The sequence below is a fragment of the Oratosquilla oratoria genome, chromosome 4, assembly GCF_046742065.1.
Source record: "Oratosquilla oratoria isolate Oo_2021 chromosome 4, ASM4674206v1, whole genome shotgun sequence".
In the NCBI taxonomy this organism is placed as follows: Eukaryota; Metazoa; Arthropoda; class Malacostraca; order Stomatopoda; family Squillidae; genus Oratosquilla; species Oratosquilla oratoria.
The window spans coordinates 38,100,730-38,172,818 of NC_134780.1; the positions used below are offsets into that span (position 1 = coordinate 38,100,730).

The 72,089-nt window shown below is 39.1% G+C and overlaps 1 protein-coding gene across 1 annotated transcript; it reads left to right on the forward strand.

Annotated features, from left to right (window-relative positions):
• Positions 1–5,214: 5,214 nt before the first annotated feature.
• LOC143024776 (uncharacterized) lies at positions 5,215–49,959 on the forward strand. Its single transcript, XM_076183934.1, has 9 exons — positions 5,215–5,362; positions 16,249–17,942; positions 19,608–19,808; positions 23,330–23,497; positions 26,033–26,258; positions 33,026–33,159; positions 39,050–39,186; positions 44,116–44,270; positions 46,742–49,959. The coding sequence occupies exons 2-9, from the start codon at positions 16,272–16,274 to the stop codon at positions 46,942–46,944; spliced, it is 2,895 nt and encodes a 964-aa protein (XP_076040049.1). The 5' UTR covers positions 5,215–5,362; positions 16,249–16,271; the 3' UTR covers positions 46,945–49,959.
• Positions 49,960–72,089: the final 22,130 nt, after the last annotated feature.

The window sequence follows — 72,089 nt, forward strand, 5'->3', positions numbered from 1 at the left end:
CGAACGCTTTGCTAAAGTCAAGGTAAATAACATCGTAATTTTCATTGTTGTCTGCCGCCTTATATACATTAGTGTAAAAGGATAGAAGATTAGTCACACATGACTTACCCTTGGAGAAACCATGCTGTGAAACACGAATTAAATTATGCCCTTCAATGTGTTCTCTGAGTCTATTTACTATTATTGATTCAAGCATTTTTCCTATAACCGATGTCAAACTGATTGGCCTGTAGTTGCATATAGACGATCTATCTCCCTTCTTAAAAACAGGAACAACGTTTGCCTGCCTCCAAGCAGTTGGAACAGAACCAGTGTCTACCGATTTATTGAATATTTCAGTTAACTGGTCGCAGATTTCAAATTTACACTCTTTAAGCATTCTTGGAAAAATTTCGTCTGGACCCGGCGATTTTGTAGCGTTAAGTCTGTCAATCTGCTTGACTACTTCCTCTTTACTAATGCTGATATTAGTTAGACTACTTTCTTCATCCCCTCTGAAAATCGGATCGCAGTCAGGTACTTTATCTAACCTCTCATCAGTAAATACCGATAGAAAATAATTGTTAAACTCCTCACTCATTTTTTCTTCCGATTCAATCATGACATTTTCATTGTTTTTAATTGGTCCTATTCTTTCTTTATTTTTTGTTCTATAGAGGTGAAAGAAACCCTTTGGGTTGGATTTTGCTTGACTGGCAACCTTGATTTCATAATTACGTTTCGCTGAACGTGTATTCCTTTTAACCAGCTTTGCCATTTCGTTATATCTTGATCTAAGGTGTGATTCCCCGTTTTTCATTTTTACGTAAAGTCCTCTTTTCATTCCGATCTCATGTTTCAATCTGTCCGTCATCCATTTGGGAGTATTACTATTTTTCCGTATTGACTTTAGGGGGATAAATGTATTTTGTGCATTAATAATTAGATCAGTTAGATTGTTATACATGTCATTTAAATTACTGACCTGACTGCTGGGCCCTCGCCCCCAATTGACCTGCCCTGAGGTATGCGTAGTACCCTCTTTGACCCAGACCTGACCTAAGGTATGCTTCTTACCGTCCATGACCCACACCTGACTAGCCCCGCAACGAGAATCAAGAATGTCTGAAACGTCCGCCTGGCTTTTCGTATTCAATTTCAAATAGGTTTTTATATTGTCAAAGTTTGCTTTCCTGAAGTCTGGTACTTGAACGTTATTCGTACTTTTTATTTTTTCCCAAATAACATTAAATCTTATTTCTTGATGATCGCTAAAGCCTAGACTATCTCCCACTATTACGCTGCTAATTTGGTGCTCATTATTTGTTAGAATTAAGTCCAGGGTATTTTGTCCCCTCGTAGGATCGGTAATCATTTGTTTTAGGAAATTATCCTGCACTACATCTAGGAATTTCTTCGCTTCATGATCTCCTATTAAAGTTTCCCAGTCTACTTGTTTAATTTGGGGGTTGTTAAGTAATTGGGACATGTCATGTGTTGTCTCTCGTAATTGCGTCTCGCAAAGGTGTTTAGGCCGAAAGCCGTGCTGATTTTCAGTCAGTACTTTTTGTCTATCAAAATGGTCCATAGATGTCATGGATAATATGATCTAAACTTCTGCAGGGGACTGAGGTAATCGAGACAGGCCTATAAATAGATGGGAGGGTTCTGCCACCGGATCTGAAAATTGGTGTCACGTTTGCCAAAAGCTAGTCACGGGGAAGAGATCTGGTTTGCATTGTCTGTGAATATATTACCTGCAGGACGGGAGCCAACACATCAGCATTGGCCTTTAGTATCCTGCATGGTATATTGTCAGGTCCAGTAGCTTTAGTCGCGTCTACCTCATGTTAGTTTTTCGATTCCTTCGACGTTTGTAACAAGGAAAGGAATTGTTGAGTGTGGTAATGGTGGCATGTCCAGTTAATCTGCATGTTCTTGTGTAAAGACGGACTGAAATTGCGTGTTTATTATATGGGCTTTTTCATGTAGATGTGTAACCAAGTCGTTGTGTAGTAGTGTTGTAATACCGGTAGAGCAGGGTTGCCGTTTCGTAGAATTTTGTACCAAAACATAGAAAAATAGCGGCATGTGGCAACTGCACGAGGACACGAGGAATTTTTTTCTACATATCAGTAGGCTGTTCAAAACATTTAAAAACTCAAGCTGTTGTCTAAAAAACACTTAACTAGTTATCAAATAATAAATGGTACATCAAAATATGACTTTTATTGGTAATTATGTTAATTATAATATATTGTATTGTATTAATTATGTTAATTATAATATATTGTACGGTGTAGAAAAAAGATCTACGCTCATATGTTACTGAATAAGTTAGGGGATAGGGTTCTTGTAAACATTCAAGAATAAAAAACTAGAGCCAACATTTTGTCAAAGTTTGACAAGTATATCTTGCTATGAAAGTCTGCACACGCCCGAGAAAAATGTATGCCCCGGTATGGCAACACTTCCATTCTATACCGCAATGTAGAAAACGCGGCATCCCTGCGGTAGAGTCTTGTCTGCGTGCTTTCAAAAAACGGTACAATTTCTTGGTGTTTTGTCTGTTGTTTGTGAAGAAAGTGGCAGGTTAACTAGTTTCGACATGTCGCATTTCTTTCTGTTTCTGTAATTTTCTCAGTGTCTTGTATCGTTGTACCGTTTTGCTGCGTTGCATGCTTTTATTTTGTTTCTGTGTAAGGTCTGTAGTTATCAATGGGACCTTTCGCAGTCAGGCTCGTAGATTCCTATTAGCGCTAGAACTTTTAATTGTCTCGGATTTCACGAGGCAAAGGGGTGACTTAGCTAATTTGGAAACCGATATTTAAAAAAAGATATGCCATAAATTGCTGCATAAATGTATTTAAAATTAAAAACATGACTCTTAATGTTATAATTTTTACTTATTGGTGTGTGATAAGACTTTGTTAATTTAATTATAAGGTAAAACTAAAAATAGGTAATCATCTTTACTGAAGTAACTATGAGCAGTAAAAATAAGAGGATGTTGATTTCGGTTTGTGCATTTTATCTGAGAGTGTTGAAAAATAATGGATATCACTGTCACGTACTGTATATGGAGATAATCAGTGAGATAAAAAATAACAACAGTGGTGGCGGACGTACGAAGTTAACAACATTTTTGTAAAGAATAGCCTCTTAGATCTGCTGGGAGCTATTTTCAAACAAATATGACTAATTTTACGTGTGCCGTGGCAAACTGCACGTCAGATTCAAGAAAAAATAAGAGAAAGACAAAGTTTATCGTACCGAAAAAATAAGTCTTCGATGCAAAATTATATTTTCGATACATTACATGGATTTGCCTATTGCTTGGTGCATTCAAATGAAAGTATATATCAGTATACGTCCATTGAAGTCGGTAGAAAATGACAAATTGCTTGGCTTGATACAATTATAGGCTGTTTTACGAATATCATCTGTGATTATAAATAGAGGCTCAAACAATGTTATATGCCGTTTGCAATCATGAAATTAATTGACTTAAATTTCAGACACAATAATGTACAACGATACACCTCTGTAAGCTTATAAAACTTGCCCAAAAATGTATTTATTTTCCGGCAAGAATGACAAAATCTGGCGGTGTCTGGTATCAATTTGCTCACTGCGAAAGGTCCCATAGAACCAGGGGGGTGACCGTTTCGTGTAAGTTTTCTTTTGTATGCGTTTGCTCATAGCGTCTTGTATTACGTCCTTTAGCCTGGTCCAATTAGTTTCTACTGAATTGTCCATCGGGTTGCTGTCCAGGAAAGAGCCTGTGTCTATGAAGTCTGTTAAGTATCGGGATATGGCACTCATGTCAGCTCTGTAATATAAATAAATGTTCTTGTGTTCTTGTTTCTGCTTGGTTTAATGTTTGGATCGACTGGTAGCGTATCATGATCGCTCGCTCAAACCTGGCACTACTCGTGTTTTTGTAATGAGTGGAATGTCGTTCGTGAGGAATAAGTCTAAGGTGTTGGATGTGACCCCGTGTCTTATGTTAGGGTTGTTTCTCATGACACTAGTCTGTGTGCGTGTTGATGCGTGCACTGTTTGTGAGAGTGTATGTTTATAATGTCTATAATATTTTCATGTAGAAGTCTCTTGTCAGTTTGTGGTGATATTATGTTGCCTGCACGGGTGAGGTTGTCAATGGTAGCGTACGCTCTCCCGTCAATGTCAGGAAGATTGAAGTCACCAGCTAACCAGATGTTTTGGGAGGGATCAATTTTGTTTCATGAGTCGTCTAGGGTCTGCAGCTAGTCAATATTCGAGGTAGGGGAGACGGTAAAACGAATCTACGTATAAAGTCCTGCAGTCCTGTACCTTCGTCCAAACTAGTTCCGAGTCGCTTCTTTGTTCTTCATTACATCTATCAACCTTCACTGGTATGTTTTCCTATAAGTCCTGGCTTCGTTGCTATAAGGCCTCCTCTGTGGTCACCGTCTTGCTTGTCCTTCCTGTGTAAAGTCATTGAATAAGGACTGTCGGCGGGGCGGACTTCACTGTCCTTCACGTCTGGACTGAACCATGTCTGTACCTAAGGTAATGTCTGGGTCATAAGTCAAAATGGTGTAATGAAGGTCGGCCCGTTTGTTAGTCATCTTGCTGAAGTTAATTATTAGTGTTCTCAGTACTGTTGGGGTTTTGCGTATTATTGAGTTTTGTGATTGTATGGAGGAATTTGTGGGATTACTGATGGTATTAGTGTTTTGGGGGCTTGGTAGTGAAACTGGGGTGATGGACCAAGATTTGGTTTTATTACAGGGTTGTTTTGGTGTAGAGTGACGTGGTTGGATGAATGATAGTGAAGAGTCATTTTCTTTTGTTTTGCATTGTGGAGGATTTGTCAATGTCTCGTCTTTTCCTAATATTTTCTACTTTACTAGATGAAATGGAGTCACGTTCCTGGCGGTACATATAATGTCCATATGCATCTTTAGTATTTCTACTTATTTGTGTACTTTAAGCACTTCCTCTTAGACACAACCATATTCTCCCTCTATTTTCGGTTCTTATTTATTCTTCATTACCTCTATCAACTTTCACTGGTATCTTCACCTCAACTTGTCTACTTAGCACATTTGCTTCCCTTCTCTGTTTGCACACAATCGAAGATAAGAAAATCATATTTTACCAATGTAAAATTTTATAATGTCATTGAATATTACCGAATTGTTTTCTTCCGTTATGTTCATTTTATAAATTATACTTCAAACGTCCACCGATTGGGTGGAATAATAGTTTTCCTTCATGGAATCGTAAAAATGTAAACAAATTACGCACATTTTCATTACGTTTAAACATAAACTTGTTTACAAACGCAAAAGCTCTTCGGAGCAGAGACGTGATTGACTGGGTGACTGACTTCCAGGTAATGTTTTACTGTATTACTTTCAGTAGATCAGAATACATGTGAGCAATAGTTAAATCAAATACACTGAGCAGAGGAACTAATTTGTTTTGTCTCACTGGTCACTGTGACTGTTGTATAATGTTTGAACCAACTTCGGATCACAGTCACACTGCATGATCATAATTATTAATTAGAACTTATTGGTGAGGGAAGCTGTTGCTAGTTGCTATAGCAAGTAAAATAAATTGTAATCAAATGAGTACGAATTTGATGGTGTAGTAGAGCACTTTTCAAGAAGTAATCTTACTTTAGACGACAATGATGATCAATCTTATAGTAATCGAGATCTTTACTCTAGTTTATATATATTTACTAGTTACACCCTACAAATACAGTTACAGGCTACCTGGGAGATTATTCTAACTAATATGCATGCAGGTATTTCCACGTTTTCTGTGTTGTTATTATTAGTGCCAGCAAAGTATTGTATGGTTAATTTTTAAAGTAATAAAATTCATGTCGCCCCATCAGGCTTACTGATGATTTTCTCTGCATACCCCCATAAGGCCTAGGTTAGGTTAGGATAGGGACCCTAAAAACAATGGTTTGTGATGGAAACAGATATAAGAGACATTGGAGACATGTAGATATTGTGGGAAATAATATGATAGTATCAGTGTTATTATGTCAACGTGTTTGGTTGGTGTTGATATCAATATGGTGATACAGGTATTCTGTAAATTCTTATTAATATTTGGTAGTACCTATCCATTCATAACCAATCTTAAACTAACATAGCTGAGTCTAGACCACCCTCTAACCAAACCAAACTAAAAGTTTTAAAACAATATTGTAATGGTAATATTATCATATTGGCAATGATATATATATTTTTTGGACAATTTATAGTTTCACCCAACCATAGAATTTGATATGTGACTTATGTGTTTCTGGTGAGAAATGTGATATGAACGATGGTGTACATAATTTCCGTTGCAAATGCGTACTTTTGAAGTAATTAAGTATTGAAGTTATGCACTTATGCCTACATCTCCCGAACGATCTGGGGGGACGTGTGGGAAATCGGGGTTTTTGGGTGGGGAAGACTAATAAATGGAGTAATGTGCGTTGCAAAACAGGTATAAAATGAACAAAAACACTTAAGAAAAAAAAAATATATATAAAGATCACATTATGTTGTGTATTGATTGATGGTGTACATCATTTCCATTGCAAATGTGTAGTTTTCAAGAAATTAATATATAAAGTTATGCCTACCTTTCCTCCCCAACGATCTTGGGGGACCTGTGGGAAATCGGGGTTTTTGGGTGGGGAGCATGAAATTGAGTAATGCGCGATGCAAAACAGGTGTAAAATCAACAAGAACACAAAAAATATATGAAAATACATAAATTACACCTTTGATGGCGGCAGTGGCGGGTGCTCATGCGAGTGTACCATGTTGTTATTGAGCAGCGTTACCAACGTTTTGCAAATTTTTTCACTCTATCCTCTACATTTAGAGAAGTGCACTCCGGCCGTGCAAGAGTTGCTAACCCTAACCTAACCTAGCTGGGGGCTTTGCCCCCCTAGACCCCTCCAATCCCCACCAAAGCACTCTTAGTAATGTGACTTGAGCTCTCTTTAAAGTATAACTATTAGTAGAAATGTGTGTTTATTATAAATAATAGCTAATAAAATAAATGGAAACCATTAGGTCAATTTATAGTTTCACCCAGCGGAGAAATCATAAATGTGGCAACACTGCTCAGCAATAACAGCAACACTCAAATGTAGCGGAAAAATCATAAATGTTCTGGCAACGCTGCTAAACAATAACAATAATGCTTGCTGCCACCATGAAAGGTGTAATTTATATATTTTCATAGATTTATTATGTGAATTTCTTCATTTCTGACCTGTTTTACAATGCACATTACTCGATGTAATACCCACCCAAAAAATTTCCGATTTCCCACAGGTCCCCCAAGATAATTGGGGAGGAGATGTAGGCATTTAGGGAGGAGAGGTAGGCATATCTTTATATGTCTCATTAAAGACATTGACACCGAATCTCATTCAAGATATTGACAGACTGGAAAAAGTACAACGGTGAGCCACAAAACTGATTCCAAATATAAAAATAAATCATACGAAAATCGACTAAAACATATGAATCTGTTTTCCCTAAAAAAGCGTAGACTCAGAGGTGACTTGATAAAGGTCTTTAAGATTTTAAAGGGAATTGACAACATAATTGACAAAATTTTCACATTGAATGAGAATCAGACGAGAAACAATGGTCTCAAACTGTCCGGAAATAGATTCAATTTGGAAGTACTGTAGGTAGAAACAACTTTGCCAACCGTGTAGTTAATGAATGGAATAAACTTCCTGCACAGGTAGTGCAATGTAGTTCAGTTCAAAGCTTTAAGAATCATTTAGATAAACACCTAAGCAAGATGCTGTAACGATTATAATTTATTTTATATTATTTGTTTTTGTTTTGTTATCATTTGTCTGTCAGATTTTCATTTATTATTAGTTATATGTCAATTTATTATTATTTACTATTTACCTGTTTGTTTATTATTTAACTATACCTATGTATTTATTTATGTATTTTATTTGTTATTTACATTATTATAGATTGCACTAATGTCGTAACACATTGGTAAAATTTAAACTTAGAACCCACTGTCGGTGGAAAAAGATAAAAAGTGAGATGATTGTTCCTGTATATTTCGACCACTCTCTGTGGTCCTCTTCAGCAGAATGATTACAAAGGTATAGTACAAGAATATATACATAGTAATGAGGTACATGAAGGGGGACATGGGAAGACACAGGTGAATTTACCCTAGGTAGGGTGATCGTTGTTGGAACCAACAACAATCACCCTACCTAGGGTAAATTCACCTGTGTCTTTCCATGTCCCCCTTCATGTACCTCATTACTATATATATATTCTTGTACTATACCTTTGTAATCATTCTGCTGAAGAGGACCACAGAGAGTAGTCAAAATATACAGCAACAATCATCTCACTTTTTATCTTTTTCCACTGACAGTGGGTTCTAAGTTTAAATTTTATTTATTATTTTATTATTATTATGATTTTTTTTGCATCCGACCTAGATATGAACCAAAAGGTCTCCTGTCGGCATACTCTGCCTTTGTAATCCTTTGTAATTACTTGAAAACTACGCATTTGCGATGGTAATGATGTACACCATCAATCAATACACAACATATCTCATCTGAAACACATAAGCCACACAAGCAAATCGTTGGTTGGGTGAAACTATGAATTGTCCTTTTTTTTCTAATAATCCAAGGCAAGGATTTTTTTGGGGCCTTATGGATTTGGAAAAGGCATATGACAGGGTAGATAGAAAAGCATTGTGGGATGTATTGCAGATATATGGGGTAAAAGGAAAGCTGTTATGAGCAATCAAGAGTTTTTTCAAGAGTAGTTGAGCCTGTGTTAGAATTAGAAACGGAGAGAATAAGTGGTTTGAGGTAAAGGTGGGACTTCACCAGGGATGTGTTATGTTGCCTTGGCTGTTCAATTTATACATGGATGGGGTGGTGCAAAAAGTAAATGCAAGGGGATTGGAGATGGTTGAAGAAAATGGAGAAATATGGGAGATAAGCCAGTTGTTGTTTGCTGACAACACTGCTTGTAGCATGATCAGAGAAGGGATTAAGGAAGTTAGTGACAGGGTTTGGGAAGGTGTGCAAAAGAAGGAAGTTGAAGATAAATGTGAGTAAAAAGAAAGTGATGAGATGTACAAGGGGAGAGGATGGCAGCAAATTGGAAGTGAGTATTAAGGGAGAGAGACTGGAGGAAGTGGATAGCTTTAGATACTTGGGTGTGAATGAGATGGGAAAGGGAGGAGTGGAGTTGGGGGTAGAATGTAGATTGAGAAAAGGAAGTAAATGCCTTGGGGGATTAAAAAGTGTAATGAGAAATAGACATTTGGGAATGGGGAGCTATGATCATGGTGTCCCATCTTTGTATCTCATAAATTTGTGAATAAATTTTGCACACACAATTGTTTCATCCAGTTTGTTCCAGACATTCATCACTCTGTGTGGAAAGCTGTTTTTTTCAGGTCTCTTCTATAACTGTCCTTTTTGAGTTTCTTTTCATGTCCCCTTGTATTTCTCTTATTCCAATTTATCAATTCCACTCTATCAAGGACTTCCATGCCGTTCATGATTCTGTAGATGGTTAGTAGGTCACCTCTTTCTCTTCTTTGTTTCAGAGTAGGTAATTTCAGTTTTGACAATCTCTTCTCATATGACAGTCTTGAAAGTGTTGGGGCCATCTTCATAGTTGCTCTATGGATTCTTTGAATTTTCTTAATATTCTTTTTGGTATCTGTGACTATTATTTTTTTCACCATTTCTTCATCTAAATAGGTAAAAGCCACCTTCATTGATCTTAGCAAGTTGTAGGATTCTTTGACAATTTTGTTTATCTGTTTATCAGGGGACATGTCATTTGTGATGATTACTCCCAGGTCTTTTTCAGATCCCACTTTACTTTCTTTGTTCTGATTTTATATTGGCCTGATATTCTTTTTTTACTTTTTCCAAATTCCATTATGCTACATTTCTTGATATTGAAGTCCACTTCCCATTTCTGACTCCATTTCCAAACCTTGTTTAGGTCTGCAGTGATTCACAATCCATTTCAATATTCATTTTCCTCAGCAGTTTTGTGTCATCTGCAAAGAAGCTCATGTGTAACATTCCACATCCTCATACTTGTCATTCACATTAATAGCAAACATTATTGGAACCAATACGGATCCCTGTGGAACTCCACTAATCACCTCCTCCCAAATTGAACTCTTTCTCTGAGCACTACCCTCATTTTCCTTCCATGCAAGAACTCCTCCATCCAGTTTAGTAGTTTACTTTGTATCCCTCCTATGTTTTCCAGTTGTTTAAATAATTTTTTATGTGGTACTTTGCCAAAGGCTTTTTGTAAATCTAGGAAAGCACAATCAGTCCATCCGTCCTTTTCTTGTATTATATCTATTAGTCTTGAGTAGAAAGAAATCAAATATGTGGCACATGATTTTCCCTGTCTAAATCCAAATTGTCTTGGGTTAATTGTATTGTTTTCTTCCAGATGTTTTATCCATCTATTCAGAATAACTTTTTCACAAATTTTGGTTACAGTGCTTGTAAGGGAAACTGGTCTGTAATTTGTTGGATCTTCTTTGTTTCCTCCTTTATATCTTGGTACAATATTGGCATTTTTCTAGTCCTGTGGTATGTTTCCTTCTTAGTGTGAGCAACTTATTATATATTTTGTCCATTAATTTTTCTTTACATTCTTCTAGTATATATCCAGTTTACAATTCCTTTTAGGCTGTGTGGTTTCCTGACATCAAGGTTTGTTAATTGAACCATTATTTCTTTGTGTGTTATGGTTTCTCTCATGGGGGGAGATTGCACTTCACTCCCTTCATCCCAGTGCTGTACTTTTTCTCTTGTGAAAACCAACTTGAAGTGATTGTTTATGACTTCAGCCATTTCTAAATCATCTGTGGAGTGATTGTGCCAACAGCACTGTTTAGGACAGAAACATGGAATATAAGAGAGGAAGAGTTTAAATGTGTTTGAGATGAAATGCCTGAGAAGTATGGTAGGGTTTACTAGACTGGATAGGGTGAGAAATGAGGAGATAAGGAAAAGAGCAGGAGTGGAAAGAGAGTTGGGAGATAGTGTTGATGAAAGAGGATTGGGATGGTGTGGACACATGGAAAGAATGAGTGATGAAAGATTAGTAAAAGAGTTGTGGAAGGCAGAGGTGGAAGGAGTGAACATGAAGGGGCAACCAAGGAGATGGATGGATGGGGTAAAAGGGGCATTGGGAAAGAGGGGAATGTCTGTTGAGGAAGGAAGGGAGAAGACAGAAGATAGAGGTGAGTGGAGAATGGTTGTGCATAGATGATGCTGTGATGCATGGAAGAGAGTGGGTTGAGGATGGGAGGGTGAGGGAGTATGTGTGAATGATATTTTGATGCAGTATAAAGGGATTTCTCCATGTTTTCCCTTTTTCTGCATGAGGAGATGGAGAGAGAAGGTCACTGATTATATGAAGTGGCCTTGTTGTGGATGTGCTGTGTCTTGCTACATTGTTTCTGACCCATGGCAGTGAGTGAGATGCAGGGATGACTTATCATCCAGGAGATGTCAAGAAAAGAGGGAGGGAGGGGTGGTGAATGGGAATGGAATATGTGGGGATGAAATGGGTGGGAGTGGATTTATGCCTTTGACTTGGCTACCTCCCTTGTAAGGGGAGAAAAGCCATTGGTATATGTATGTAATATTCCAGTATCTTACAAACACATTTTTTCATTTTTACATTTTGAAAATTATTTTTTCTATGGAATGGTTATGTTAGGTTGAGTTATGTTAGAATATGTCAGGAACTATCGGCCAATGTAGATTTCATGTTAAATATCTGTGTTTGATTCTGGGATTTTACCCCTTTTTTTTAAACTAACAGTTAAGACACTTTGGCATTCATAGAGTATAATAGTGGTTCCATCTGGCAATACAATTTACAGTGCAACATCACTTGGGGGTAAACATAGCAAAATGTATTAACAAAATATCACCAAAACTTTGAATTACCTTAAATTTGAATATGCTAGGGATTGTTGGTAATTTGTTTTGCATGGGAGGGGTGGGAGTGTGAATTATGTTGCTAAATGGTTCCACTATGCCCCTATAGTGCCACAGTTTTTTAATTTGATTTCCATGCATCTGGTATAGTAGAATTTTAGTGATTTTTGCTCTATAGATGGAAGCCCAATGCCCACATAGCTGGAAAACTCATTGATTCATCAGAAGGTTATAAATTTGGGCCAAATTTGATTCATTTGTGGAATTATTTATGGTTAATATTGATAGTCTAGATATTGTAAATTTGGTTGTACTTGATGGTGGTGCAGGATTGTAGGAAGAGTATTGGTAGTTGTATTTTCAGCTATCATATGAGAGAATGGCCTCCCATACTATTAGGACATCAATACCAGTCCTTACTCAAAATGCATGTGTAGCAGAATTAGTTAAGGATATGTAATTGTATTTGATTGGGGGATATGTGGGTAGTTCTGACAATCAAGAGTTTTACTTCAATGTGGGTCATCAATAGTTAGATGTACATATGAATATGGATGCAAATGCATATTCTAGTCAGTTCAAGGCTAGAATGTGTCAGTGGGATGGTCCTTACACAGAGAACATAACATAAGAATGAAGGAGACTGCAAGAGACCATAAGGCCTACACAAGGCAGCTCCATATCTATCACCACCTGTCATTCCCATCCATAAAGTTGTCTAACTGTTTCTTAAAACAACTGATAGTTTCACCGCTCATTACATGGTTACTAAGTCTATTCCATTTGTTGACCACCTTATTAGTAAACCAATTCTTGCCTATTTCCTTCTTAAATCTAAATTTGTCCAGTTTAAATCCATTACTGGGAGTCCTGCCTTGTTGTTTTAATATGATGACTGTGTTTGCATCATCCTTGTTAAAGCCTTTGATCTACTTGAACACCTCTATTAGATCACCCCGGACTCCGTGTCTTTCCAGAGAGTGTAAGAATAAAAGAATACAAAGGGTAGGATCCAAACTGGCAGTTAAATCATATGAGTAAAGACTAAAAGCACTGGATCTGCCAACTTTGAAAAATCAAAGACAATATGTTACATTATTTAGGTCACTGATGGAGACAGACTATATTCACAGAAGAGATCTCTTGATTAAGGATATGAGGACTTTTAAGAAGTCTGAGAACAAATTAAGGAAGACTGCATGTGTTAAGGATGTGAAGAAATACAGTTTCCTTATAAATGTATAAATACTTGGAATAGCTTAGAAGGTGATATAGCCCAAGCTGGAACAGTATATGAATTCAAATCTGAGTATGATAATTGGAGATCAAGAATATAGACTAGGATGGAATTTAACATGAATTTGAGGCTAGGTATGATAAATTGGAGAGTAGGAGATGGGACCCAATGAGCATTGTTGTAGTACATATATAGTACCTGGACCTAGAGGAAGCATTTGATAAAGTACCTCACAGTTGACTTATGTGAAAATTGGAGCATATTGGAGGACTGAGAGGCAAACTATTAGAATGGATTAAAGACTTTTTGAAGGAAAGATACATGAGGACAGTAGTAAAGGACAAGATGTCAAGCTGGAGAGCAGTAATGAGTGGAGTTCCACAAGGTTCAGTGCTTGCACCAATAATGTTTCTTGTCTATGTTAATGACGACATGATGGAAGGAACAACAAGCTATGCCAACATGTTTGCAGATGATGCAAAAATCATGAGAAGAGTGAAAAATGAGGATGGTAGAATATTGCAAAAAGATCTAGATACTATTTTTGCATGGAGCCAAGAATGGGAAATGAAGTTCAATACCAAAAAATGCAAAGTACTGGAAATGGGCAATAGCAGCAAAAGGCCATCCTTAAACTATTCCTTGGGAAGTGAACACATTACAAAAGCAAAAGAGGAGAAAGACTTGGGAGTCTTGATAAAAGACAACCTGTCACCTGACAGACATATCAGCAGGATTGTGGGAGAGACTTTTGGACTACTGCAGAAGATTAAAGTGACGTTCCATTATATGGATGAAGAGATGACAAAAAACTCATCAAAATCCTGATACGTCCAAGACTGGAATATGTGTCAGTAGTATGGTCCCCATGTAGAGTGAAGGATATAAGCAAGATTGGGAGAATACATATGGCAGCAATAAAACTGGTCCACAGCCTGGCATATAAAAACCATATGAGGAAAGACTAAAGTACTGGGTCTGCCAATTTTGAAAGATTGAAGAGAAAGGTGACAGGATTACAGTGTTCAGGTCACTGATTAAAGATGGGAGGACTTTAAGAAGTCATGGAAGTAAATTAAGAAAGACCACATGTCGAAAGGACATGAAGAAATAGTTTTCCACATAGATGTATGAATATGTGGAATAACTTAGAAGGTATAGTCCAAGCTCAAACAATACATGAGTGTAAATATAAACATGATAATTAGAAACCAGAGATATAGATTAAGTTGGAACTGTGTATAAATTTGAGTCTAGGTATGTTAGAAAATTGGAGAATAGGAGACAGGACCAATAAGCGTTGCTCCTGTCCTGTATGCTACAATTAGGTAAATACATACATGCTCCACTGTACACTGGTATCACTCTTGACTGCTAATTCAGCTACTTAGGTTTGAATCCTGCCCTGGGCTGAAAATTACATCATTGCTGCACTGTAAGCTAGCACTCCAACACTGGTGGGCAAGGAGGTTGGGGTGTGTGTTAGGTCACAGCATTACTAATAGATCAGGGTGTATATGAGCTCTGAGCTCAGATGCAGGAGAATAGTAGCTGTTGATCACCAGTCCAACACTTGATCCAAGACTGGTGAATCACATACATGGAGTGACGGTAGAGATAGAATGTAGATTGAGAGAAGCGAGTAAATGCCTTGGTGGATTAAAAAGTGTAATGAGGAATAGACATTTGGGAATGAATGCTAAGAGGAGACTGTATGAGGGAGTGATTGTGCCAACAGCACTGTATGGGGCAGAAACATGGAACATAAGAGAGGAAGAGAGAAGGAGTTTGAATGTGTTTGAAATGAGGTGTCTGAGAAGTATGATGGGGGTTACTAGGCTAGATAGAGTGAGAAATGAGGAGGTGAGGAGGAGAACAGGGGTGGAAAGGGAGTTGGGAGATAGGGTTGATGAAAGAGTATTAGGATGGTTTGGACACATGGAAAGAATGAGTGAAGAAAGACTAGTAAAAGAGGTATGGAAGGCAGATGTGGAGTGAGTGAACATGAGGGGGCATCCTAGGATGAAGTGGATGGATGGGGTGAAGGGGGCTTTGGGGTAGAGGGGAATGTCTGTTGAGGAAGGACGGGAGAGAACAGAAGACAGGGGTGAATGGAGAATGGTTGTATATGGATGTGTGCTGCATGAGGGGGGATGGGGGGGGTGAGGTAGTATGTGTGAGCAAAATTTGACGCAGCCCGAAGGGATTTCTCCCCATCTCCTTTTATGCATGGGGGGATGGAGAGGGGGGGTCTTGCTGTGGATATGCTGTGTCTTGCGACACTGCTTCTGACCCAGGGCAGTGGACAAGGTGCGGGGATGACCCGTCATCCAGGAGGTGCTAAGATAAGAGGGAGGGTGGAGGGGTGTGGAGTGTTTTCAGGGATGGAATGGGTGGAAATTATTTGATGCCTTTTCCTTTTTGTCTACCTCCCTTGTAAGGGGGAAAAAGCCTTGGTATATGTATGTATATATATACAGGTACTCCTCGTTTAACGACGACAATTGTTCATTTATAACATCATACAAATTTGCCTCAGCCAACTTAATTATCGTACACGACGTCGTAACTTCGGGAGATTTACGTTAAACGAATGTCATAAAGCCTGTCGTTACTCCGAGTTGTCGTTAACCGAGTAGGTCGTTAAACGAGGAGTACCTGTATTTCCGCTCAGTCTTGTGAGGAGCAGTGTCTGGTGTAGGTCAGCAATCATATTTGTACACATACATTTATACATACATAAATACATGTACCAAAAGGCCCTTTCCTCCTTATAAAGGGCTGATCATAGATGCCTTAGATAAACCACCACACAGAAGATCCTGAACCTCTCATCGTACACTGCCTCATACTAACAATTCTTTGATAACAAGATAGGATTTCTTGTGAGTGAGCAGTGTGTCATCCTGCTAGCCATAAATTTATGTTTTTCTATGTAAAGTTGTTTTGATGTTCATAATCATGCATATTATAATCTTGTTTATAATACAGCTGTACAATATGTATATATTTTCAGAACTACAAGATTAGTCTTGCAGTATGAATGACCAGAAGGCTCAGAAATGTGAACATCAAGTGTCTGAATTAAACAACAATCAAGAATTAATTATAATCCCAAAGAAGAAAAAGAAGAAGAGAAAGAAAGATAATTTTTGTAATAAATTCATGTTGCACAAGGAAAATGCTGTAGTACAAGAGTGCAAAGATGACTTTACCACAGGCAATGTAGAAATAGGCAATGATTCATATAATTTGAACTCTTATAATGAAAATCGTGTATCAAAGAAAAGAAAGAAGCAGAATAATAATTGTGAAACAGATGATACATATGTTTGTAAGAAAAAGAAGATCAAAGGTGATTGCAGTGCAGTTGGTAACAAAATTTCAAATAAGAAGAATATTTCAAGAGAGCAGTGGGAAGTAGATGATGAAAAAATATCAAAGAAAAAAAAGAAGAAAATTGATAAGAATGTAGAAGAAAAACTATCAATGACAAGGAAACCTAAAGAGAGTGATATTGGGTATAAAGAATTAACACAGAAAAAAAAGCATAAAGTAGTTGATGTAGAGTATGAAATGGTATCAAAGAAAAAGAAGGAACAAAAAAATATAAAGTCTAGTACCAAGAAAAAGAAAAAAATTGAAGTTAACGCTAGTACCAGAATGTTATCCTATGCAGAAAAAGAAGACTGTTTGGAAACATTTGTTACAGAGCCTCATGAAAAGAAGAGGGCTTCTTTGGTAAATATACATGAAGATAGATTTAATATTTCTAACAATATATCTCACAGAAAAATAGTTGAAGGCAAAGCAGAGACAATAAAAAAGTTGCAGTATACAAACTCTTGCAGTGGATTGGATGTTAGATTGCCTCGTGTAGAAGTTCAGTTATGTGATGAAGCAAAGTTGGTCAGGCAGAATGAAGTGGAAAAAGTCAAAGTGCTGGGTAATGATGAAAATGAAATAAGCAGCCAAACTAGTAATTTTACTAACATTTCTCACCAAAGAACTGCACAAGGAGAGCCAAAGGATTTTGATGTTGGCAGAGACTTAAGTGAAGAAGAGCCTTCAAGTGATAGTGAAGAAGAGAATTTGGGTGAACATAATTCCAGGGATGGAAGACATTCTTACAAAGTGAGAAACTCAGAAAAGGGTATGATTAAAAGTTTGAATTATGGGAAGGGAGATAAAGATGAATTTTCATTCTTGTGCCAGGAGACAGATTCTGAAGAAAATTGTAGCTTTGAAAATGAGGGGGAAATGGATAAGATATTAGAAGTTCTGGGACTAACTGATGAAGGAAGTATTGATGAGGACTTTCAACTTGTGAAACGAAAAGATGCATTGCACAGTTTACCATCTTATCATGAGGCTACAGAAAAGGATGTTAGGGGAATAAGAACTCATAAGAGCTGGCTTGTGTGTGCTGTCAAAGGCAGATCTATTATTGGTTTAGATATAGAAGCACCATTTAAAGGAGACAGGTCCTCTCTTAAGGTTCCCAAAGAAGAAGAGGATTATTGGAAATCCCTCTATTCAAGAATTTCTGATAACGATTATACTGAAGAAGAAGTGAATGAAGAAGTAGAAAGAAGACTCAATAACCTTGTTAAGAAGTGGAATCTTGTTGAGAAAGGCATCCTTGAGGGGGAAGAAAGACCTCCAAAAGACTTTTCAGAGCCATATATTCCAAAAGAAGGCCATATTGAGGTAGGTTTTTTTAAAGTTTGCCCACTGTGTGATATTGTTAAGCTGATACTCAATTGATAATCTGACATTTTTTTATGCCCAATATTTAGTTGATATCAGGAAGTTTTGCCTTTTTTCATTACATTTTGAGCTTTGAAAGCTGTGAATTTTGATAAGTATCAGGGTATTGTTACAACTGAAGTGTGATTGTATTGTCATTAATTTTGTCATTGGTACAATATTCTCTATATTTACATACTCTCTCATATCCAGGTTAATAGAGCTAAAGTGTTACCTGGATATAGAAAATCCTAGATATGTTGCAGTGATCCCCCCCCCCCCATGAGCTTGTGAGCCATTTAATTCCCTCCTTTTAACTTACACATTGGAGATACATACATACATATGTACACCAAAGGTTTTTCCCCCTTACAAGGGAAGTAGCCAAAGTCAAAAGGCACAAATCCACTCCCACCCATTTCATCTCTATCCACTCCACTTCCATTCACCACCCCTCCCTCCCTCCCTTTTATCTTTACTCCTGGATGATGGGTCATCCCTGTATCGTTCACTGCCCTGGGTCAGAACCAATGTGGCAAGACACATAGATTGAATAAAATATAAGATATTAAAAGAGTTGTACAATACTAGAATATATATATGTATATATATATATATATATATATATATATATATATATATATATATATATATATATATATATATATATATATATATATATATATATATACACATACATATAAAGGTATGTTAGATAAGTAATGAGAAAATGTCAGGAGAAACACTATTTATTTTCACAAGCTTACAAAATTTGTCTCCTTCAGAATAATTGCCCCTTGCATCTACACACTTCTGCATGCCCAAAAAGGCCCAAAAAATATCCTTACCTTTTCCTAAAGCTTTTTCACATATCTGCCTTAACACAAAAATTTGATCCACACAACCCCTACCTGTCCTAAACCGACATTCTTCCTCACCAATTACTCCCTCTGTTCCTCTCCTTATCTTCCCAATCAAAACCCTCCCATAAGCCTTCCCAACTACACTCAGCTTGAAAAGTTTGTCACATGTAACATTCCAGATCTAAAGTAAAACTGTAAAAATGTTCATCTCTTCAAGACATGTGACCTCTCAGTTTTTCACAATCCTTTCACATAATTTCACCATTGTTCCGGTCAGTGATACTAGCCTGTAATTTAGTGGTGTTTCCGTAATACTATTTTTATGAATTATTACCACATTCACCCGTTTCTAATCTTGTGGCACCATTACTTTCTTTAATGTCTGCCCCCTTGTTCCCTACATTCTTTAAGTATCCAGTTTGAGATCTTGTTAAGTCTAAAGCTTTTCCCACATCCAATGATCCCAAAAAAACTGAGCACTTCCCTCACTTCTACATTTTTATTTTCTAGACCCAAATTATTGTTCACCTCACTTTCCTCTGAAAACTATATTCTTTTGTGAAGACAAATTGGAAACTTGATTTATTATTTCTGCCGGTCACATAAACAATATCAGTGTGGCATGGTTGTAGTTCATTTTATGCACAAGGTCTGGCAATATCTAACTGTAATGTGCAACGGTAGTGGCATGCTATGTTTCACTGCTGAATACAAATTGTGTGTGTATTTATGTGTTTACTTATATGTTTTTGTGCTCTTACAGGTTTTGAAGAACTTGAATATTAAAATCAAGCGGAAAATTAGTAATCTGGAGGAAAGATCTTGGTATTTTACATGGGTAAATGGTTTAGCAGCATCAAAGCATGACAAGGACCTTAAGAAAGAGGGATTTTCATGGAAAAGAAAAGGCTTTTCAAGACGAGAAGATGAGATACTTGTAGAAAATTGGAAAAGATTTCAAAAGGTATGTCTATAAACCAAAGGCTTCTTCCCCCTAACAAGGGAGGCAGTCAAGTTAAAGGAATGCACATGCTCCCACCCACTCCACTCCCATCTACCACCATTGTTTCCCTCTCATCTTAGCACCTCATGGATGAAGGGCCATTCAGGTCTCCTGCCTAGGTCAGAAACATTGTAGCAAGACACAGTACATCTACAGCAAGGCCAAAAGGCTTATAAACAGGTTAGATGTAGTTATTTCATGCCGAGCTTCATTAAAGCTGTAGGTATGAAGTGACCTTGCTGTGGATGTGCTGTGTCTTGCTACAGTGCTTCTGACCTAGGGTGATGGGCGAGATGCAGGGATGACCTGTCATCCAGGAGGAGCCAAGATGAGAGGGAGGGAGGGTATGGTGAATGTGGTTGGGAAGAAATAGATGGGAGTGGAATTATGCCTTTTGACTTTGGCTATCTCCCTTGTAAGGGGGAAAAAGCCCTTGGTATGTATGTATGAATAGTCAGGTGTCCATCTTAATCCTCTAATTTTTAACATACATATACCAAAGGCTTTTTTCCCTCATACATGGAGGGGTAGCCAAAAAGAAAAAGTCATAGAAACCACTCCCACCCATTCTATCTCCTACATATTCCACTCCCCTCCACCCTCCTCCCTCCCTCTCATCTTTGCACCTCCTGGATGATGGGTCATCCCTGCATACTGCCCACTGCCCTGGGATCAGAAGCAGTGTTGCGAAACACAGCACATCCACAGCAAGGCCACTTCCTTAATTCGGCGACACCCCCCCCCCCCTCTCCATCCCCTCATGCAGAAAAGGAGATGGGGAGAAATCTCCCAACTCCCTTTCCACCCCTGTTCTCCTCCTCACCTCCTCATTTCTCACTCTATCCAGGCTAGTAACCCCTATCATACTTCTCAGACATTTTATCTCAAACACATTCAAACTCCTCTCTTCCTCTCTTATGTTCCATGTTTCTGCCCATTACATTGCTGTAGGCACAATCACTCCTTCATATAACCTCTTAGCATCCATTCCCAGATGTCTGTTTCTCATTACACTTTTTAATCCACCAAAGCATTTACTCGTTTCTCTCAATCTACATTCTACCTCCACCCCCACTCCTCCCTTTCTTGCCACATTCACACCCAAGTATCTAAAACTATCCATTTCCTCCAGTCTCTCTCCCTTAATGCTCACTTTCAGCCTGCTTTCATTCTCTCCCCTTGTACACCTCATCACCTTACTTTTACCCACATTTATCTTCAGCTTCCTTCTTTCACATACATTCTCAAACTCTGTCACTAACCTCCTCAATCCCTCCTCTGATCCTGCTACAAGCGCAGTGTCATCAGCAAACAACAGCTGGCTTATTTCCCACTTTTCTCCATTTTGTTTAACCATCTCCAACCCCCGACCCACTACCTTTGCATTCACCTCTCGCACCACCCCATCCATGTATAGATTGAACAGCCAGGGCGACATAACACATCCTGACGAAGTCCCACCTTTACCTCAAACCATTCACTCTCTCCATTTCTAATCCTAACACAAGCTCTACTACTCTCAAAAATTCTTGACTGCTCTTAACATCTTTCCTCCTATCCCATATATCTGCAATACCTCCCACAGTGCCTTCCTGTCTACCCTGTTGTAAGCTTTTTTCAAACCCATAAAAGCCTAAAAAACATCCTTACCTTTTTCTATAGCTTTCTCACATATCTGTCTTACCACAAAGATCTGATCTACACAACCCCTGCCTGTCCTAAAACCACAGTTCCTCACCAATTACTCCCTCTGTTCCTCTCCTAATCCTCGCAATCAAGATCCTCCCATAAGCCTTCCCAACTACACTTAACAAGCTAATCCCTCTGAAACTACTACATTCACACTTGTCCCCTTTTCCCTTGTAAAGTGGAACTGTACAGGCACTCCTCCAGTCCTCCGGCACTCTACCCTCTCTTAAACAAACATTAAATAACCTCACCAGCCAGTCCACCACAACTGTACCTCCTTTCTTCAGACATTCTGCATGGCATCCATCCAACCCAGGTGCTCTAATTTTTTACCTAGTAAATATTATCATGTATGATGTGAATAGGAAATATTGTATTATCCTAATGCTAAGTAAGGTTAGGGTGTCCCACTTGATCCATCTGTATACCAAAATGAAAAGCCTAAGAGGGGAGGTAGGCAAGTCAAAGGCTTGCATCCACTCCTATCCATTCCACTCCCGCCCACCACCCTTGTTATCCTCTAATCTTAGTTCCTTGTGAATGAAGGGTCATCCCTGTCTCCTGCCTGCTGCCTGGGTCAGAAGCAATGCAGCAAGACACAGTACATCCACAGCAAGGCTGCTACTTTTAATTGCCCCCCCATCCCCTCATAGTAGCAAAAGAGTTGTGGAAGGCAGAGGTGGATGGAGTGAAATTGAGGGAATGACTGAGGATGAGATGGATGGATGGGGTGACAGGAGCTTTGAGCAAGAGGGGAATGTCTGTTGAGGAAGAAAGGGGGAAGACAGAAGATAGGGGTGAGTGGAAAATAGTTGTTAATGGATGATGCTGTGATGCTTAGAAGGGTGTGGGTGGGGGATGGGGGGTGAGGGAGTATGTGTGAATGATATTTTGATGAAGCCTGAAGGGATTTCTCCCTATCTTCTCTTTTTTTGCATGAGAGGATGGAGAGGGGAACCACACTGTTAACTCATTTCATGGTTGTTCTTGTCACATTGTTATGTCTTGTGAGAAGAAAATATACTCCTTACCTGGAACATTATTCTTCAAGATGGCTGATTTCTCTTGACACACTTTGGAATTCTCAGCTGGTTAGCAAATTGCTCAGAATGTGCCAAATAACTAAATGACTTGTGTAAAGAGACTACCACTAAAAATACCAGGAAATTGGATTTCCTATAATGATGCCTTCGTATCTTACGTGTGGTGTGTGTGTGTGTGTTTGCTTTTATAAAATTGTTCATAAATGTTAATAGTAGTGGAGTCTTACAAGTAGTAGAGAATAGGTGTAAAGGGTCAGAAGAAAGGTGGGACAGCTTTATTAAAAATTGTCTCATCTTTCCTTTATGAGTAGAGATTACTCTAACATAAATGAATGTGAGTAGAGATCACTTTAACATAGACCAGTATGTGGCTCTGGTCTCCCCTAAAAGTCCCAATAGTATTGAAAGCAAGTAAGCATGTAGTAATCCCAGTACAAGAATTATTTGATTATTTGACATATAATTCAGTGTGGTAATTGTCTTGGTTTACAACTGATGATTTGTATGTACATACTTATAGCAAAGGCTTTTTCCCCCTTACAAGGGAGGTAGCCAAAGAACAAAGGCATAAAATCCACTCCCACCCACACTCCCACACTCCTCTCCCATTCACTCCCCTCCCTCCCTCCCATTTCAAGGTTGTATCAGCAAAAGTAGGGTTATTATAAAGCTTGTAAGATTGAAAATAGTCACAGGCATAATGGGATTCTAGGTACAAGTTGTCTCAAACTTCATATTTAATTTTTTCAGGAGTATAAATTCTATGATCTCAGACCACTTATTGGTATGAGAACTATAGTTGTTCGAAAAAAAGAAGATGAATATGTATTCTATTCAATACGTTATCTCACTATCAAGCAGACGCTAGATTTCATGATATATATGCTTGAAGATTTACCAGAGAGGACCATACTGCAGGTAAGATTGAACATTGAACATTGTTTCTAATATTAGGAAGGATAGTGTTAACATCATCATATGGACATAAGTAATAATGTTTGTTGTGGGGTGTCCTGGGTACTTGTTTTGGATATCCATTCATCATACATATACCAAAAGGCCTTTATCCCCATATAAGGAAGGCCAACCAATGCTTTAGAGGGATCAGTCTATTGAATGCGGTTGAGAAGGCATATGTGAGGGTGTTAATTGAGATGATTAGGAAGGGAACAGAGGGAATTAATTTGTGAATAGTATAGCTTGTGTTTGGGCAGTAAATGAGAGTGAATGGGTTGAGGTGAAGGTGGGGCTATGTCAGGGACGTGTAATGTCACCATGTCTACTTTGTAAATTTGTGAGGGGATAAGGGGAGAGAGTCATCATGTAATGAAGCAGTGGCAGTACTATGTCTAGCTGCATTGCTTTTGAACTAAGCAGTGGGTGGGTGTCAGTGATGGAACTTCATTCATGATGAACAAAATTGGGGGTGGCCATAAATGGATGTAAGATGGATAAAGTGTGTGTTTGGCTTGACTTCCCATCACCCTTATCCTTTAATATATGAGGACACAAACATTGGCGTCGTGAGGAGCGAGTCATTATTAGATTTATTTTGTACTGTAGCTGAATTATCCTGAACTCTGAACAGGCTAAATCGTGTTTTCTGTAATTATCCACATTCAGGGTGAAACAGAATGAAAGTAAAATAATACAGCTGTAACTTTATATCTAATAATGCACATATTGTGATGCATCATCAAATCATTACACATCAGGCAGCCTAACACTTACGTGTGAATATTTGACTTGTATTGAAGATATTATAAGGGGGAAAGGGCTTTTTGGTATATGTATGTACAAGTTAAAGGATAAGCTGAAGAGAAATATGATTCTTAAGCATGGAAGATATGTGAGTAAATATGTTGTATTGGGAAAGATTCCTCATTGTTACTTTCCTTTTAATGAGGAGAGGGTGGTGGATGGAAGGGTGGTAGATAGAGCATTAATGGATGTTTTTTGGGCTTTTATGGATCTGGAAAAGGCTTATGACAGGGTAGACAGGAAGGCACTGTGAGAGGTCTTGCAGATATACGGGATAGGAGGAAAACTTCTAGGAGCTGTTGAGTTTTTACGAGAGTAGTAGAGCATGTGTCAGGATTAGAAATGGAGAGAGTGGTTCGAGGTAAAGGTGGGACTTTGTCAGATATGTGTTATGTCGCCCTGGCTGTTCAACTTACACATGGATGGGATGGTGCGAGAGGTAAATGCAAGGGTGGTGGGTCAGGAGCTGGAGATGTTTAAAAAAAATGGAGAAAAGTGGGAGGTGAGCCAGCTGTTGTTTGCAGATGACACTGCGCTTGTAGCAGGATTAGAGGAGGGATTGAGGAAGTTGGTGACAGAGTTTGAGAAGGTGTGTGAAAGAAGAAAGTTGAACATAAATGTGGGTAAAAGTAAGGTAATGAGATGTACAAGGGGTGAAAGTGGCAGCAGACTGGAAGTGAGAGACTGGAGGAAGTGGATAGTTTTAGGTACTTCGGTGCAAATGTGGCAGGAAAGGGTGGAGTGGAGGTGGAGGTAGAATGTAGATTGAGAGAAGCGAGTAAATGCCTTGATGGATTAAAAAATGTAATGAGGAATAGACATTTGGAGAGGAGACTGTATGAAGGAATGATTGTGCCAACATCATTGTATGGGCAGAAACATGGAACATAAGAGAGGAAGAGAGAAGGAGTTTGAATGTGTTTGAGATGATGTGTCTGAGAAGTAGGATAGGTGTTACTAGGCTGGATAGAGTGAGAAATGAGGAGGTGAGGAGGAGAATGGGGGTGGTAAGGGAGTTGGGAGATAGGGTGGATGAATGAGTATTGAGATGGTTTGGACACATGGAAAGAATGAATGAAGAAAGACTAGTAAAAAAGGTATGAAAGGCAGATGTGGAGGGAGTGAACATGAAGGGGGAACCTAGGATGAGGTGAAAGGGGCTTTGGGGAAGAGGGGAATGTCTGTTGAGGAAGGACGGGAGAGGACAGAAGACAGGGGTGAATGGAGACTGGTTGTATATGGATGATGTTGTGATGCATGAGGTGGAATGGGTGGGGGATGGGGGGTGAGGTAGTATGTGTGAGAAAAATTTGACACAGTCCGATGAGATTTCTCCCCATCTTCTCCTTTTCTGCACGAGGGGATGGAGAGGGGTGTTGCCGATTTAATAATTGGCCTTGCTGTGGATGTGCTGTCTCTTGCGACACTGCCTCTGACCCAGGACAGTGGACAAGATGCAGGGATGACCTGTCATCCAGGAGGTGGCAAGATAAGAGGGAGGGTAAAGGGTGGAGGGGAATGGAATGTAATAGGGATGGAATGGGTGGGAATGGTTTTTATGCCTTTTGCTTTTTGGCTACCTCTCTTGTAAGGGGGAAAAAGCCTTTGGTACATGTATGTATAAACACTGCTTATACTGGGTCATGTAGTGTGAAATATTTATTTTCTGTTAAATATTTACTTCTTTTCTAGGTGTATATGAGGCTTCATCGTGTTGGACAATACCTTAAGAATGGAAAGTTTCAGACTAAAGATGAAATGATACCTAAAGTCACAGGGAGATCACTTGCTTTATTAGAAAATCTGCTGAGACGATTCGGAAGCAATTTTATTGCCATTGAAACTGTACTAGGTTGGAGAGAGAGAAAAGTATATTACGACTGGTGCACTCAGTATTTAGTGTATAGAAAAACCAAATGTAAGTAATTAGATTAAATAGATTTTTACTTCAGGTATTATAATCATTCATAACAAAATATGTAAATAATATAAAAATGAAATAATTGGTGAATGTTGTCTAAGCAACATTGTTTTAAGTTGAATGTTGTTAGAAGGGAAGGGTGTTAATTGAGAGGATTAGGAGAAAAACAGAGGGAGTAATTGATGAGGAACAGGTACAGGGTGCACAGATAAATTTGTTGTATTTACCCAGTTGTATTTTATGGGACGAGAACTATGCATGTAGTGACCCGTTTTTGTATCTCTCCACATCCAGTTTATTCTTAAAATTGTGTATAGTTCTGGCATTCACTGTTTCTCCATTCAGTTTGTTCCAGACATCAATCACTCTATGTGGGAAGCTTTTTTGTTTTTGTTTTTTGTTCTTTTTTTCTCTTTTTCTTCAGGTCTCTTTAGATTCTTTTCATGTCCTCTTGTTTCTCTTCTGGCCCACTTAAATAAGTCATCTCTATCGAGAATTTCCATCCCTTTCATAATTCTGAAAATGGTCAGCAAATTGCCTCTTTCTCTTCTCTGTTCCAGAGTGTTGACAGATGTAATTTCTCCAATCTTTGTTCGTATGTTAGAGTTGACAGTGTAGGTGCCATTTTTGTCGCTGCTCTTTGAATTCTTTCTAATTTTCTTATGTTCTTCTTTGTGCTAGGTGTCCACATTGTTGCAGCATATTCTAGTTTAGGTCTTATCAGTGTAACAACTATTTTTTTAACCATCTCCTCACCTATGTAGTCGAAGGCCGCTTTCATTGATCTTAACAAGTTATAAGTCTCTCCAAATAATTTATTGACATGTTTATCAGGTGTCAAGTCACTTGAGATGATTACTCTTAGGTCTATTTCTGAATCAACTTTTTTGACTTCTTTGTTTTCAATTTTATATTGTCCCGATACTCTATTTTTACTTTTCCAAATTCCATAATGCTACATTTTTTAATGTTGAAGTTCATCTCATATTTCTGACTCCATTTCCATATTTTGTCTAGGTCATCTTGCAGCGATCTGCAATCTTCTGTTCACTCTCTTGACTAATTTGGCATCATCAGCAAAGAAGTTCTTGTAACAATTTACTCCCTCATCCATATCATTTATATATATGGCAAACATTAAAGGAGCCAATACAGAGCCTTGTGAGACGCCACTTTTCACATCTTCCCAGTTCGAATTTTTGTCTCTAAGTACCACTCTCATTTTTCTCCCAGGTAAGAAATCCTTCATCCATTTCAGCAGTTTACCTTATATTCCTCCTATTATTTCAATTTTTCTTATTAATTTTTTATGTGGTACTTTGTTGAATGCCTTCTGCAAATCCAAGAAGGCGTAATCTGCCCAGCCATCTCTTTCTTGTATTATCTCAATTAATCTTGAGTAAAAGGAGTTGGGAGATAGGGTTGATGAAAGAGTATTAGGATGGTTTGGACACATGGAAAGAATGAGTGAAGAAAGACTAGTAAAAGAGGTGTGGAAGGCAGATGTGGAGGGAGTGAACATGAGGGGCTGTCCTAGGATGAGGTGGATGGATGGGATGAAGGGGGGTTTGGGGAAGAGGGGAATGTCTGTTGAGGAAGGATGGGAGAGGACAGAAGACAGGGGTGAATGAAGAATGGTTGTATATGGATGATGATGTGATGCATGAGGTGGAATGGGCGGGGGGATGGGGGGTGAGGTAGGTGTGAGCAAAATTTGACGCAGCCCGAAGGGATTTCTCCGTCTTCTCCTTTTATGCAATGGGGGGACGGAGAGGGGGGGGTCGCCAATTTAATGAAGCGGCCTTGCTGTGGATGTGCTGTGTCTTGCAACACTGCTTCTGACCCAGGGCAGTGGACAAGGTGCAGGGATGACCCGTCATCCGGGAGGTGCTAAGATAAGAAGGGGGGTGGAGGGGTGTGGAGTGTATTCAGGGATGGAATGGTGTATCCTCAACTGGTGTTGAAAGCATACATTTTACAGAAGTCGGGATGGTTAATCCAAACTCGTACAAAGTTCCTTTCCTTTATTCAAAGGATTCTCTTCTTTCACAATACACTGGTATTAACTACATGTCTTTTTTATTTTACACAGTTAATTGTCTATATCACTACCCTTTTTGCACAATACTTTTCATCGCACCAACTGGTGGTCCTGCCCGGTGCGTCTCAGTTTGATTCAGCGGAAACGCTGGATATGCAAAATTTCCAGGTCCCAGCAATTATATTTACACTGTTTTCAGTGGGAGTATTTGGTCTCCCACAACCAATATTCTTATACTTAATTATTAATTACATCCCATTTATTTATTATATAATATTTCCAAGGGGGAAAAGCTCGTTGTTATTGGGTTGTTCAACAATGTTATGAGTTGGTGGTCGACTGCACTTATAAGCGTGCGTTCGTGTGTGTGTGTGTGTTGCCTGGTGATCGCGATGCTAGAGATTGCTTGGGTCAGCGAGATGTGTGTTGCATTGGACCTCGTGATGCTGAGTCGGCGTTTGGTGCTTGTGGTGGACAGTGAGTGAGGAAGTGGGTTATATGACTGGGGTTATATTACTCGTCATGTATATGAGGTGTATACATATCGCTCTCCCCCTGGGGTTAGGTGGCTCCCGGCACCTAGGTTACATGGTTTACAAAAGTATTCATATGGGTAATACATCGAGAAAAGGTTCAGAGACACAAACTCCTGTGGGATTAAATGTGAAGATGGGGGGGGGTGTTGTTGAAGTGAATCTGAGGTCCCAAGGGGGATCATGAACTGTAATTAAGGGTAGCGATGTTGTGTCTCAGAAGTGTAACGTTGTGTCTCACCAGATTACATGTTATATTAAATATCATATGAAAGGTTTCACTATATATTTGATAACACTGTCAGAATTCATATTTCCCAATGTTCTAGTGTTCATGTGTTATGTCACACATCACTGTAGGGAATCTCATTTTCAAGTACTGCTCATTGGTCAGTTGGGTGTGTCACTTAACACTTGTTAAGTGATTATATGCCTTTCCCTTTTTGGCTACCTCCCTTGGAAGGGGGAAAAAGCCTTGGTATATGTATGTATGTAAAAGCAGATTAGGTTTGTGATACACGATCTTCCACTTCTAAAGACAAATTGTTTGGGGTTTATTATTTTATCTTCCAATTGTTTGGTCCATTTGTTTCTGATGACCTTTTTGCATATTTTTGCTACTGTGCTTGTAAGGGATACCGGTCTAAAGTTTGTAGGATCTTCCCTATTTCCTCCTTTATATATTGGTACTATGTTTGCATCTTTCCAATCTTGTGGCACCTTTCCCTCTTTGAGTGAGAAGTCAATTATCTTGTAGAGTTTATGTCAGTTTGTCTATATACTCTTTCAGTATCCAATTTTCCATCTGGTCCATGCGATTTCCTGACATCTAGGTTTCTTTATCTGGTCTCTTATTTCTTTTTGTGTTACCTTTATTTCTTTCATCATGGGTGATCTTTCTTGTCCATCTTCCCAAGATTGTGAGCTGTCAATTGTAAAAACAGACCTGAAATGTCTGATCATAACTTCTGCCATCTTTGTGTCATCTATATATTCTTTAACTCCATACAATTTCACTATTTCATGTTAATCCTTTAGTTTTTCATTTATATATCTTTAAAATAGTTTAGGTTGATCCTTACATTTGTCTATAATATCTTTTTCATAATTTCTTTTTTCTTTCCTACATATTCGTTCCTAAGTTTTATATATGTTTGCCATTTGGATTTTTCTTTATCTTTTTTCCATCTTTTCCAGGCTTTGTCTCTCCTGTCTCTAGCCTCGCTACACCTTTTGTTAAACCAACACTTTATGTAAATATCTTTTTGTTTCTTTTTTGGTACATATTTGTACCTTCCTTGTACTTTTCTTTGAATATGTTCCATTTGTCTTCCATCTTTGTTTCCTCTTTAGAGAATTTATCCTAGTTTGTGTTTTGGAAATTTTTTCTTAGTTTTACAAAGTCCGTTTTGTTGTACATTAATCTTCCTTCTCTATGTTTATCATTCCTACCTGCATTGTTCTGTTCTTTTAATTCAAACTCTATTAGTAGATGGTCACTCTTTCCAATTGGCATTTTATACTCCATTTTGTTCACAATATCTGGTTCAGAAGTTAATATTAAGTCTAGTTTCGACAGTTCCTCATTGTTTCTATATCTAGTATTTTCCTTAACCCATTGTGTTAGGGTGTATTCAATGGTCATATCCAGTAGAATTTGCTCCAAAATTCATCTCCCCCTATAATTATCATTTCTTCCCAGATTATGTCTTTTGCATTAAAATTGCCCATGGTTACTATGTTTCCACCCTCTTTCAGTAACTTATTTAGCACATTCGTTGTGTCTTGCAGTAATTTAGAATGTTTGCTGTCCGACCACGCATGTGTTTTTGGTGGTACATACACTGCTACAAATTTTCTGCTTTTCATCTTTTTGTTTGCAATTTTGATCATAATTAATTCTACATTGCCTTGGCCTTCAATAATCTTTGTCACATTTAGACCCTTTTTGGTCAATATCATGACACCTCCTCCCTGCTTGTCTGTTCTATTTTTCACCCAGTGGTTGTATAGACCATGTCCCACTATGCTTGTTGATAGAGGTCCTTTCAATTTTGTCTCTACTATTCCGTATGTATGTATGTATTCCCATGATGTCAGGTTTTTCTGTTTCTAGATAGTCATTTAGTTCATTGATGACCGGAGATCATGCCATCAGTATTTGTGTATGCCACTTTTAGTTTCATATTTTCTTTTCTTTTTCGGTAGGAAGATGTGTGAGAAGTTTTTGGGAAAAGGTAAGGATGATTTTTGGGGGCCTTTATGGAGGTGGATGGGGTACAAGGGGCATTGGGAAAGAGGGGAATATCTGTTGAGGAAGGATGGGAGAGGACAGAAGATAGGGGTGAATGGAGAATGGTTGTATGAATGATGCTGTGGGTGGGTGATGGGGGGGTGAGGGAGTATGTGTGAAAAATAATTTGATGCAGCCTGAGGGGATTTCTCCCCATCTCCATTTCTGCATGAGGGGACGGAGAGGGTGGGCTACCGATTTAATGAAGTGACCTCGCTGTGGATGTGCTGTGTCTTGCAACACTGCTTCTTACCCAGGGCAGTGGGTGAGATGCAGGGATGAACCTGTCATCCAGGAGGAGCCAAGATAAGAGGGAGGGAGGGGGGTGAATGGGAGTGGAGTGTATGGGAATGGAATGGGTGGGAGTGGTTTTTATGCATTTGCTTTTTGACTACATCCCTTATAAGGGGGGAAAAAGATTTTGGTATATGTATATATGCTTTATAGATTTAGAGAAGGCTCATGACAGAGTAGACAGGAAGGTATTTTGGGAGGTATTGGTGATATATGGGGTAGAGGGAAAGCTGCTAAGGTCAGTCTGAATTTTTTTTCATGAATAGTAGAGCTTGTGTTAGGGTTGGAAATGGTAAGAGTGAGTGGTCTGAGGTGAAGGTGGGGCTGCACCTTGGGTGTGTTATGTTGGCAAGGTTGTTCAGTGTGTACATGGATGGGATGGTATAGAAAGTAGATGTGGGGATGATGGGCAAAGGATTAGAGATAGAGTGGAGGGAAGTGTGAAGATGAGCCAGCTGTTGTTTACTGATGACACTGTGGTTGTGGCTGGGTCAGAGGAGGGTCTTAAGGGGCATTTAGACGGCCAAACAGTGTGACAAACCTAGTTTGTCAAACAAGTGTTTGAAGTGATGTTTGTGTGAATAGGGTATTTGGTTGTCAAACACGTTCAACAAATGTGTTTGACAACCAAATACCCCCATTCACATGGTCAAACATCACTTCAAACACTTGTCTGACAAACCGGGTTTGTCAAACTGTTTGACTATGTAAATGACCCTTTAGACAACTAGTGACAGCTTTGGAAGTTATGCAATAGGAGGAAGTAGAAAGTAAATGTGGGTAAAAGCAAGGTGATGAGATGTACAAGATGTGAGGGTGGCAGCAAGCTGGAGTTAAGGTGGATGGAAGTAAACTGTAGAGTGAGGGAAGTAGAAAGTAAATTTTTTGGAGGAATGAAAAGTGTCATGAGAAAAAGGTATCTAGGGGATGGATGAGGAGAAAATTGTATTCATTATCTCAGCCATTCTTTCTCCCACTTTCACTTCTTCCTCTTTAATGTCTTTTTTCATTGCTGTCATGATGATGATCTTGAGGGGGGCCAGTGAAGGATACCTGAATGTGGTGATCCTGTTAGGTGGATGGTGAAGTTGCCCATTTTCAAAACTTGTCAACCCTCTCACCTCCATCAGGATCTGCAGCCCAGAAGGGCTGACACTTGCTCCCTGGATTGGGCCCAAGATATCTGTATCAACTTCAACTATATCTCTTTCACTTTTTCACGCATGAGCTGACAACCAGCAACTGCTTTCCTCTCCTTAAAACTTTCAGCCAGATTTAGAAACCATCCCACATTGATACAACAGGATGTTGCAAGGACTGTTGCCAGCAACTGTGGGGCCTAGTGTTTTCAGTTTAATGAAACTCAAGGCAATGATTGATTGATTGATCTTGAGGATTTGTCTCAATCTTGTACATACATGCATAGATATATATACCAAAAGGCTGTGTCCCCCTTGTAAGGGGGTGGTAAACCAAGGCATGTAAAATCACCAACAGGTGACCATAACTAAGTAGTCATCATATTCAAACAATTTTAGTTACTAATTCATAAGACATATTTGAGAAGAAGAAAATACTGTTGCTTATCAGTGCTTGCTTTTAGTCTTTACAGGTCCATGGAGAAAAGATGAAGAACTGAGACTTTTAAAGGGAATATACTCACTTGCGAAACCCAATAACATGAATGACTTGATCCATACAACTCTTCCATGGAAGAAAATTTTTGAATATGTTGGGGTAAGGTGTTTTGTTTCATGTGTGTACCTAGTTGTACATAGTACTGTTTTGTACTGGGGTATTATTGCAGAGTGATATGAGTCAGTGCAGGACTATTTTGGGATGCCCAACTGGACCAGAGCCACATGTCATTTGTAGAAGGCAACTGGATGGGACAGAGTAAGGGGACTAGGGATCTTGCACATCCTCTAGGGACTCATTTTGTTAGCAAAAGTAGGATGGACAGAATATGTTTGGTACAGTACACCTATCCCTCAGTTTAATGGACAAAAGGGGAACATAATAATGCAGGAGTCTGCAAGAGACCCTAAGGCAGTTCTATCTCCTTGACCATCTATTATCCCTATCCATAAAGTTATCTAACCTTCTCTTAAAACAACCGATAATTTCAGCGCTCACTACATGGTTACTAAGTCTATTCCATTTGTTAACCACTCTATTGGTAAACCAGTTCTTGCCTATTCCCTTCTTAAATCTAAATTTGTTCACTTTAAATCCATTACTGTGAGTCCTGCCTGGCTGTTTTTATATTATGACCTTGTCTTCATCATTGCTGTGATGCATGGGAGTGGGTGGGGGATGGGGGTGAGGTAGTATGAATGAATGATATTTTGACACAGCTCGAAGGGAATTTTCCCTGTCTTCTCTTTTCTGCATGAGGGGACGGAGAGAGGGGATAGTTGATTTAATGAAGTGGCCTTGCTGTGGAGGTGCTGTGTCTTGCTATATTGCTTCTGACCTAGGGTAGTGGGTGAGATGCAGGGATGACTGGTCATCCAGGAGGAGCCAAAAAAAGAGGGAGGGGGTGAATGGGAGTGGAGTATATGGGGATGAAATGGGTGGAAGTGGATTTATGACTGGTTACTTGCCTTGTAAGGGGGAAAAGCCATTCGTATATGTATGTCTTCATCAACCTTGATCCAGTTGACTACCTCTATTAGATCACCCTGCACTCTACATCTTTCCAGAGAATGTAAAGGTGCGCCAGTCCTTGTAACATAAATTTCTGAGTATGTATCATTTTGGTCATTCTCTTCTGTACTGATTCTAGTGAATTAATATCCATTCTATTAGATGGAAACCAAAACTACTGCATAGTCAGGGATGGGTCTAGCTAATGCCAGATAGAGTTTGAAAACTACATCTGCACTTTTGTTTGTTCGAAACATCAATCCAATAGATATTATTAATACACTCAGCCCTCAGTTTAAAATACCTCTGTTTAATGGATTTTAGAAATAATTAAGAAAATTCAGTGTCCCAGAATAATTTCTGGGTTCTCCCTGTATATGATCATAGTATATCAAGAAACCATCTTCACAGTTCTTGGTAAGTCAGATATTAAATTATAGTAAACGTGTTGAGATTATTTATTCATTGTTTAACTCCCCTTTTTTCCATTAGATTGAGGGGTGGGTGTATTATGCAGAAAAAGTCTTACTTGTGAAGTCCTGTCTTTTTCTACCTTATAAATAGGTTTAGATTTGTTTATGATTTTAGCTTGAGCTCTATGGGGAAAAACCTGCTGTGTGAATTTTAGAATTAGGGTTATCAATATGATTGGCAGTAAGCAATAATGATCAGCAAGATGAACAAAAACAGCTAAGAAACATTGCAGATTGGAGTACTGAAACAAATAACAGGATGCATACAGAAACAAAAATAAAATATCCTTCCCACAGAACTATCTATCTATATACTAAGAAATTTTTCCACCTTACAAGGGAGGTAGTCAAATTAGGGGCACTTACCTACTCCTACCCATTCCCCTCCCCACCACCACCCTTTCCTCCCTCTCATCTTATCTCCTCCTGGATGATGGGTCATCCCTTGTATCCCACCCACTGCCCTGGGTCAGAAGCAGTGTAGCAAGGCACAGTACATCCACAGCAAGGCTGCTTCAGTTAATGGGCAACCCCCCTCTCTGTCCCCTCATGCAGAACAAGAGAATATGGGGAACACCACATGAAAAAGAGAGGAACCCAGTTTTATACCAGAACCCTTAACACCACACACCTGCCACACTACATCCTTGAAGCACCACCAACAAAAATCAACCAAAAACTACACCAGCATCATATTACAGTAGTTAAACATAATAACCTACCACCTGTACCACACAAAACATGCACATAAAGCCATATACACACTTAGATCACTAAAGAAGTCCTTCAAGACAGACCTGAAAACTCAGTATTACACCAACAAATCTATAAAAAAAAAATACATAAAATAAATGAATAAATAAATGTTTGCTTAGAAACATACTGGCATGCTTACATTATGGACACCATCCAGCATTGAAATGGTATATACATATACCAAATGCTTTTTCCCTCCTTACAAGGGAGGTAGCCAAAAAGAAAAAGGCATAAAAAGCATTCCCACCCACTCCATCCTTAATACACTCCACTCCCCTCCACCTTCCATCCTCCCTCTTATCTTGGCACCTCCTGGATGATGGGTTATCCCCGCATCTTTTCCACTGCCCTGGGTCAGAGGCAGTGTCGCAAGAGACAGGACATCTACAGCAAGGCCACTTCTTTAATTCGGCAATCCCCCCTCTCCGTCCCCTCATGCAGAAAAGGAGAAGATGGGGAGAAATCCCTTCAGGTTGCATCAAATTTTTCTCACACATACTACCTCACACCCCATCCCCCCACCCATTCCACCTCATGCATCACAACATCCATATACAACCATTCTCCATTCACCCCTGTCTTCTGTCCTCTCTTGTCCTTCCTCAACAGACATTCCCCTCCTCTCCAAAGCCCCTTTCACCCCATCCATCCATCTCATCCTAGGTCGCCCCCTCAGGTTCACTCCCTCCACATCTGCCTTCCATACCTCTTTTACTAGTCTTTCTTCACTCATTCTTTCCATGTGTCCAAACCATCCCAATACTCTTTCATCCACCTTATCTCCCAACTCCCTTACCACCCCTGTTCTCCTCCTCACCTCATTTCTCACTCTATCCAGCCTAGTAACCCCCATCATACTTCTCAGACACCTCATCTCAAACACATTCAAACTCTTCTTCTCTTATGTTCCATGCTTCTGCCCCATACAGTGCTGTTGGCACAATCACTCCTTCATACAATCTCCTCTTAACATCCATTCCCAAATGTCTACTCCTCATTACACTTTTTAATCCACCAAGGCATTTATTCGCTTCTCTCAATCTACATTCTACCTCCACCTCCACTCCACCCTTTCCTGCCACATTTGCATCCAAGTATCTAAAACTATCCACTTCCTCCAGTTTCTCTCCCTTAATGCTCACTTCCAGTCTGCTGCCACATTCACCCCTTGTACAACTCATCACCTCACATTTACCCACATTTATCTTCAACTTTCTTCTTTCACACTCTCCCAAACTCTGTCACCAACTTCCTCATTCCCTCCTCTGATCCTGCTACAAGCGTAGTGTCGTCTGCAAACAACAACTGGCTCACCTCCCACTTTTCTCCATTTTCTTTAAACATCTCCAATCCCTGACCCACCACCCTTGCATTTACCTCTCACTTCACCCCATCCATGTATAAGTTGAACAGCCAGGGCGACATAACACATCCCTGACGAAGTCCCACCTTTACCTTGAACCACTCACTCCATTTCTAATCTTGACACATGCTCTACTACATACATATACCAAGGCTTTTTCCCCCTTTCGAGGGAGGTAGCCAAAAAGAAAAAGGCATAAAATCAATCCCACCCATTCCATCCTACTACTCTCATAAAAACTCTTGACAGCTCCTAAAAGTTTTCCTCCTATCTCATATATCTGCAAGACCTCCCACAGTGCCTTCCTGTCTACCCTGTCATAAGCCTTTTCCAGATCCATAAAAGACCAAAAAACATCTTTACCTTTTCCTATAGCTTTCTCACATATCTGTCTTACCACAAAAATCTGATCTACCCATCCTCTACCTGTCCTAAATCCACACTGCTCTTCGCCAATCACTCCCTCTGTTCCTCTCCTAATCCTCTCAATCAAGATCCTCCCATAAGCCTTCCCAACTACACTTAACAAGCTAATCCCTCTGAAACTACTACACTCACACTTGTCCCCTTTTCCCATGTAAAGTGGAACTATACAGACAATCCTCCAGTCCTCTGGCAATCCACCCTCTCTGAAACAAACATTAGATAACCTCACCAGCCAGTCCACCGTCACTGTACCTCCATTTTTTAGCCATTCTGCATGGCATCCATCCAGACCAGTTGCCTTACCTGCTCTCATCATCTTAACAACTGCCTTGACTTCATCCTTCCTTATTTCTCCTCCATTTTCCTCACTCATCAGTCATTTTCTTAGCACTTCCCACTGCAACTATCTTTCCCTCCCTATCCTCCTTCACATTTAGCAACTCCCTAAAGTACTCTGACCATCTTCCCCTTACTGCCTTCTCTTCCATTATCATTTCTCCATTTACACTTTTTATCTTTTCTTCTCTACTTGATTTGCCTCCTGTTCCTCTTAATTTCTAAAACATCTTTTTATTACTTTCAAAATCTTCTGTCATACTCTTACCCCATTTCACATCTGCTCTTCTCTTTGCCTCCTGTACCTTTTGCTTTACTTCTCTTTTCTTTTCTTTGTACCTCTCATATGACTCCCTCGTCCTATTTTGTAACCAATCTGTGAAAGCTCACTTCTTCTCTTCTACGACCTTCTTTGTTTCCTCATCCCACCATTCACTACTCTTCCTTCTATTTCCTCCCATCCTTCTTGTTCCACACACCATCTTTGCACACTTTATGACTCCCTCCTTGAAACATCCCCATTCCTCCTCCACTCCTAGCTCTACTCTATCCTTCACTCCTTGCCACTCCTCTCTCAGCTTCTTCTTGTATTCCTTCTCCTTTTTCTTTTCATGTAAAGAGTTCACTCTAAGCACCTCCCTACCTTTTGTCCTTTTCCTCTTTCTCCATCTATCCTCCACTCTCAACTTACCTTCCACCAAAAAATGATCTGATATTCCCCCATTCTCTCCCCTTAGCACATGTACATCCTTAACTCTTCCTATTATGCTCCTATCTACCACTACATAGTCCATTAACACTCTACCACCCTTCCATCCACCACCCTCTCCCATGTGTACTTATGCTTGACTTTCTTCCAAAATACTGTATTTGCTATCATCAACTCTCTTTCTAGACACATCTCCACCATCAACTCTCCACTTCGATTCTTTCCCGGAACTCCACATTTCCCAACCACTCCATTAATTGGTTCATTTCCTACCCTACCATTAAGTTCTCCCAATACTACTACATTGACGTTCCTCCCTAATCCCTTAATGCACTTATTTAAATCTATCCAAAAAGCCTCTCTTCTACACTCTTCTCACTACCAGGCCCATAGGCACTTACAAAAACCCACATCTCCCTTCCCAGTTTCACCTTCATCCACATTATCCTTGAGGAAACCTCATTCCACTCCACTACACGTTTACCTATCTCTTCACTTACTAGTATAGCCACCCCTTCTCTCCCTCTCCCTCTCTTCACTCCTGAATACCTCCCAATTACACTCCCAAACTCACACTTGCCCTTCCCTCTCAACTTAGTTTCACTCAAGGCCAACACATCCATCTAACACAAAAACAGGCATGGCCACAGTTTCACTCACAAAGGACACAGAACACCTCAAACCACAATGCCCTAGAACCACACAAAATATCTCCCCAGAATGACTTATGGAACTGCCAGGATGCCTTAGCTATTTATCTAAAAGCCTGTGGGTCTTCTGAAAGAGAGAGGCTTGGAGCAGTGGATTGATTGATTAATGAGTAATGTTTCACTATTTTTTGTGTTTCTCTGTACTGTTATCCATCAAATGAAAACCTAATTTCACAACCATTAATCGCATAATTCTGGATTTTAGACTCGCACATCATTGGATTGTCAACTGAAATGGAAAGGTAAACTTGGCCAACTGTTAACTACAAAAGAAAGAACTGTTGGAGAGAAAGCAGAGTGGCCAAAGTTAACTGATGAAGAGAAGTTGAAACTAATTGAGCTGTAAGTACTGTTCTTTTCTCCTCTGTTATGCAAAGCTTGTTTATGTAATCAATCAATCCTTTATCCCAAGTCTCTCTTGCAGAACACCTGCAGTGTTCAGGTAACTGGCAACAGTCTCCAGGTGGGACCAAAAGTTACTCAGGGAAGAGATATTGTGTTGTGGTCTGGGGATTGTTAGTGTGGGGCATTGTGTGGAGCAATGTGGGGATTGTGTTTATCTAAATTATTGCATAGTGCAAACATGTAATTGCTGCATGATACTTTTTTATTTTCCACCATCCAATCAGCCATTACTTGCAAAATGAGGTGGCTAGGCATGGGAGAGGAAAAATCATATTCCCTTCCATTCACATCACATGTTTCATGATGCAAAGTTGCAATCATCCTGGGGTTATGGAATTCTATATAAAAGGTGTGGAAGGCAGAGGTGGATGGAGTGAACCTGAGAGGACAACCAAGGATGAGATAGATGGATGGGGTGAAAGTGGCTTTGAGCAAGAAGGGACTGTTTGTCAAGCAAAGGGGATAGGGGTGAGTGGAGAATTACTGTGTATGGATAATACTTTGACACAGCCTAAAGGGCTTCCCATCTTCATATTTTGCATGAGGGGATGAAGAGGGGATTGCTGTGTTAGTGAAGTGGCCCTACTGTGGATGTGCTGTGTCTTGTTGCATTTCTTCTGACCTAGGCAGTGAGCAGAAGACAGGGATGGTCCTCCATCCACAAAGAGTTAAGATGTAAGAGAAATAATTATACAAAGAGTTTATTCCCCCTTACAAGGGAGGTAGCCAAAGTCAAAGGCAAAAATCCCACCCATTTCATCCCCACATACTCTACTCCCATTCACCACCCCTCCCTTCCTCTTTTGTTGGCTCCTCCTGGATGATGGGTCATCCCTGCATCTCACCCACTGCCCTGGGTCAGAAGCAGTGTAGCAAGACACAGCACATCCACAGGAAGGCTGCCTCATTGAATCAGTGAACCTCCCTCTCCATCCCCTCATGCTAAAAAAGAGAAGATAGGGAGAAGTCCCTTCGGGCTGTGTCAAAATATCATTCAAACATATTCCCTCAACCCTCCATCCCCCACCCACTCCCTTCCATTATAATAATAATGATTATAATATTATTACAATATCTTATTACATACATATATACATACATATACCAATGGCTTTTTCCTCCTCACAAGAGAGTTAGCCAAAGTCTAAGACAAATCCATTCCCACTCATTTCATCCCCTCATACTCCACTCCTATTCACCACCCCTCCCTCCCTCTTTTTTGGCTCCTCCTGGATGACTGGTCATCCCTGCATCTCGCCCACTGCTGTGGGTCAGAAGCATTGTAGCAAGACAGCACATCCATAATAAGGCAGCTTCATTTAATTGGTGCCCCCATTCTCCATCCTCTCATGCAGAAAAAGAGAAGATGGGGAGAAATCCCTTTGGGCTATGTCAAAATATCATTCACACATACTCCCTCATCCCCCACCCACTCCCATGCATCACAGCATCATCCATACACAACCATTCTCCACTCACCCCTATCTTCTGCCTTCACCCGTCCTTCCTAAACAGACAATCCACTCATTCCCAATGCCCCCTTTACCCCATCCATTTATATCATCCTTGGTTGCCCCCCCTCATGTTTGCTCCTTCCACCTCTGCCTTCCACACTTCTTTTATAATCTTTCTTCACTCATTCCTTCCATGTGTCCAAACCTTCCCAATACTCTTTCATCAACCCTGTTCTTTATCTTATGTTTTACTTCTCTACTCTTTTCTTTGTACCTCTCATATGATTTTCTCATCCTATTTTGTAACCAATCTGTGAATGCTTGTTTCTTCTCTTCTACAACCTTCTTTGCTTCATCATCCCACCACTCACTACCCTTCCTTCTATTTCTTCTCATCCTCCATGTTCCACACACCATGTTTGCACACCTTGTGACTCCCTCCTTGAAACATCCCCATTCCTCCTCTACTCCTAGTTCTACCCTGTCCTTCATGCCTACTCTTCTCTCAACTTCTTGTACTCCTTCTCTTTTTCTTTCTCCATCCATCCTCCTTCCACCAAAAAATGATCTGATATTCCCCCACTCTCTCCCCTAAGAACATGTACATCCAAAACTCTTCCTACTCTTCTCCTGGTTACCACTATATAGTCCATTAAAATCCTATCTACCACCCTTCCATCCACCACCCTGTCCCATGTGTACTTATGCTTGACTTTCTTCTTAAACATTATATTTGCTATCATCAACTCTCTCTCTAGACCAGTGTTTCTTAACCCTTTTTAGTGCCCGTACCCCTTGATATCTCAGAAAATTTTCTTGTACCCCCATCTAATACAAATACAATGCAAACATATGAAAAGGATTAGTAATAAAACCTTGCTATGCTTTCTCAAAGTAAACATACAGTACCATGCACTGGCTATCATGTCTTGTGCCCCTAGGTTTAAGGTTTTGTACCCCTTGGGGTACAGGTACCCCAGGATAAGAACTAGCTTTAGACACATCTCTACCATCATCTCTCCTGTATGATTTTTTCCTGGAACTTCACACCTCCCAACCACTCGGTCTATTGGTTCATCTCTAACCCTAGCATTAAGGTCTTCCAGTACCACTACATTGATATTTCTCCCTAAACCTTCTATGGACTCATTTAGATCTATCCAAAAAGCCCCCTTACCTCTACACTTTTCTCACTACCAGGTCCATATGCATGTACAAAAACCCACATCTCCCTTCCCAGTTTCACCTTCATCCACATTAACCTTGAAACCTCCTTCCACTCCACCACACGCTTACCTATCTCTTCACTTACTAGTATAGCCACACCAACAACACTCCCAAACTCAAACTCGCCCCTCCTTTACAACTTAATTTCACTCAATGCCAAAACATCCATCTTTCTTCTCATGAACATACTATCTCTTCCTGTTTACTCTCATCTGTACCACATTAATGCACATTAAAAGACCCAAACCTTAGGGATCTGGTTGGAAAACTCCTCCCAGACCCTCTTATGCCATTGCTATTTTTAGGAGTGTCCCCTTTGGGGCTACAGAGAGTAGGATGCCCAGTCCTAACCCTGTCCTGTTTTTGTTGCCTTTTATGACCTGAGTGGGAAACACTCGGTGGCAATATTCTTTCTCCAGCACCAGAGGGTTTGGCGAAAAAGGAAATGAATATTCAGAGAAGTAATTCACGACAGTATTAAGAGTAGGGGGACAGCATAGCAGGACAGTTGCAGTAGAATAAAGTAGCATCATATCTCTATGAATGGATATTTCCTTTATCACAGAAAAAATGATGTATGACTCTGGTCAGTAGGGCTGCCCCATATAGATTCTAAAGTATTAATGAAATTTTATACATACATATACAAAAGGATTTTTCCCCCTAACAAGGGAGGCAGCCAAAAAACAAAGGCATAGAAACCACTCCCACCCATTCCATCCCCAACATACTCCACTCCACTCTACCCTCTTCCCTCCCTCTTATCTTGGCACCTCCTGGATGATGGGTCATCCCTGCATCTTGTCCACTGCCTTGGGTCAGAAGCAGTGCCGCAAGACACAATACATCCAGAGCAAGGCCGCTTCATTAAATCAGCAACCTCCCCTCTCCGTCCCCTCATGCAGAAATGGAGAAGACGGGGAGAAATCCCTTCATGCTGTGTTAATTTATTTCTCATACTCACTCACCCCCCATCCCCCACCCACTCCCACTCATGCATCACATCATCATCTATACACAACCATTCTCCATTCCCCTCTTTCCCAATGCCCCTTTTACCCCATCCATCCATCTCATTCTAGGTTGACCCCTCATGTTCACTCATTCCACCTCTGCCTTCCACACCTCTTTTACTAGTCTTTCTTCACTCATTCTTTCCATGTGTCCAAACCATCCCAAGACTCTTTCATCCATCCTATCTCCCAACTCCCTTTCCACCCCTGTTCTCCTCCTCACCTCCTCATTTCTCACTCTATCCAGTGTAGTAATCCATATCATACTTCTCAGACACCTCATCTCAAACACATTCAAACTCCTCCTCTCTTTTATGTTCCATGTTTCTGCCCCGTACAGTGCTGTCAGCACAGTCACTCCTTCATACATTCTCCTCTTAGCATCCATTCCTAAATATCTATTTTTCATTACACTTTTTAATCCCCCAAGGCATTTACTTGCTTCTCTCAATCTACATTCTACCTCCACCCCCACTCCTCCCTTTCCTGTCACATTCGCACCCAAGTATCTAAAACTATCCACTTCTTCCAATCTCTCTTAATACTCACTTCCAGTCTGCTGCCACTCTCTCCTCTTGTACATATGATATTAATTTTCCCCTTATTTATCTTCAACTTCCTTCTTTCACACACCATCCCAAACTCACAAACTTCCTCAATTCCTCCTCTGATCCTGCCACAAGCACAGTGTCATCAACAAACAACTGGCTTATCTCCCACTTTTCTCTATATTCTTTAACCATCTCCAATCCCTGTGACCCACTACCCTTGCATTTACCTCTTGCACCACCCCAGCCATGTATAAATTGAACAGCCAGGGCAACATAACACACCCCTGATGAAGTCCCACCTTTACCTCAAACCACTCACTCTTTCCATTTCTCAACCTAACACAAGTTGTACTACTCTCGTAAAAACTCTTGACTGCTCTTAACAGCTTTCCTCCTATCCCATATATCTGCAATACCTCCCGCAGTGCCTTCCTGTCTACCCTGTCGTAAGTCTTTTCCGGATCCATAAATGCCCAAAATACATCCTTCCCTTTTCCTATATCTTTTTCACATATCTGTCTTACCACAAAAATCTGATCTATGCAACCCCTACCTGTCCTAAACCCACACTGTTCTTTTATGATAATAGTTATTTTAGTAATAATATATGTCTATTTTCAGAGTATATGAATCAGAAGCTGATATTCAAGCACGTGTTGATTGGAAAGGATTATGCAAAGACCATTTTCCGAGGTTCTTCCCTAATCATTTGGCAACAAGTTTTTCTAATTTCTATGTCAGCAGAGTGCCTAACAAGAAGAGATATTATTTTGATGGTAAGCAGATTTTTATGTATTAAGTAGATTACTTGTGACAGGATTTATTGTGATGGTTTGGACACATGGAAAGAATGAGTGAAGAAGGATTAGGAAAAGAAGTGTGGAAGGCAGAGGTAGATGGAGTGAACATGTGGGGGTGACCAAGGATGAGATGGATGGATAGGGTAAAAAGGGCATTGGGAAAGAGAGGAATGTCTGTTGAGGAAGGACAAGAGAGGACAGAAGATAGGGGTGAATGGAGAATGGTTGTGTATGGATGATGCTGTGATGCATGAAAGGGAGTGGGTGGGGGATGGTGGGGTGAGGGAGTATGTGTGAAAAAATAATTTGACGCAGCCCGAAGGGATTTCTCCCCGTCTTTCTTTTTCTGCATGAGGGGATGGAGAGGCAGGGTTGCCAATTTAATGAAGCGGCCTTGCTCTGGATGTATTGTGTCTTGCAACACTGCTTCTGACCCAGGGCTGTGGGCGAGATGCAGGGATGATTCGTCATCCAGGAGGAGCCAAGATAAGAGGGAGGGAGGGGGGGTGAATGGGAGTGGAATATGTAGGAATGAAATGGGTGGGAATAGATTTAATGCCTTTGTGTTTTGGCTATCTTCTTGTAAGGGGAAAAAGCCTTTGGTATATGTATGTACTTGTGTTAGGCTCAGCACTTCATATAGTTAGAGAATATAGAAGCAGGAATAATTAAACAAAAATTACATGAATGTTATGTCTAATGCTTTGTTTCATTGAGGGTTGCTTTGACAAAAGGGTCTTATCGTTGAACAAGATAGGTGTAACAAGAATTGATAGCACAAGAAATGGAAGTGAGATATCTGTTAGATTGGGTTGAGCAGTGTTGAGATAATTTGGGAACGAATGAATAAGGGAGGACAAGCAAAGAGTGTGTGAAAAACAGAAGTGCATGGAGTGAGCTTGGGAGGAAGACTGAGAATGGGGTGAATGGTGGAAGTGAAGGGGGTTTTGGATGCATGTAGAAACGTTTTGAGCAGGAAAAGAGAATGCAAAAGATAAGAGTGAATGGAGGGAGATTGTGAATAGATAAAGGGATGATACAGCCTGAAGGAATGTTATTTTTATCTGGTTCGTAAATTATTTTGATTGGATGATGCATTGGGAGTAATCCAGCCATAGCTGGTCATGCTATAGAAGAGCTGTGCCTCACTACATTGGTTTTGACCCAAGCAGTGTATTGGTAGATAGGGTGACCCCTTATCCTTAAGGTGCTGAGATGGGAGGGGTGGTTGAATGGGTGGGGTACACCAGGGTTGTGTAATATTACCATGGTTGTTTACTGTGTATATAGATGGAGTTTTTAGAAAAGTAAATATGAGTGTGCTAGACAGGGGTTTGGAGTTGGTAAGTTTGAGTGGAGGGAAGTTCTGGGGAGGTGAGTCAGGTGTTTGCAAATGACACTGATTGTAGCTGAGTCAGAGGATGAATTGAAACAGTTGATGGCAGAATTTGGAAAAGTGTGTTAGAGGAATAAGCTGAAAATGTGGACAAAAGTAAGGTGATGAGATTGGGAAGAACTGATGACAGTGGTGGGTTGGGGGTAAATTTAAAGAGTGAGAAGCTGATGGAAATGGAGAGCTTTTAAGTATTTGAGGTCACATGTAGCAGGGAATGGAAGAATGGAGGAAGTAAATTATAGAGGAAGGGAAGCAAGTAACTGTGGGGGTGGAGAAATAGGTATCTGGCTATGAATACAAAGAGATTATATGAGGGACTCTGTTCACAACATTGTATGGATATGTGAAATTGGAGGAGGCAGAAAGGAAAAATCTAAACATGTTTAAAATGAAGTGTTTAAAAGAGTGATAGGTGTGATGAGGCTGTGGAGGTGAGGCAGAGAAAGGGAATAGAGAGTTGGCAGATTGGGTAGATCAAAGAATGCTGATATGGTTTAAGCATTGGGAAGAACAAATGAGGAAAGACTAGTATAGATTGTAGAAAGCAGAAATGGATGGAGTGAACTTGAGGGGAAGACCAAGAATGAGGTGGATGGATAGGATGAAGGAGCATTGGATGCAAGAGGAATATCTGTTCAGCAAGAAAGAAAGAGTGTAAAGAGTGGGAGTGAATGGAGAGTGGTTGTGAATGGATAAGGATATGATGTCCTAAAGGGATGCTCTTCTCTGTTCTGTAAATATCTTGAGTAAACGAGATGAAGGGGTGGGGTTGCCATATGATGAAAGTGGAGGAGGTAAACCAGCTGCAGCTGCCAGACTGCTGTGGAAGCACGGTCTTGCTGTATTGCCCTTTACCCAAGCAGTGTGGCAGGGAATAGGAATAAGCTTTCATCTATGAAGTGTTAAGATGAGAAGGACAGCAAACAGGGTTTGACTATAGGTGGGATGTATGAAATGTGGGTATGTGTTATGACATTGCCAACCCTCACAAAGGGGAAAATGCCCATTGGTGTATCTACTATATTTCACTTACTTTGATGTCTATTTCCAGATGGAATTGAATACCTCTACAAATATGTCCGGCCATTACTTCAGAAGAAAACAAAGAGAAACAATGAAAGATTGGTGGATGTATCTGAAGTGATTCGGAATTTGCCCTTGCCACAAGAATCATGTCAGATATTGAGAGATCGCTATACTGATTCCCATGATGTTGATGAGGATGAAGATATAATTGATGATCCTAGCCTCTAGCTTCACTGACAGGAAGCCTAAAGCCCTACATAGTCAACATCAGTCCTTAGGTTTTCCCAATCTCTTTTTGAATAATCTTTGGAGTATTGTCTGTATTTACCTAGTTGTATTTTATGGGACAAGAGCTATGCTCGTAGTGACCTGTTTTCATATCTTTCCACATCAGTTTATTCTTAAAATCGTGTATAGTTCTGGCATTCACTGTTTCTCTGTTTATTTTGTTCCAGACATCAATCACTCTATGTGGGAGGCTATTATTTTTTCAGGTCTCTTCTGTAGCTGTCTTTCTTTAGTTTCTTTTTGTGTCCTCGTGTTTCTCTTCTGTCCCACTTTAATAAGTTGTCTCTATAGAGAATTTCCATCCCTTTCATAATTCTGTAAATGGTCAACAAACCACCCCTTTCTCTTCTCTGTTCCAGTGTTGACAGATGTAATTTCTCCAATCTTTGTTTGTATGTCAGATTTGACAGTGTAGGTGCCATTTTTGTTGCTGCTCTTTGGATTATTTCTAATTTTCTTATGTTCTTTGTGCTAGGTGCCCACAGTGTTGCAGCATATTCTAGTTTAGTGTATTAGTGTTGGTGTAACAGGTATCAGTTCACAGAAGACACAGTGTACCTCATTCAACCCTTCCCCATTCATACCCTACCCAGAGAGCAACATGATAGCTCTTCCTTGAGTAACTTGTGGGCCAATCCAGTGGCTGTTGCTGGTTACCTGGGATCCAAGGGTCTCTTACAAGAGCAACCTGGGGCAACAGATGAATTAATTGGTGTAAATCTGTTTCTGTGTCACTGGCTAGTAGGATGGGAGCAGTTATTGGCTAGGAACTCTACCTATGTGAAAAAGTGTGTGGGGAAAGTAGTTGAAATTGGTAGAGATTATGGGTCTTGGTACCTTCCCACATCTCATTACTAACAGGGCATGTCCTTCTCTTCCTCACCCATTCGTCATTCCCTACACCCTCCCCACCACACTCCCAAACTCAAACTTCAGTATAGTAATACGCCCAAATGGATGACGGACTGATTGAAACATGATCAGAATGAAAAGAGGACTTTACATAAAAATAAAAAATGGATAGTAACGCTTAGATAACACGCTTTTAAAGAAAACTGAGTGCGAGAGAGACTTGGGAGTTCTAGTGAGTCTGGGCCTTAAAACCAGGAAATAGTGCATTATTGCCAGGAATAAAACTAACAGAGCATTAGGTTTCATTGATAGGATGGTAATGAATAGAAGTGCAGAGGTAATTATTAAAATATCTAGCGATAGCTAGACCCATCCTTGACTATGCGGTACAGTTTTGGTCCGTCCTACAGAATGGACATCAATTCACTAGAATAAGTACAGAGAAGAATGACCAAAATGATACATGGACTCAGAAATTTGCCTTACAAAGAGAGGCTTAGGCACCTTAACTTACACTCTCTGGAAAGATGCAGAGTGTGGGGTGATCTAATAGAGGTGTTCAAGTGGATCAAAGGCTTTAACAAGGGTGATGCAAACAAGGTCATCATATTAAAACAACAGGGCAGGACTCACAGTAATGGTTATAAACTGGACAAATTTAGATTTAAAAAGGAAATAGGTAAGAATTGGTTTACTAATAGGGTGGTCAACGAATGGAATGAACTTAGTAACCATGTAGTAAGTGCTGAGACTATCAGTTGTTTTAAGAAACGATTAGACAACTTTATGGATGGGGATGACAGGTGGTGATGGATACGGAGCTGCCTAGTGTAGGCCTTATGGTCTCTTGCAGTCTCCTTCATTCTTATGTTCTTAAACTTACCCTTCACCTTCAGCTTAGTTTCACTAATTGCAAACCCATCCATCTTCTGTCATATAAACTGACAATCACTTTCCTTTTACTCCCATCTCTACCACAACCATGCACATTTAATGACCCAATTACAAGGGTCCTGGTTGGAGTCCTCACAGACCCTCATATGCCTTGACTGTTTGTAGGATGTACATACAGAGGGGAAGATCCTTAGCACAGGGGGAACAGTAGAGATAGGTGAGGGAAGTCCTTATGCCTTTATTCACATTTTACTCATCCCTTTCACTTCTTCGATTTAAACAGGGAGAAAAATCATGAATAAACTCATCCAGTTAATCAGAACAGAATTTGTAAAGAGCATCAGTGAACTGGGTCCTATCCTTGGTTGAATGAATCAATCTGGCATGAGCCAAATTAGAATTTGTAAAGGACATCATCAGGCCAAGAAAGGGTAAAATGTGTTATACTTTTGCATTCTATATCTAAAGTGATTAGAATGAAACCAGTTACCCCTGTAGGACCTGTCTGGAGAAGTGTCAGTCCCATTGCTGAACCTTCAGGTATATCAGTATTTTGCTCCAGGATTCTTGGAGGAGACCTATAGCCCTTAGGTAACTGGTCATGGCTGCTGTTTTGGCTCATAAAACACTTTGGTAGAGGCAAGAGCATTGATCACCTCTGGAGTAATCCCCTCCAACATCCATCCTGCCCTGCAGAACCATCACATATGGATCTCTGTCTCTGGTTTCTGTCATCCAAAAGCTGTATTGGATTTTGTGTACCTGATTTATTTATAAAGTTAGATTTAAGTGCAAAAGCATGTGCACACATACACACATACATACATTGAAGGCTTTCTCCCTTTATAAGGGGGATTACCAACCCAAAGCACATCCACCTAGAAAATTAGCTAGGTGTATTGGGAAAGGCCATTATGAGAAGTTTTGTTGTGTAACATTTTAGTTGTTTATTGAACTTGTAAATAAAAGTGATCAAATTAATCTATAGTTTTCATACTGAATGAAGAGAAGAGATGAAAAGACCATCAAAGAGACCTTAGATTAAAAATCATTGGAATAAAATGATACATATATACAGACATTTACCAAGGACTTTTTCCCCCATACAAAGGAGGTAGCCAAAGTTGAAGGCATAAATCCACTCCCACCCATTTCATCCCCACATATTCCACTCTCATTCACTACCCCTCCCCCCTTCCCTCTTATCTTGGCTCCTCCTGGATGATGGGTCATCCCTGCATCTCCCCAACTGCCTTGGGTCAGAAGCAATGCAGCAAGACACAGGACATCCACAGTAAGGCTGCTTCATTTAATCATTGAACCCCCTCTCTATCTCATGCAGAAAAAGAAAAGATGGGGAGAAATTCCTTCAGGCTGCATCAAAATATCATTCACATGTACTCTCCCCCATCCCCTTCCATGCATCACAGCATCATCCATACACGACCATTCTCCATTCATCCCTATCTTCTGTCTTCTCCTGTCCTTCCTCAACAGACATTCCCCTCTTTTCCAATGCCCCTTTTACCCTATCCAGCCTTCTCATCCATGGTTGCCCCCTCATGTTCACTCCCTCCACCTCTGCCTTCCATACCTTTTACTAATCTTCACCCATTCATTCCATGTGTCCAAACCATCCCAATACTCTTTCATAAACACTATCTCCCAACTCCCTTTTCATTCATGCTCCCCTCCTCACCTCATTTCTCACTCTATCCAGTCTAGTAACCTCTACCATACTTTTCAGGCTTTCATCTCAAACACATTTAAACTTTTCCTCTCTTATGTTCCATGTTTCCACCCCATACAGTGCTGTTGGCTCAAAAACTTCTTCATACAATCTCCTCTTAGCATCCATTCTCAAATGTCTATTTCTCATTACACTTTAATCCCCCAAGGCATTTACTCACTTCTCTCAATCTACATTCTACGTCCACCTCCACTCCCTTTCCTGCCACATTCACCCCTCAAGTATCTAAAACTATCCACTTCCTCCAGTCTCTCTCCCTTGATATTCACTTCCAATTTGCTGCCATCCTCTCCCATTGTACATCTCATCACCTTTTACCCACATTTATCTTCAACATCCTTCTTTCACACACCTTCCCAAACTCCGTCACTAACTTCCTTAATACCTCCTCTGATCCTGCTACAAGCACAGTGTTGTCAGCAAACAACAACTGGCTTATCTTCCATTTTTCTCTATTTTCTTTAGCCATCTTCAATCCCTGGCCTGTTGCCCTTGAATTTACCTCTCGCACCACCACATCTATGTATGAACTGAACAGCCAAGGTGACGTGACACATCCGTGGTGAAGTTTCACCTATACCTTGAATCACTCACTCTATCCATTTCTAATTCTAACACAGGGTCTACTACTCTTGTATAAACTCTTGACTGGTCTTAACAGCTTTCTTCCTATCCCATATATCTGCAATACCTCCCACAACACCTTCATGTCTACCTTGTCATAAGCCTTTTCTAAATCCATAAAGGCCCAAAAAATATCCTTACCTTTCCTTAACCTCTTCAATACAAGTCAAATTCTTAGACCCAGCATTGGATGCCTAATGCATGATGCCAGCATCACTCTACTATGTTATAGAATATAGTTGCTGTTGTAGTACTCATTCTTTTTCACTCTGAGTAATAATAAACAGAAAATGTGATTAAACCAGTTCACAGAATTCGGGGGTCACTCGGCTACAAGTACAAAATGAATGTAATCAAGACTCTAATGCCGGCATCCTTGTATACCCACTTGCACCTCATGACGCCTGTGTAGGTGTCATCTTATCGAAGAAGTTAAAGCTTTCTCACATATCTGCCTTACCACAAAAATCTGATCCATCACAACCCCTACCTGTCCTAAACCCACACTGTTCCTCACTAATTACTCCCTCTGTTCCTCTCCTAATTCTCTCAATCAAAACCCTCCCATAAGCCTTCCCAACTACACTCAACAAACTGATCCCTCTGAAACTACTACACTCACACTTGTCCCCTTTTTCCTTGTAAAGCAGAACTATACAGGCACTCCTCCAGTCCTCTGGCACTCTACCCTCTTTTAGACAAACATTAAACAACGTTACCTGCCAGTCCACCATCACTGTACCTCCCTTTTTTAGACACTCCGCATGACACCCATCTAACCCAGGTGCCTTACCTGCTCTCATCATTTTAATAACTGCTTTCACCTCATCTTTCCTTATTTCTCCTCAATTTTCCTCATTCATCACTGTCATTTTCTTAGTGCTCCCCACTGCAGCTACCTTTCCCTCCCTATCCTTCACATTTAGCCACTCCATAAAATACTCTGCCTATCACCCTTCTGCTGGCGTCTCTTCTATTATAATCTCTCCATCAGCACCTTTACCTTTTCTTCTCTATTTGATTTGCCTCCCCTTCCTCTCTTAATTTCCTTCCAAAACATCTTTTTATTACTTTAAAAAATTTGTCATACTCTTACCCCATTTCACATCTACTCTCCTTTATTTTATGCTGTACTTTTTTTCTATTTTCTTTGTACCCCTCATATGATTCTCTTTTCCTATTTTGTAACCAATCAGTGAATGCTCATTTCTTCTCTTCTACAATCTTCTTTGCTTCATCATCTCACCACTCACTACCCTTCCTGCTATTTCCTCACATCCCCCTTGTTTTACACACCTTGTGACTCTCTCCTAGAAACATCCCTATTCCTCCTCCACTCCTAGTTCTACTCTATCTTTCACTCCCTCCCACTCTTCTCTTAGCCTCTTGTAATCCTCCTTTTCTTTCTCAATTAAGCAGTTTACTTCAAGCACCTCCCTACCTTCTCTCCTCTTTCTCCATTTATCCCCCACTCTCAACTTACCTTCTCCATCTATCCTCCACTCTCAACTTACCTTCCACCAAAAAATGATCTGATATTCCGCCACTCTCTTCCCTAAGAACATGTACATCCAAAACTCTTCCTACTCTTCTCCTGGTTACCACTATATAGTCCATTAAAATCCTATCTACCACCCATCCACCACACTCTCCTATATGTACTTATGCTTGACTTTCTTCCTAAACACTATATTTGCTACCATCAACCTTCATTCTAGACACATCTCCACTATCATCTCTCTACTATGATGAAAACAAACAAACAATTTGGAAAAAATCAAAACTTTCCTAAAAAGTAAGGTGATGATATGTACAAGGGGTGAAAGTAGCAGCAGACTGGAAGTGAGTATTAAGGGAGAGAGACTGGAGGAAGTGGATAGTTTTAGATACTTGGGAGCAAATGTGGCAGGAAGGGGAGGAGTGTTGGAGGAAGAATATATATTGAGAGAAGCGAATAAATGCCTTGGTGGATTAAAAAGTGTAATGAGGAATAGACATTTGGGAATGGATGCTAAGAGGAGATTGTATGAAGTAGTGATTTTCACATTGAATGAGAATCAGACAAGAAACAATGGTCTCAAACTGTCCGGAAATAGATTCAATTTGGAAGTAGGTAGAAACAACTTTGCCAACCGTGTAGTTAATGAATGGAATAAACTTCCTGCACAGGTAGTGCAATGTAGTTCAGTTCGAAGCTTTAAGAATCATTTAGATAAATACCTAAGTAAGATGCTGTAATGATTATAATTTATGTTATATTATTTGTTTTTGTTTTGTTATAATTTGTCTGTCTGATTTTCATTTATTATTAGTTATGTCAATTTATAATCATTTACTATTTACCTTTTTGTTTGTTATTCAACTATACCTATGCATTTATTTATGTATTTTATTTGTTATTTTTACATTATTATAGTTGTAATTTATTATTAATATTTTTTTTTTTTTTTTTTTTTTTTGCATCCGACCTAGATATGGATCAAAAGGTCTCCTGTCGGCATGCTCCACCTTTGTAATCCTTTGATTGTACCAACAGCACTGTATGGGGCAGAAACATGGAACATAAGAGAGAAGGAGTTTGAATGTGTTTGAGATGAGGTGTCTGAGAAGTATGATGGGGGTTACTAGGCTGGATAGAGAGAGAAATGAGGAGGTGAGGAAGAGAACAGGGGTGGAGAGGGAGTTGTTGTTGTTGTTGTCGTTCCCTAGACTGTCTGTCCGAGCAGTCCCGTCTCCCCAAGGAATGCCATAGCCGAAACTGGGTTTTCCCACAAATCCTTTATAGAGCATATGTTGTGTTGTTTGCGTGCATGATTGTGTATAATGCAGTCTTCCATTATGTGTTGTATGGTATGGGGTGAAGTGTTACATCCTGGGCAGCTGTTCACAATGCAGTCATCCAGCCTCTTCTGGTAGCTTAGAAGTGCTGGGTGGTGACCGCACCGCAGTCTGGCCAAGTGGACTCTGTCCTTTCGTGGGAGAGAGGATTCAGAAGGGATATCAGGGGGTCTGGCATGCAGCAGTGTGTTGTCTTTCAGTGTGTTAATGGAGCGGTGAGTGATATGATTATGAATATGTTTCCGGAGGCTGGTATTTGGTGGTTGTGGAGGAAGAGAAGAGAGTATCTGTGCGTGATAAAGGTCTTTGGGTGTTGTTTTAATGTTTCTTGGTGTGTGTGGGTGTTCTGCTATGTAGTGTAGCGGGTGTAATGTGTTTGTGGTGGCTGCGGCAAGTGTTTGTGTGCCTCTCATGTCGAGGTGGCCCTTGACTTTGAGGACTTTTGTTTCATGGTGTAAATGGTCTGTAGGTGTTGTATTTGTGCAGCCTGTAATTGTTTTTAGGGCTTTGTTTTGTATGATTTGAAGTGTGTTGTGGTGTGTCTCACTGAGATTAGGAGCCCATGCAGGACTCGCATAATTCATCACTGAGCGTATGCATTGTTTGTATATTGTTATATTAGTTTCTTTGTTTTGTCCAAATGTTGTTCCAGTGATTGACTTAAGTGCGTTAAGTCTGGGTGTGCATTTGTTTTTTATGTTTGTGATGTGTTGTTTGAAAGGCATGGATGTATCGTATGTTACACCAAGAATTTTCGGTGTGTTTGTGTGTGGTATTAGAGTGTTGTTGATGTAGAGATGAGGTATGTATTTGTGTTCTTTTGTCCAGTTTGTGAGAAGTGTTGCTGTAGATTTGGTTGGAGCTATTTTGAGTCTGTTTGTGATGAACCATGTGTTGAGTGTGTCAAGGTATGGCTGGATTATTTCTGCAGCTTTGTCTGTGTTACGATGTGTGCATGTGATTGTTATGTCGTCTGCGTAGGAAGAGATTTGTATTTCTGAGGTGTCTGGCGTGGGTAAGTCATGTATGTATAGATTAAATAGTGTGGGGGATAGAACTGAGCCCTGTGGTACTCCGTTCTTAATGTTTCTGATGTGCGATGATTGGCCATTATATGACACGTAAGCATTCCTACCTGCCAGATAATTGGCCAGCCATCTTTTGGTGTTATTGTGCATGTCTGTGTTATATATTTTATTTGTTAGGTTGTGGCGGGGGATAGCATCAAAAGCTTTACTAATGTCTAATGTTATAAGAAGTGTTCTTTGGTGGGGCCTATCTGAATTGATGCCATCTAAAATTCTTTGTGTGAGGTTTGTCAGAAGAGTGTTTGTGGAGTGTAGTGGCCTAAAACCATGTTGCGAGTCAGCAAGGGGAATATGTGGTGTGACAAGTTTAAGTATTAGGTGTTCAGTGACTTTAGAGGGGGTGCAGAGAAGTGTGATTGGGCAGTGCGATGTTGGGATTGTTGGGTCTTTGTTCAGTTTTGGAATGGTGATTATTTTACCATGCTTCCAGATGTCGGGTATAGTGTTGTGTGAATAGCTGTAGTTTGCAATGTTTGTGAGTGCGTGTATACCTTGTGGTCCAATGTGTTTTAGGTGGATGTTGCTTATGTTATCAGGGCCACAGGCAGATGAGTGCTTGAGACTATGTATTATGAGTTTTGTCTGACTGTCTATGAAGGGTATATAGTCTGAGTCTGTGAGAAAGTCTTTCTTACGTCGAATGGTGCGTCGGTCGTCAGGGTGAGAAGTGAGATGGCTTGTCTGTGCAAAATGACGTATGAGTGCGTTTGCTTGTTGTCTGTTTGAGGGTAGATTATCTGTTGTTGTGATTATTGCTGCGTGAGAGCGTGTAGTGTTACTGTTGGATAGTGTAATGCTGTTGAGTGTTTTGTACAATTTGCTGGTGTTTGTTTTGTGATCAAGTGTATTGAAAAAATTGACCAGTTTTGTGTTTTCTGTTCATGTATCTTATTGGTAATCACAGTGTTTAGTGTTTGTATTTGGTCTGCTATGTTTTGAGGGATAGGTATGGGGGTATCGTGTTTAAGTGTGTCACGTTGTCTGATGAGGCTTTAGATTTCTGGTGTGAAGTTGGGGTTGTGTGATTTTCTGTTGCCTCTAGGGATGTATCTCTTGTCTGCATTTTGTATGATTGTATTAAAAGTGTGCACAGCATTGTTTATGTTTGTGATTGGTGTACTGTTAAGTGTTTCAAAATGTTGTTCTGTCTCTTCAATAAAAGCTTCCCAGTTAGCTCTCTTGTAATTGGTGTAAGTGTGTCTGTGGCCAACTGGGGTGCATCTTGTTTTGGTGGTGATGATGATTGGAAGGTGGTCAGAGCCAAGGGTTCCGACCACTCTCCATGATGTTGTTGGGGTTAGGCAGGGGGAGCAAAAGGTGATATCAGGAGAGGAGGGAGTGTAGAGGGCTTGGTGTGGGATATGTGTATGATTATGTGTGTTGTTCATGATAGTCAATGAGTCAAACTGAGTCTGTATATCAAGCCCTCTGTCTGTGTCAGGGTTGTCGACATACCAGGCAGACGACTTGGCATTGAAGTCTCCACCCATGATCAGGTTGGGGATTGAGGCTAGTTGGCTAAAATGAGGCCTGAAGGTGTCTGGAACTGTGGGGGATGATTGGGGGGAATGTACATGTTAACTATTGTCAGTGTTGATTTGTTGCCTGTGCGGATTCGAATGGATTGGATTTCTGTTGTGTTATCTGTGGTAGGGAGGAGAATTTTGGTTGTGGCACTTGTGTCCACAAAACAGATGGAGTGGTGGATCAGGGTGATGAGTCCACCGCCATAGCCGTCAATCCGGTCTTGTCTGATGGTGGTGTAATTATGAAATGATGGTGTTTTGTGTGAAAGGGAGTTGGGAGATAGGGTGGATGAAAGAGTATTGGGATGGTTTAGACAAATGGAAAGAATGATTAGAGAAAGACTAGGAAAAGAGGTTGTGGAAGGAGTGAACATGGGGCAACCTAGGATGAGATGGATGGATGGAGTAAAAAGGGGATTGGGGAAGAGAGGAATGTCTGTTGAGGAAGGACGGGAGAGGACAGAAGACAGGTGAATGGAGAATGGTTGTATATGGATAATGTTGTGACGTATGAGGTGGAATAGATGGGGGGGTGAGGGAGTATGTGTGAGAAAATTTGACGCAGCCTGAAAGGATTTCTCCCCGTCTTCTTTTCTGTATGAGGGGGGTCACCGATTTAATGAAGCGGCCTTGCTGTGGATGTGCTGTGTCTTGCGACACTGTCTCTGTCTCAGGGCAGTGGACAAGATGCAGGGATGACCCATCATCCAGGAGGTGCCAAGATAAGAGGGAAGAAAGAGGGTAGAGGGGAGTGGAGTGTAATAGGGTTGGAATGGGTGGGAGTGGTTTTTATGCCTTTGTTTTTTGGCTACCTCCATTATAAGGGGGAAAGAAGCCTTTGGTATATGTATGTATGTAGAAATATGTACCAGTTAGACAACAATCTTTTACATTCAGAGATAAATCTCCATTTGCAAAAGAATGCTGAGCCACTTTTTATGCTGTACTATCCCTTGTTTCTGCTATTCTTAATTAAATCTCTTAATCCATGGAGGAGTCTCATCAAATTTTTGGAGTTTATTCTAGAAGATATGAATGAGTGGAGGGAGTTTGTGAATAGATGAAAAAATAATGCAGAGATGTTCTCACCTGTGTCATGATTTACGTGGATGAGGAGGGAGATTATCATATGGTAAAGCATTGGAGATAACCAAGCTTCAGCTGTCAGGCCCAGCTGTAAAGCTGTGCCTCACTGCATCACTTTTGATTCGAACTGTTGTGAAATAAGTTGTGATTCCTCCAAAAAAATTATGTGTCAGGGTTGTTACTATTGACATTCGATTTTTACTTTTCGATAAATATCTCTGATGTTAAAATAAACAGACTCCAATGTCATGGAAAGAGAAAAGCGAACATTATTTACACTTAAAGTACGTTTATTGATAAAAAGAAAAAGAAAAAAGAAAACGGGCGTGCCATCAGAATTTGCATTTCACAGTTATTTGTTGATACGCAAGCAACAGACTACAAAAACATACTCCAAAATTAGCGTTTGGAGTACTTTTGTATTTTATGCTTTCCTAATTTGAATCAGAGATACAAAGAATATTTAGTTTGTTATATTTGAATTAAACAGTCGGTAGTTTCCCTTCCTAGCTGTCGTTCACTCACAAACAAGAGTTCGTTTGTGCGTGAGCAATGTTTGCTTGCCACCGTGAACGGAAAATAGGACAAGGGAACAACAAACTCGGTATAAGGATTCCGTAGACTGTTGTACCAGTTCTTCAGAGAAAGTATTCTTGGCGCATTCGTCGTCTACATGTGCAGGACCATAACTTATCCGAATCGTCCTTACAACACTTACAACATACAGCGTACTGTGAATCAAAATAATTATTATGTATCAGTAAATATATCCTATGTATAGATTAAATGAAGTAAGGAGTGGGCAATTTTTAGAATAAAATTTAATCTTTCTTCATGGTGAAGTAGAAACGGACACATGTTGACCTTATTCAAATCAGTGGGTGGAGGAAACACAACAGTTTTGCAAATTTAATCAACTTTAACAAAACGCAATGGAAACTAGAACACAGAATAATCTGGCACATGGAGTATGTCACTCTTGTAATGAACCAGACTTTCACTCAGACACTTCAGAGTCAAAACTAAAAAGACAAGTCAAAATAGGGCGAGCCTTGTAAATTAAGATTCACCACGATGGGGAAATAATTCTTAAAGAAATAAACAAACGAGAGAATACTGTCGGGGTATGTTTGTATACATGACACCATTTAGCCTCTAATATCTAAACTTTCTAACTAAACTAGATCTACTTCGTCCTCGTAGTTACGGGATAAAACTAAATGAATGAAAATTAGAAAACAAACAAATGTTCGATTTTTTTTTTGGGTCATGTGTATATGATACACATCGTAACTTGTGGAACATAAACTTTCTAACTGGACCTGATGTGCTTTGACCGTGTGGAGGCAAGAGGCGGGCATGATGTGCAGAACGGAGTTAGATACAAATTTCACATAAACCTGGTCACAAACGTATCAATACCTAATTATCTTGTGTCGGGTGACGTCACAGATCAACAATGTTTAAACAAACGGTTTCAGGTGAAATGAGAAGGTAATGGGACACTTCAAATACAAATGAAAATTTAAACGAGAGGAGTTTCTAGTTACCATGCTTCAGCTTCCAGTAGTAGGCGTTACGCCTGTCAGTGGTACCAGCATACTTCTCCATCTGGCTCAGTCTTGGAAGACCCCTTCCTCCCTCAGAATTTCGATGTTGGGCAAGTCATGTCTACTGAGGGCTTCAGCAACTGATGTAAGTCATTATATATATATATATATACATACATACATACATATATATATATATATATATATATATATATATATATATATATACACTGAATGGTCCCCAGTGAACAGATTTTCATCTTTTCAACCAATTTAATTCACTCTAATTCCATGCCATCTCGATCTAAACTGACGAGGAGCTCAGTAGAAGCACATATACGGAAACTGATACGTGGTCAATCTAAGGACTCAAACCCAGCTCAGACGTAACAAGTGACCATTGACTTAACCTATTGCGCTATCAAGAGAGATACAAGTTGAGCACAGCTTTCTTATATTTGTATGCTCGAGTTACATATACACGAATTTTTTGCGTTCAACCTACCTCCACCATGATAGTACACACACACACACAAACACACACACACACTTCAACGAATGGACGGCTTAGAAGACGTTCTGAAGAAAAGTGAAGTCTGTGGATCCCAACGCAAAGAGAAGTGCCTAGTGTTTTTGCAGGGTGGGGGGGAAATTGCTCGTGGAGTAGTGGGAACGTAGGGAAAGAGGAAAAGGGGAGGGATTACTGAGGGAAATGGAAGGAAATGAGGAGGGAGTAGACTTTGACCAGCCAGACAAGCGGAAGGTAAACAAAAGACTTAGCGAGGATCAAATGTCTAATAAAAATGTAAAGATTAGAAGTATAGAGAGGAGCAATACAGAAGAAAGTGACGAGAATATGTTCCAGGGATTTAAAGAGGGTGGGGGGGACACAACCCCCCCCCCCGACTGATAAGACTAGAGGAGAGAGTTGATAAGGTGATCGAGGACTTGGAGCGTAAGTTAGGTAACGTAGACTCCATTTTTCAAAGAATTGAAAGGTTGGAACAACTAGAGAAGGCTAACAGAAACTTAACTGAAGAAATAGAGGACCTAAAAAGACAGTTAGGAAATGTAAAGGAGGAGAATGAGAAATTGAAGAAGAATAGTAATGAAAACAGAGAGAAACTAGCTACAGAAGCTAAAAATTGGAGAATAACTCAAGAAGGGAATAAGGTTTCATTCACTGACATAGTCAAACAGCAATTGAAAGAACATAATGAAGACTCAGTTATTAAAGTGATGAGACAGAAGGAGAATATAGTAAGAGAATTAGCTGACAAAAAGAAATGTATAATTATATTAGGAATGGAAGAGAAACATAACCCAGATAGAACTGCAAGAATCAAGGAGGAAAATGAAAGAGTAAGCAGTTTATTAAAATTAGTCCAGGAAGATGAACCAGAAATTATAAAGGAAATTGAGGAAAAATTCAGACTCTGAAAATATAGTACAGATAAGACCAGACCAATTAAGATTAAATTCAGGTCACAAACAACAGCAGAGAAAATTCTATCCAAGACAGGGAAACTAGCAACAAATGATCAATATAAAAAGGTATGGATAAAAAGAGAAATGAATAAGGAGGAAAGAGAGGCAGAAAAGCAGAAAAGAATTGAAGCAAAGGCAAAAAACGAGGAAAGAACGGAGTCAGAGAAAGAGAGATTCTATTGGAGAGTAGTGAACATGAAAATAAAGCAGTTCGACATACTAAAGAAAAACATAAGGGAAACAGAGAATACAATGGAAGTGGCAGAAAACTAAGAGTGTCTTACACAAATATAGATGGATTGATAACAGGATTGAATGAACTGAATGATTATTTGAAAGAAAAAGAACCGGACATAATGGGAATTGTAGAAACAAAATTAAAAGGCCCACTACCACCCAACAGTGTAGGACATGATACATACAATTATTGGATTAGAAACAGAGAGAAAAAACAAGGGGGTGGAGTTATGTTCCTGACTAAGAAGGATATAAACGTGAAAGGTGTCATATATGGAAAGAATACAGTAGAGATGATTATGATAGAAGTGGAAGACCGAGATAAGAAGAGCAGAAAATTTGTGATCAATTATGTGCCTCCGAAAACAGCCTCATGGGAGGAGAGTGAACATAAAAGTATGTTAGAGGACACAAAGATAGCATTAACTAAAATAATGGAAGACGGAGGAAGAATAGTTATGATGGGCGACTTTAATTGCAAAGAAATCTGCTGGGAAGAAATGACAGTAAAGAGTGGTGATGACTCATGGGGAAATGCTCTACTTGAGATGATTACTGACCATTCAATGACACAATGGATACAAGAGAACACTAGGTATAGAAATGAAGAAGAACCATCGAGGCTAGACTTAATAATTACATCTGAACCTAGAATAGTGGACAAGATTGAATATAAAACACCAATAGGTAAAAGTGACCACATATTGATTGAACTGGAACTTAATGAAGAAAAATATATGAAAAGAAATGAACAATATAGAAAAGGAAGAATGATGTATGAAAAAACAAACTTTGATAAAATAAGAGAATTCTTCCAACAAGAAAACTGGGAAGAAATATACAAAGAAGAAACATCAGTGGAAGAGAAATGGAATATTTTGACAAAAATTTACAAAAAAGGAGTGGAAAAGTATGTCCCAAGACAAAAACAAGAAAAAGAATATGTAAAATGCTGGTACAACAAAAGTTGTAGGGAGTTAAAGGACAAAAGAGACAAAGCCTGGAACAGATGGAAAAAAGACAGAAGACCTGAAAAATGGAAAATATATACTGGTTATAGAAATGAATATGTACAAAAGTGCAGAGAGGAAAAAAGAAAATATGAAAAAGATGTTATAGAAAAGTGTAAAGATCAACCAAAACTATTCTACAGATTTGTAAACAATAAACTGAAAAACAAACAAGACTTAGAGAAATTAAGACAAGGAGGAGTTGAATACACTGAGGAAATGGAAATGGCAGAAATTATGAACAAACATTTTAAATCAGTGTTTACAAGGGAAAATATACAACCTGAAGAGATTGAGTGGAAGGAAAAAGTCCCCCCTATGGAAGAAATAGAAGTAACAAAGAATGAAATATTGACACACTTGGGTAATTTTGATGTCAGAAAATCGCATGGGCCAGATGAAATAGCAAACTGGATTCTGAAAGAATGCAGGAATGAACTGGCAGACAAAATACATAGCATAATAAGCAGTTCCTTAAAAGAAGGAAAAGTTCCAGAAGATTGGAAAAAAGCAAATATAGTACCTATATATAAAGGAGGAAATAAAGAAGAACCTACCAACTATAGACCAGTCTCTCTAACAAGTACAATAGCAAAAATATGTGAAAGAATTATCAAAAGTAGATGGGTAAAATACTTGGAAAAAAACAACGTACTAAATCCAAGGCAATTTGGATTCAGACAAGGACGATCATGCGTCACCAATTTAATATGTTTCTATTCAAGGCTAATAGATATAATACAAGAAAGAGATGGATGGGCTGATTGTGCATTTCTAGACCTAAAAAAAGCTTTTGACAAAGTACCACATAAGAAGTTGCTTAAGAAATTAGAATATGAAGGAGGAATACAAGGTAAATTGCTAAATTGGATGGAAGACTTTTTGCAAGAAAGAAAAATGAGAGTAGTGATAAGAGATCAGCACTCAAAATGGAATGAAGTAATAAGCGGTGTCCCGCAGGGAACAGTCCTGGCCCCAATAATGTTTGCTATATATATTAATGATATGGATGAAGGAATTGAAAGCTATATGAGCTTCTTTGCAGATGATGCAAAATTACTGAAAAGAGTGAAAACTGAAGAAGATTGTGAATCACTACAGAGAGATCTAAATAAAGTACAAGAATGGAGTAGGAAGTGGGAGATGGAGTTCAATACAAAAAAGTGTAGTATAATGGAATTTGGAAAAAGCAAAAACAGAATAACAGGATCATATAATTTGGGAAAAGAAGGAATAAAAAAAGTAGAAAATGAGGAGGACCTGGGAGTCATTGTTATGAATAATATGTCACCTGAGAAACATATAAATAAGATTTTTGGAGAAACTTATAATTTAATAAGAACAATCAAAGTGGCATTTACATACCTGGATGAAGAAATGGTGAGGAAAATCCTAATCACCCTGATAAGACCAAGATTGGAATATGCAGCAACGATATGGTCACCAAGTACAAAAAAATGTATAAAAAAACTTGAAAGAATACAAAGAGCAATTACAAAACTGGCACCAACACTCTCAAAACTATCATATGAAGAGAGACTACAAAAACTTAAACTACAGACACTAGAGCAAAGAAGAGAGAGAGGAGATTTGATAGCTATTTACAGAATCATGAAAGGCATAGAAATTACTGATAGAGAGAATCTGATAAAATGGGATGACAGAAATACAAGAGGACACGGAAAGAAAATAAAAAAAGACAGCTATAGAAGAGATTTTAAAAAGAACAGCTTTCCTCACAGAGCAATAGACAGTTGGAACAAGTTAGATGAGAAAGTGGTGTGTGCAAAAACAATACATGAATTTAAAAATAGTTTAGATAAAATGAGATATGAAGACGGGACCCCACGAGCATAGCTCCCCTTCCCGTAAAATACAACTAGGTAAATACAACTAGGTAAATACACACACACAAACACACACACACACACACACACACACACACACTTTCAACGAACGGACGGCTTGAAGAACGTTCTGAAGAAAAGTGCAGATTGTGGATCCCAACGCAAAGAGAAGTGCCTTTTTGTATTTGCAGGGTGGGGGGAAATTGCTCGTGGGGTAGTGGGAAAGTAAGGAAAGAAGAGAGGGGGAGGGATTGCTGGGGAAATGGAAGGTAATGAGGAGGTGGAGGAATTGGCCCTGACGGGCCGCCGAAAGGTGGACAAACGACCGCAAGACGAGCTGGATGATGACGACATGTCTAATAGGAATGTGAAGATTAGAGGTATAGATAGGAGCAATATAGTAGAAAGTGATGAGAATATTTTCAAGGGATTTAAAGAGGGTGGGGGGGACACAACCCCCCCCCCCCCCGACTGACAAGACTAGAAGAGAAGGTCGATAAGATGAACGAGGACTTGGAGCGTAGGTTCGGTAATGTTGACAGTATGATACGAAGAATTGAAAAATTGGAAGAACTAGAGAGGGCGAACAAAAACTTAACTAAGGAAATTGAAGAATTAAAACAACAGTTAAAAGAAGTAAAAGATGAGAATAAAGTCTTAAAGGAGAATAATATGGAGAACAAGGAGGGTTGGAAAAAAATTCAAGAAAATAGCAAGGTTGCATTCACTGACATAATCAGACAGCAAATGAATGAACAAACTGAAAACTCAGTTATTAAAGTGATGAGACAGAAGGAGAATATAGTAAGAGACTTAGCAGACAAAAAGAAATGTATAATTATATTAGGAATGGAAGAGAAACATAACCCAGATAGAACCACAAGAATCAAAGAGGAAAATGAAAAAGTAAGCCAATTACTAGAATCAGTTCAGGAAGATGAACCAGAAATTATGAAACAAATCGAAGAGAAATTTAGACTCGGAAAGTATAGCACAGACAAGACCAGACCAATTAAGATTAAATTCAAGTCACAAACAACGGCAGAGAATATCTTATCCAAAACAGGGAAACTAGCAACAAGTGAACAATACAAAAAGATATGGATAAAAAGAGAAATGAATAAAGAGGAAAGAGAGGAAGAAAAGCAGAAAAGACTGGAAGCTAAGGCAAAAAACGAGAACAGAACGGAGTCAGAGAAAGAGAGATTCTATTGGAGAGTAGTGAACATGAAACTAAGGAAGTTCGACATACAAAAGAAAAACATAAGGGAAACAGAGAACACAATGGAAGTGGCAGAAAACTAAGAGTGTCTTACACAAATATAGATGGATTAATAACAGGATTGAATGAGCTGAATGATTATTTGAAAGAAAAAGAACCAGACATAATGGGAATTGTAGAAACAAAATTAAAAGGCCCACTACCACCCAACAGTGTAGGACATGATGCATACAATTATTGGATTAGAAACAGAGAGAAAAAGCAAGGGGGTGGAGTTATGTTCCTGACTAAGAAGGATATAAACGTGAAAGGTGTCATATATGGAAAGAATACAGTAGAGATGATTATGATAGAAGTGGAAGACAGAGATAAGAAGAGCAGAAAGTTTGTGATAAATTATGTGCCTCCAAAAACAGCCTCATGGGAGGAGAGTGAACATAAAAGTATGTTAGAGGACACAAAGATAACATTAAATAAAATAATGGAAGATGGAGAAAGAATAGTTATGATGGGCGACTTTAATTGCAAAGAAATCTGCTGGGAAGAGATGACCGTAAAGGGTGGAGATGACTCATGGGGAAACGCTCTACTTGAGATGATTATTGACCACACAATGACACAATGGATACAGGAGAACACTAGGTATAGAAATGAAGAAGAACCATCGAGACTAGACTTATTAATTACATCTGAACCTAGAATAGTGGACAAGATTGAATATAAAACACCAATAGGTAAAAGTGACCACATATTGATTGAACTGGAACTTAATGAAGAAAAATATATCAAAAGAAATGAACAATATAGAAAAGGAAGAATGATGTATGAAAAAACAAACTTTGATAAAATAAGAGAATTCTTTCAACAAGAAAACTGGGAAGAAATATACAAAGAAGAAACATCAGTGGAAAAGAAATTGAATATTTTGACAAAAATTTACAAAAAAGGAGTGGAAAAGTATGTCCCAAGACAAAAACAAGAAAAAGAATATGTAAAATGCTGGTACAACAAAAGTTGTAGGGAGTTAAAAGACAAAAGAGACAAAGCCTGGACCAGATGGAAAAAAGACAGAAAACCTGAAAAATGGAAAATATATACCAGTTATAGAAATGAATATGTACAAACATGCAGAGAGGAAAAGAGAAAATATGAAAAAGACGTCATAGAAAAATGTAAAGATCAACCAAAACTATTCTACAGATTTGTAAACAATAAACTGAAAAACAAACAGGACTTGGAGAAATTAAGACAAGGGGGAGTTGAATACACTGAGGAAATGGAAATGGCGGAAATTATGAACAAACATTTTAAATCAGTGTTTACAAGGGAGAACATACAACCTGAAGAGATTGAATGGAAAGAGAAAGTCCCCCCTATAGAAAAAATAGAAGTATCAAAGAATGAAATATTGATACAATTGAGTAATCTTGATGTCAGAAAATCACATGGACCAGATGAAATAGCAAACTGGATTCTGAAAGAATGCAGGAATGAACTGGCAGACAAAATACATAGCATAATAAGCAGTTCCTTGAAAGAAGGAAAAGTTCCAGAAGATTGGAAAAAAGCAAATATAGTACCTATATATAAAGGAGGAAATAAAGAAGAACCTACCAACTATAGACCAGTCTCTCTAACAAGTACAATAGCAAAAATTTGTGAAAGAATTATCAAAAATAGATGGGTAAAATACTTGGAAAAAAACAACGTACTAAATCCAAGGCAATTTGGATTCAGACAAGGACGATCATGCGTCACCAATTTAATATGCTTCTATTCAAGGCTAATAGATATAATACAAGAAAGAGATGGATGGGCTGATTGTGCATTTCTAGACCTAAAAAAAGCTTTTGACAAAGTACCACATAAGAAGTTGCTTAAGAAACTAGAATCTGAAGGAGGAATACAAGGTAAATTACTAAATTGGATGGAAGACTTTTTGCAAGAAAGAAAAATGAGAGTAGTGATAAGAAATCAGCACTCAAAATGGAATGAAGTAATAAGCGGTGTCCCGCAGGGAACAGTCCTGGCCCCAATAATGTTTGCTATATATATTAATGATATGGATGAAGGAATTGAAAGCTATATGAGCTTCTTTGCAGACGATGCAAAACTACTGAAAAGAGTGAAAACTGAAGAAGATTGTGAATCACTACAGAGAGATCTAAATAAAGTACAGGAATGGAGTAAGAAGTGGGAGATGGAGTTCAATACAAAAAAGTGCAGTATAATGGAATTTGGAAAAAGCAAAAACAGAATAACAGGATCATATAATTTGGGAGAAGAGGGAATAAAAAAAGTAGAAAATGAAAAGGACCTGGGAGTCATTGTTATGAATAATATGTCACCTGAAAAACATATAAATAAGATTTTTGGAGAAACTTATAATTTAATAAGAACAATCAAAGTGGCATTTACATACCTGGATGAAGAAATGGTGAGGAAAATCCTAATCACCCTGATAAGACCAAGATTAGAATATGCAGCAACAATATGGTCACCAAGTACAAATTTTTTTATAAAAAAACTTGAAAGAATACAAAGAGCAATTACAAAACTGGCACCAACACTCTCAAAACTATCATATGAAGAGAGACTACAAAAACTTGAACTACAGACACTAGAGCAAAGAAGAGAGAGAGGAGATTTGATAGCTATTTACAGAATCATGAAAGGCATAGAAATTACTGATAGAGAGAATCTGATAAAATGGGATGACAGAAATACAAGAGGACACGGAAAGAAAATAAAAAAAGACAGCTATAGAAGAGATTTGAAAAAGAACAGCTTTCCACACAGAGTAATAGACAGTTGGAACAAGTTAGATGAGAAAGTGGTGTGTGCAAAAACAATACATGAATTTAAAAATTGTTTAGATAAAATGAGAAATGAAGACGGGACCCCACGAGCATAGCTCCCCTTCCCGTAATATACAACTAGGTAAATACAACTAGGTAAATACACACACACACACACACATATATATATATATATATATATATATATATATATATATATATATATATATATATATATATATATATATATACATACACACACACACAACTTGATGTTTACATATAGAAATCTGCGCGCGCATGTTGAGGAAAAATAATTGCCGGAACTGTTGTGATATAGTGATTATACTGTACGGAACTTTTACGATTTGCGCTACTTTTTGATACGGGAAAAAAGCCACACAGTTGTTGTGCTGTTGGTTGGAAAAAAAATCTTCGTTGCCATTTTATGGTATGTCAAAAAGGAAAACTCCGATCGAAAAGCAGAGAAGGGAAGCTTGGATGCACAAAATCCGAAGAAAAGACTGGAAGACTTGGTCCTATGACCAGATATCAAAAGCCAAACTGTGTGGTGAGCATTGATTGGAACTGGATTGACATTTTTCCTGGATGCTTTCCAGGAACAAATTTGGCTGTTACATGCGTCTGGTTCGTTTAATTTGAAGTGTATTGCTGCCTCAAACTTCAAGAGATGTGCTGCCAAGTGACTGCAGCATGAGCCTAAGCTTGCCATGCATGTACAGTTTCCAGTAAGAACCCAACCATGAACCCAAGTCTTATACAGTACTGTCTTAACACCTCGGTGTTGACTAAGTAGTACCTGCAGAATGAAAAGAAATACTAAAGATTACGCCTTTGAATCAATCTGCTCATAAACTACATAATTAATGATCAGAATCCTATTAGTCATTTTTTGTTAGTTATTCAAGATTCAAAATTAATGAGGATTTGATTTGAGAATATGAATATTTATATCTAGTTGGGCATGACCTATCTTCAAAATGTTCTTACAAATATGTAAATAGAAGAATGGCCTAAATGGCAAGGAGAACTTTAACCCATAACTCAATTTACCTCTGACTTGATAAGACAAAATTGGCGGCTATTGGTAATTGGATGATAACGACAATCCTGTACATGACCGGCAATGAAGTAATCATAAGCTTCTAAGGACTTGTACGCTTTCATGGAGTCTTTTGTGAAAGCAATTGGTTATCTGGAAGGCATTCGATGACATCTCTCCGTGTTAGGCCCGGTGGTTTACCCACTCCTCATCACGCAAAGAGAAGGGGCTAGCAAGTTTCTCTCCATTATTGAGAGTCAGTTTTGATATACAATGTTGTTTATCACCATCCTCGAGGTCTTTGAACTATGAGGAAGGATACATTTTCATGGAGTGTTTCTTGTTGACCTCGTAGCCTCGAGTCGTCTATTGGCCCACAGTATGCGCGCGCATATTGTTTACAACAGAGCTCCTACTTTAAGCAAAAAGGGGCCAATTACCCCACAGTACGCGCGCCCATGTTGTTGACAACAGAACTACTTCATGCAAGAATGGTATTCTATTCACAAACACAAACACACACAAATGGAAGAAAATGACGGAGACGAACGGCTTCCCCGGACGTCAGAAGGAATGTAAACAAAAGATGTGCAGATGACGCAGGTGAAGTCGAAAATATCAGTAAAGGAATTAAAATTAGAAATATAGATAAGAACAACACGATAGAAAGTGGAGATAATTATTTCTATGGATTTAATGAGGGAGGAGAGGACACCCTCCCCCGATTAGCAAGTCTAGAGGAAAAATGAACAAAAATGAACGAATCATGAGAGGTTAGGTTCAGCCAAATTGCACTAATTACTCAAAGAGTTAATAAATTGGAAGAACTAAAGAAGGCGAACCAAAACCCAAATAAAGAAATAGAAGAATTAAAAAGAAAGTTAAAAGTAATAAAGGATGAGAATGAGGAATTAAAGAATAATAATAAAGTGAATAAAGAATCCGTAGCAAAAGAGGTAAGTGGTTGGAAAAAAGTTCAGGAGGATAGCAAAATTGAATTTAGAGATATAGTGAAACAACAAATGAAAGAACAAACTAAGGACACAGTTATCAAAGTGATGAGAGAGAAGGAGAATATAGTAAGAGACTTAGCAGATAAAAAGAAATGTATATATAAGGAATGGAAGAGAAGCATAATCCAAATAGGACTACTACAAGAGTAAGAGATAAGAAAGAAAGAGTGAACAAGGTACTAAAAATATTTCAAGAAGGTGAACAGGAAATAGGGAAAGAAATTGAAGAAATATATAGGCTAGGAAAATACAGTATAGACAAGACCAGGCCAATTAAGGTTAAATTCAGGTCACAAACGACAGCAAAGAATGTCTTAACAAAAACAGGAAAACCTGCAGAAAGTGATCAGTACAAACATGTATGGATAAAAAGAGAGACGAATAAAGAGGAAAGAGAGGAAGAGAAAACAAAAAGAATCGAGGCTAAGGAAAAAAAACGAGAACAGAACAGAGTCAAAGAGAAATTCTATTGGAGAGTAGTGAATATGAAAGTGAGGAAATGGTTCATAGGAGAGAAAAACAGAAGGGAAACAGAAAACAGGATGGAGGTAACAGAAAATTAAAAGTATCCTTCACAAATATAGATGGATTGATAACAGGATTGAATGAGCTGAATGACTACCTGATGGAAAAGGAACCTGACATAATGGGAATTGTAGAGACAAAATTGAAAGGTCCATTACCACCCAACAGTGTAGGACATGGTGTATATAATTATTGGATTAGAAACAGGGAAGTAAAACAAGGTGGTGGAGTTATGTTCTTGACTAAGAAGGATATAAATGTGAGGAATATTACATATGGAAAGGACAGAGTGGAAATGATTATGATGGAAATAGAGGACAGAGACAAGAAGAGCAGAAAGTTTGTGGTAAATTATGTGTCTCCTAAAACGGCTTCATGGGAAGAGAGAGAACACAAAAATATGTTAGAAGACACAAGGATAACACTAAATAAGATAATGGAAGATGGAGGAAGAACAGTTATAATGGGTAATTTTAGTTGTAAAGAAATCTGCAGGGAAGAGATGACAGTGAAGGATGGAGACGACCTATGGGAAATGTACTACTTGATATGATTATAGAACATACAATGACACAATGGATACAAGAGAATACTAGATATAGAAATGAGGAAGAACAATCGAGACTGGACCTAATAATCACATCAGAACCTGAAATAGTGGACAAGATTGAATATAAGACACCACTAAGTAAAAGTGACCACATATTAGTTGAACTGGAACTAAATGAAGAAAAATACATGGGAAAAAACGAACAATATAGAAAGGGAAGATTGATGTATGGAAAAAAATGATAAAATGAGATTTTTTAAAGCTGACTGGGAAAGGATATACAAAGAGGAATTAGCAGTAGAAGAAAAATGGAAAAAATTGATATAAATTTATAAGGAAGGAGTGGAAAAATATGTTCCAAGATAAAAACAAGAAAAAGGATATGTAAAATGTTGGTACAACAAAAGATGTAGGGAGTTAAAAGATAAAAGGGATAAAGCCTGGATAAAATGGAGGAAAGACAAAAAATCTGAAAAATGGAAAATATATACTGATTATAGAAATGAATATGTACAAGTGCGCAGAGAAGAAAAGAGAAAATACGAAAAGGATGTCATAGAAAAATGTAAAGATCAACCAAAACTATTTTATAGATTTGTAAACAACAAACTGAAAAACAAACAAGAATTAGTGAAACTACGACAAGGAGGAATAGAATACACAGAGGAAATAGAAATGGCAGAAATTATGAACAAGCATTTTAAATCAGTGTTTACGAGGGAGAACATACAACTTGGAGATGTCGAGTGGGAGGGGAAAGTCCCCCCTATGAAAGAGATAGAAATAACAAGGAATGAAATAATGAATCACTTGAGTAATCTCGATTTTAGAAAATCACATGGTCCAGATGAAATGGCAAATTGGATTTTGAGAGAATGCAGGGACGAACTAACAGACAAAATACATAGTCTAATAAGCAGTTCATTGAAGGAAGGAAAAGTTCCAGAAGATTGGAAAAGAGCAAATATAGTACCAATATATAAGGGGGGAAACAAAGAAGACCCTACAAACTATAGACTGGTCTCTCTTACAAGTACGGTAGCAAAAATTTGTGAATTATCAAGATTACATGGGTAAAGCATTTGGAAAAAAACAACGTACTAAATCCGAGGTAGTTTGGATTT

What these genes read in the sequence shown, in the direction of transcription:
- LOC143024776 (XM_076183934.1), top strand. Translation starts at nt 16,272, where the DNA reads ATGAATGACCAGAAGGCTCAGAAATGTGAACATCAAGTGTCTGAATTA. An exon ending in AAATTTTTGAATATGTTGGG is followed by an intron (nt 33,160 to 39,049) that starts GTAAGGTGTTTT and finishes TCTGGATTTTAG; the next exon opens with ACTCGCACATCATTGGATTG. An exon ending in AAGTTGAAACTAATTGAGCT is followed by an intron (nt 39,187 to 44,115) that starts GTAAGTACTGTT and finishes GTCTATTTTCAG; the next exon opens with AGTATATGAATCAGAAGCTG.